A 68,411-nucleotide genomic window follows, 5' to 3' on the forward strand; every position below is an offset into this window, starting at 1 on the left:
CAAGAAAGAACCATTAAATAAAAGAAGAACGAAGAATTATTTTCAGTCATTCGATCATCAAGATCTACAGTGGATGCATCATCTTGTTGCATAAATGCAGATGCCGGGTTTGAATCATGAAGTGAGCAATTTTTTTTTTATTTTTTTGAGTGCATTAATTTTAACAGCGAATGCATTTAATTTTTACAGTGGATGCATTAGATTTGATGGTTCTCACATTCTCACAAATAATGTAGTTCTCTCTAGAACCACACCACATATATATATATATATATATATATATATATATATATATTCACTAGCATCGTATATGTTTATATACAACAGAAAATTGGATGGTTAAAATTAATTTATTTATTATAAAGTTTATTGTTATCAATTTTCATGTCAAATTTCGTATTTTTTTGTGTGTGTTTTGATATGTTATATTCTGAAATATACTATATATATGCAATTTTTTTTATATAATCTTGAAAATTAATTGATGCTATTTAAATAGCACAAGTAGTATTCTTGAAGAATATTACATTCGAGATATTAAATTGATGCTATCAAAGTAGCACAAGCAATATTCCTGAAGAATATTACATGCTCTATGAGAAAGTAAATTAAATATTTGGATAACATATCCTTGATTATTTTGTGCAGAATTGCACGGATGGCAAACATAGCCAAACTTGAGTTCGTCGCCCTTGACATCTTGGGCAAGAATTATATGTCATGGACTCTTGATGCAGATATTCACCTGATCTCAAGGGGTCTAGGAGAAACTATAAAAGAAGGAAACAAAGCGTCCGACCAGGATCGCGCTAAGGCACTAATATTCCTTCGTCATCACCTTCATGATGACCTTAAGACAGAGTCTCTGACTGTCAAAGATCCATAAGAATTGTGGACGAACCTCAAAGAAAGGTTTGATCATCAAAAGATTGTCGTCCTTCCTAAAGCTCGTTACGAGTGGATGCATCTAAAACTGCAAGACTTTAAGTCTGTGAGTGCTTATAATTCTGAATTATTTAGAATTGTTTCTAAATTGAAACTTTGTGGAGAGAAAATCAGTGATGCTGATATGCTTGAGAAAATATTCTCCACGTTTCATGCTTCTAATGTGTTGTTACAGCAACAATATAGAGAGCGTGGTTTCAAAAAGTATCCAGAATTAATATCTTGTTTGTTGGTTGCCGAGCAAAATAATGAATTGCTCTTCAAAACCCACGAACTCTGCCCCACCAGTTCCGCTGCATTGCCTGAAGCCAATGCAACTTTCAACCACGATAATGGACGTGGTCGTGGGAACCAACGTGGACGTGGGCGTGGACATGGACGTGGTAAACCACATGATGCAACCTTTAGCAACAAAAGGCATAAAGCATCCAACGAGCATACAAAAAGGAAGGTGAATGCCAAAGGTGTAGCATGACGGGACATTGGGCACGTACATGCCGAACAGCAAAACACCTTGCGGATCTATATCAAGATTCAATCAAAGGAAAAGGCAAGAAAGAGTCCAATAATGTTGACTTTGACGGTCCAATTGATACTACTCATTTAGATGTCTCTGACTTCTTTGATGACCCAAAAGAAGATAATATGGATCAGTTGATCGGCGGTGGTATGCTTGAAGACAATAATATGGACTATTTAATCTTTAATATTTTATTTCTAGTTGTTAAGAAGGCATTGCTTATTTCTGTCATTTACTTTCAATATGTTGTTTTTTTTTTATTAGAAACATTTGCTTATTTCTTTATCTTAAAATGCTTATTGAATAATAATTTAAAAAAATTCAAAAATATCTCAGAAAATCAAATGAAATCTAGTAATATTTGTCTTGCTGATAGTGCCACTACACACACTATTCTTCAAAAGAAGAAGTATTTCCTTAAGTTGACATTAGCCGAGGCTAATGTCAACACAATATCAGGTGCATCAAACATCATTGAAGGCTTCAGAAGAGCTTGTATCATTTTGCCAAATGATATTAAATTAAATATTGAAAATGCCTTGTACTCTAGTAAGTCTAAAAGGAATTTACTAGGTTTCAAGGATATCCGCAATAATGGATACCACATCGAGACAATTGCGGAAGGTAGCATTGAATATCTATACATAAATTCTTTTGTTTCAGGCTATAAGCTGACAAAAGAAAAATTAGCAACACTACCTTCTAGAATGTATTACACATTCATAAAAGCAATTGAGACAAACCATGTCATGAACGTGAAGTTAAATGACATAAAAAGCTTTAGGTTTTGGCATGATAGGTTTGGACATCTTGGAGTAAATATGATGCGCAGAATAATCAATAATTCATATGGGCACAACATAAAGAATCAAAAGGTTCTTTCTACAAATGAATTCTCATGTGATACTTGTGCGCAAGGCAAGTTAGTTATTAGACCTTCATATACGAAGGTTAATACTGAATGTCAATATTTCTTAGAAAGAATTCAAGGAGACATTTGTGGACCTATACATCCACCTTGTGGACCTTTTCGATACTTTATGGTATTGATTGATGCTTCTTCTATATGGTCACATGTATGCTTGCTTTCTACTAGAAATACAGCATTTGCTAGACTACTTGCTCAAATCATAAAATTAAGAGCTCAATTCCCAGACAATTCAATTAAAAATTCGTCTTGATAATGCTGGTGAGTTTACGTCTCAAGCATTTGATAACTATTGTATGGCTATTAGAATTGAGATTGAACATCCAGTAGCTCATGTCCATACTCAAACTGGTTTAGCAGAATCGTTTATTAAACGTCTTCAAATTATTGCTAGACCATTACTTATGAAATCAAAACTCCCAACTTCTGCTTGGGGTCATGCCATATTACATGATGCAACATTAGTTCGACTAAGGCCATCAGCCAATCATGAATACTCCCCAATGCAGATTATTTTTGGCCAAGAACCTGATGTTTCTCACTTACAAACTTTTGGTTGCGCGGTTCAAGTCCCAATTGCACCCCTACAACGAATAAAAATGGATCCCCAACAAAAATTTGGGATATATGGTGGATTTGATTCACCATCAATTATAAGGTATCTAGAACCTTTAACGGGTGATTTATTTACTGCACGTTTTGCAGATTGTCATTTTGATGAAATGACATTTCCAACATTAGGAGGAACAAATCTACATCTAGAAAAGCACAAGGAAATATCTTGGAATGAGAAAAACTTATCACATTTTAATTATAGAACAAATCAATGTGAACAAGAAATTGAAAAGCTCATTCACTTGAAAAATATTGCAAATCAAATTCATGATGCTTTTGTATATACAAGCACAATCTCACATACATGCTACAAATACTCCAGCTAAAATTGATGATGTCCCTGAAGGACAAATAGCTTTGGCAACAAATGAGTCTAAAATTTGTCAAAAACGTGGTCGACCAGTTGGTTCCAAAGATTATATGCCTAGAAAAATAAAGGGGCAAGATGAAAATCAAACAATGACGAAAATAACTAATCAACCAAATGAAAGTGATGTAATTCCTGAAGAATTACAAGTATCTGAAAATCATGATATCTCAATAAATTATTTACATTCAAATCAGATACTAGAGAGAGAAAATATCATCGTTGATGATATATTTGCCTTTCATATAGCTCTTCAAGTTTTAAATGAGGATCCTGAACCAAAATCTGTTGCACAATGCAAACAGAGACTTGATTGGCCAAAGTGGAAAGAAGCTATAGAAAGAGAATTAAATTCTTGTGATAATCGGAAAGTATTTAAACCTATAGCCTTAACTCCGGAATCTAAAATCCCTATTGGATATAGATGGATTTTTGTGAGAAAGAGAAACAAGAAAGATGAAGTTACGAGATATAGAGCAAGACTCGTAGCCCAAGGTTTCTCACAAAAACCAGGAATTGATTATGAGGAAACATACTCTCCAGTAATGGACGATATTACTTTCAGATTTTTGATTAGTCTGGCTATGTCACAAAGGCTTGATATGCGCCTTATGGATGTAGTAACTACTTATCTATATAGGTCATTAGATAATGACATATATATGAAAATTTCCGAAGGATTTAAAATGCCCGAAGGATTGCAGTCAAAACTCAAAAGCATGTATTCAATTAAACTGCAAAAATCGTTGTATGGGTTGAAACAGTCTGGTCGTATGTGGTACAATAGACTGAGCGAGTATCTTTTGAAAGAAGGATACAAGAACAATGATATTTGCGCTTGTGTTTTCATTAAGAAAATCGAAAGTGGATTTGCAATCATAGCAGTTTATGTTGATGATTTAAATTTAATTGGTGTTCCTGAAGAGCTCAATAAAACTGCTAAATATTTGAAGAAAGAATTGGAGATGAAAGATTTGGGAAAGAAAAAGTTTTGTCTTGGTTTGCAAATGGAACGTATCCGTGGAGGAACGTTTATCCATCAATCCACATATACAGAAAAAGTGTTAAAACGCTTTTACATGGATAATACGCATCCATTAGCATCACCAATGGCCGTTAGATCTCTTGATACTAAGAAAGATCAATTTCGACCAATTGAAGAGGGTGAAGCAACTTGGTCCTGAAGTACCATATCTAAGTGCAATTGGAGCGTTGACTTATTTGGCTAATAATACTAGACTAGATATAGCTTTTTCTGTCAATCTTCTAGCAAGATTTAGCGCTACACCCATTTTGAGACATTGGAATGGTGTTAAACACATTCTACGTTATCTAAAGGGTACCATTGACCTTGGATTATATTATCAAGAAAATTCGGATAATACTCTAGTGGGGTATTCGGATGCAGAATTTTTATCCGATCCACATGAAGCTAAGTCACAAACTGGATATGTTTTCACATGTGGTGGAACTGCTATATCATGGAAGTCTATGAAGCAAACGTTGACTGCAACATCCTCAAATCATTCTGAAATCATTGCAATCCACGAAACAAGTCGAGAATGTGTATGGTTGAGAAATGTGACGAGTCATATCCAAGAGTCGTGCGGGTTAGCTTCATCAAAGGCCAAACCAACTGTTTTATATGAAGACAATGCTGCTTGCATCGCGCAACTCAAGGAAGGATACATCAAAGGCGATAGGACGAAGCATATTTCTCCCAAGCTCTTCTACACACACGACCTTCAAAAGGATGGCGATATTGACATTCAACAAATTCGCTCAAATGATAATCTGGCGGACTTATTCACCAAGGCATTACGGACATCGACATTCAGAAAGTTGGTACACGAGATCGGTATGCGTTGACTCAAAGATCTTCAATGATCTCAAGTTCAGGGGAAGCAGTTGTACTCTTTTTCCTAGCAAGGTTTTAATGAGGCAACATTTTTGTTTAGGGATTGGTCAATCAAGGGGAAGTGTTGTAAATATATCTTAGATATATCTTATGTGTGTTGACCAAGAAATCTCCCTAAAACCCTAACTTCCTACTTGTATAAATAGAGGCCTCATATTGAATACACTTCATTCGTATTCTCTTCTCTATTCTCTCGCTTCTCTCTAGTTTATAACAATCCGTCAATTTTATTTTATTATATTTTATTTTTATCTATTATGAGTTGGACAGCTCCGATGGAAAAGAATTTTGGTGTTTTATATATTCATTTATGTTTATGTCCACCTAAAAACCTGCCAAAAATCGCTCTGCATTTATGTCTTTTGATAAATTAAGTACAATACTGGGCCTATTTTAGCTAGATACTTCTATAATTAATGCCACAAACATAACGGTAAAACGTGATTAACGACTATTAAGAAATCCTTGAGAAATCCATGGCAATGAAAGAGACTCATTTTTATTTAAAATATTGAACATGCCTAGTAATTAATTTATTTACTTTCGTTATGCCGTCATTTCAATATATAGTTCTTGCATATCTTTAGTAAAAAAAAAGGGGGGGTTCTTCCATGGCCCTCGGGATCCATTTAAATACTCAGTCCTTCTTCATAATGCAGAGATCCTGTCGGAATTTCCCACTCGTAAAATTTATTCATTATTAAAATGATATAATGATATTACTTTGAGATACAGGTTTTTTATTTTCTGTCATTTCTATGTCAAAATTGTTGTTTTCCTTTTCAAAATCAAGTTCAATTGAGATCTTCAGTGAGTATTAATTGAGCTGGGACCAAATTCATTTAATTCGCTCAAATAATGCGCAGAATTGAATAATGTATGCACGTTTAATATATGGATGCGTGACATTGCATGGAACATCAAGTCAATATTAGAGAATAAAGTCGAATCCTTTTAATCTTTTCTAATTACTTTAAAATGCTATATTGTAAATATATATCCATTGAGTGCAATTACGTTTGAAAAAGATTAGAAAATATGCAAGGACAATACAAATAAAAATAAATTTAAAAGTCCTTAATCAATTATGAATTTTAATAGTTTATGCATGCAAAAATCGAAAGGTAGTTTGAATTTTCGCAAGTTGGAGGCTTTTAATAGGGGTTTTGAGTAGATTTGTGGTGGGTTTGTGAGTAGAAGCATACGTCTACTTGCGTGGATAATGTTGATGGCGGGGAGTTTTATTTAAAAGCCTTTGAAGAAGCTGAATTCTCAGCAAAGGCTGCATGCTGCCCAAGGAGGGAGACGGACACTGGATTCCCCTTCCAAGTGGAGCTTGATTTTTCTATTCACGATGTTAGTGGTGCAATTGGTGTGGGGTTCTTGAATTCGGGATTCCGATGGCAATATTGGGACGTACGGAGACTATCTTGATGGGAGAATTGCATGCTATGCTTCTGGGTATTGACTTCTGTTTGGAGAACGATATTTTGGGCCGTTAATTGGTTAACTCTGACTCTATCTTGGTTGTGCATGAAGATTATAAAAGTATGAATTCGCTTTGTGACTGGATGTTCGAAGCTTTTGTGCGCGCTAAAGAACATATTGTTTTGGATTTTCGGCATGTTTGTTGTGAGGCTAATAAAGTCACCCATTGTTTAGCTAGTTTTGTAGCTTGGTCGGATCATAGTATAATGATCTAGAAGTCAGATTTTTCATTTTGACTTTCAGATATTGTGCATCGTGATTTAATATAGTTTGGTTTTATTCTCAAAAAAATTATGAGTTTAAGTTCACGTGGATGTTGATATCTCAACTCCAACCGAATGCAGAAAAAAGACCGAATATTTTTAGGGTGTGTTCTCTTTGATGGATAAATTTATAATGGGAAAATAGAGAATAATAAAAATTTATGTCTTTAAATACCTTCTTTCTTTCCTCATTTTCTACAAAAGAGAAGTTCACATCAATTTGTAGAAAATGAGGGAAAAGAAATTAGACATTTAAATACATAATTTTTTGTTATCCATCATTTTTTCATGATAAATTTACCCACCAAAGAGAACATACTCTTAAACTATAAAAAAATGTTTAAATTGGATTTTTGGTACTAAGTTTCAAAAGTTGGGTATAAATTAGGGGTGTAAGTGAGTCGAGCTACTCGGGATCGACTCGAAAATTACTCGAAATCGACTCGGTATAAGTCGAGTCGAGCTCGAGCTCGAGCTAATCGACTAGATATCGAGCCCTAGTTCGAGTTTCATCATACTCGACTCGTTAGGCTCGCGAGCCTAATCGAGCTTTCAAAAAAATTATGATTTTATCCCTATGCTATAGCTTAATTACTAATATAGCTCATAATATATACAATTTGTTGAAGCATGTATGAGACGAGCTCAAACGAGCTCGATCTCACCGAGCCTAAACGAACGAGCTCGAGTTCGATTAAGATTCAATAATCGAGCCGAACCGAGTCGAGCTCGAGCTCATCAAATATGCAATTGAGTCGAGCTCGAGCTGAAAAATCTCAAACTCGAGCGAGTCGAGCTCGAGCTCGAGCTTGATACATATAGACCGAGCTCGAGCTCGAGCTCGAGTATGTCAATACTCAACTCGACTCGACTCATTTACACCCCTAGTATAAATCATACTCTCTCCGTCCATGAGACACATGGATTTTAAGAAAGTGATAGATAGTAGTGGGTATTACTATGAGTGGAGTTTCAGTCTCATTATTATTGTGTGTGGAGTTTGTGGATCCTATTATTATAAATAAAAGTGAAAATAATATTGTGTACGAATTAAAATAGTAAAAGTGAAAACGATATTGTAGATCGATGAAGTAAATGATTGCAAATAATGTTAAGAGTTTGATCAACAAAATTTCTTCTAAATTAAAAAATGAAAACCACATTTAAGAGCATCAACAACGGCGGGTGCAATGGCGGGATCGAGCCCGGCCTATCGCACCCGCCAGCGTTGCCGAACCCGGGAGCAATGGAGAGGGAGCAAGCGGGCGCACCGGGTGCGAAGGAGGGGCGGTGGCAACACGCGCCCCTTTTCAAGCAAAAAAAAAACTATATCAAAAATAAAATTAAATCCATTGCACCCAAGTGAGTGCAATACCATTGCTGGAATGAGTGCAATAGAAGTGAGGACCACTTCTATTGCACCCAACAAAGCTCACGGTTGTTGATGCTCTAAGTGAGTTTGATCACCGACTTTCTTCTAAATGAAAAATGAAAACCGCATTTAAGTCGGCACATTGTTATGAGAAAGCGAAATTTCAAAAAATGGCATGTTCATTTAATCATTTATATATCTATACTTATTATTAAAAAAAGGGTAAATATCATGAAAACCCCTGAAGTATACCGGCTTTATCAAAAATACCCTGAAATTTTCAAAATATTCTCTAGACCCTCAAACTATTAGGTTTTTATCAAATATATCCCGCATCTATTTTTCGGTCACAAAAAACGTGATGTGGCTCGCCGGATGTCACAATGTAATTTATATTCTATTTTTTAAAAATGCAATGGCAAAAACGACGTCGTTTCGTACCATACCATTTAAAAAAAATTCACTCTGAAATTTAAAATTCACTCCTATCGTATTTAAAATTCACGCTAATAACCTAGAATTAGGGATAAACACGATAGAATATGGTACGAAACAAAGTCGTTTTTTCCATGTCATTTTAAAAAAAATAATATAAATTACATTGTGGCATCCGGCGTCCGGCGAGCCACATCACGTTTCTGGTAACCGAAAAATAGATGCGGGATATATTTGATTAAAACCTGATAGTTTGAGGGTTTAGAGAACATTTCGAAAGTTTCAGGGTATTTTGATAAAATGAGTATAGTTTGAGGGTTTTCATGATATTTACCCTTAAAAAAAAGTCTTATTTTATTAGATTTGATTTATCAATTTGATCTCTATGTATGTAATCAATTTTAGAGTAATAGTGTAATGTGATATATTATACTATATATTACCTCTTTATTTATTTTATTTTGAAAAAATAATCTAATGATTTCATATCTATTAGTTTTATATATTTATATAAGATATAAATTATTTTACATATATATGAAATTCTTTTAAAATTGTAATTAAGTTTATTTATTACTTTAAGTTCGATACCATCATGTTAGTGTATATATATGGAAGGACTACCGTGAAAACACTTCTTAAAATAAAAATAAAAATATTTTTCAATGTACGAATTTTATGTAGAATACGTATGAATTCATCCAACAGGGTTACGAATTGTGAAAAATAAATTTTTGCTACCTTTCGGATTCAAACTCAGGATCATGAATTCATCCAACAGGGTTACGAATCAACCGTAGATTTTGATGATCTAAGGACTGAAAATTGTTTATATTTTATAATTTAAGAAGTGTTTTTATTTTAGCCCCCTATGTGTGTGTATATATATATATACACACACACTTATATAACGGGATAGGGTTATCTCTTGAAGAAAAAGGAAGAAGATATGACGAGAAAAATAAAGGTAGGGAAATGAAGTGAGAAAATCCCTAAAGTGCATTGTTTCATCTTCACTCAAAAAACAAATCTTGCCAACGGAAAGAAAGACATGCCAGACGAGAAATCAGACCACATTTTAATTTTATTATTATTATTATTATTGTTATTATTATTATTATTATTATTATTATTATTATTATTATTATTATTATTATTTAAGTTTTTAATTTAAACATTTTTATTATGATTATTTCTATATTTGCTTTGCAGCAATGCACAATTTTCGAGTGCAAAATAATTCATTCTTTTATTTAATGCGAGAATGGCCCTTATTTAATAACTCACCATTTTTCATTTTTGTGATATCGACTATGATGGGTACCACGTGAAACTCGATTTCTTTTTTTTGTATATAACTTTCAATTACATACATACGTGTTCAGTGTTCTCTTTCAATTATTTTAATGATCCAAATTGTAGTGTACCTAATTAATCATTAAAGTAAACTCCGAACATCTCCTTTGGCACATGTTTCGACTTTATTTTTATATAATTTTCTCCAATCAGTTAGTTGTAACGAAATTATCTCCAACAACTGTACATAATGTGTGGTATATAAGTAGGGTATGTCTAAGAAATTTGTGATTTATTCAATTAATTATAAAATGGCGTCGTAAAGACGTCGTCATATTTCATATACATTAAGTATAAGAGTTGGATCACTAATATCTTTAAAATATAAATTACGAATCATGAATTAATTTTATATAAAATATATATGAATTTGTTATCAAAATAAGATTTTTTATTACAGTTTATTCCTATATATATATATATATATAGTTAAGTTCTAATGAGAATGCAATATTTTGTAAGAATTGATAATATTATCATGAAAGACATCTCATTAGAGCACCTCCAACGCTGGGTGCGAAGGCCGGATCGAACCCGGCCTATTGCACCCGCCGGCGTTGCTGCACCCGGGTGCAATGGGTGTGGGGCGATGGAACGCACCAGCAGCCTGTGGGAGCGAAGGCGGGGGCGTGTTTACACGCGCCCCTTTTCAAACCAAAAAAAAAAAAAAAAGGAAAATTGAAAGCGTTGGAGGTGCAAGCGTTGTTGGAGTGGGTGCAAGCGTTGGAGGTGCTCTTATTTTTTATAAACGTAAAAGCTACGAACCTTGCACTTATAATAATTTCATTTAATGTATAAAATAATTATACTTTTGTGGTATTGTAATTTTCCTATAGTTGCTCTCTTTGGAATTCAAACGCAAGACCACGAAAGTGCATATATATACTTTATAGCTCAAGTGCTGTGAGACTTGAACTAATGATATTTTGGAAGAGAGTCTTTGATGCCTCAACTTTTCCATTTAAGCTAGTAGGCATTCCAGACTATTTCAAAGACGATTAATTTTAAAAAATAAATTTTAGTTTTATAAAAATATTACATATAGATATTGATACAATGTATTTAAAATAATACTTCCTCCATCTACAAAAACATGACCTAAAGAAGGGTAACATGAGTTTTAAAAAAATTTATGTTGTTTATTTAGTGAGCGGGAAAAAAGGGTCTAAAGATTAATTAAGATAAGTGAAAAAAGTTAATTAAATTAATAAGTGAAGAAAGTGATCCACATATTAATCAAATCATTATTGAAAATAAATTATAACATATTTTTATGGATAGTTTTCCGTATTACGTACAAATATTGATACAACATACTCCCTCCGTTTTTTTATAAGTGTCTCATTTAGCTCATTTTTTTGTTTCTCAATAAGTGTTCCATTTCAAAATTTGAGAGTATATTTATGACATTTTTTCTATTCTATCCTTATTTAATACTTGTATGAATGTAATAATTAGTTGTATATATGCATTTATTATTTTTTATTAAATTGAGATTTATTAAAAAAGTGAAAAAGAAAAAGGATCCCTTGAAAGCACAAAGACGCAGACTAAGGGCACAAAACTTTAAAAGCGAAGGAAAACAACTCAAAAAGGAAACTCAGGATAATTATCCATATCATCCGACCAACGCCTATGGACGACATTATTCATTGCAATCATACTAGGCCTATTGGTGACGTCAACCACAAACTCCCTCGGCTTGTGACCTCTTTCTTCCGCATTCCTGAGACGACTTTTAATACAACCTTCCGGAATTGCATGTACAGGCTCTCGTCCCTTTACCGAGCCCTTTGGACGACCACGTCTGCGCTTCTGCTCCGAGAGCAACTGCATCCCCTGATTAACCTGCTCCTCTAACTTAATTATACGACTCGCCATGTCATCCGGAGTAGGATTGGATTGCTTATCAAAATCAACGTCCTTAATCGGAGAATTAACCCGCTGGCTCGCTGAAACTTCTGCCCCAACTACCGATTGCTGCTCTACCACATCTCCACTATTCGTTCCAGGATCCAACTCCAAAGTTCCCTCTACACTCGAGCCCTCCTTATCACTAGTCTTGTCCGTGTGAGGCGACCCATCAATTTCTCCCCCATTTAAAGCCTCTGCTTCATAAATGGAGTCCGCAATGATAGTCTCCTCCACTTCCTCTTCCTCATCCTCCTCAAGCGCTTGATATCGGTTAGCATCCCCCGCCAGAGGGAGATCATTTTCCTTAACCGGCACTGTAGCCGCTTCTAGAAGATCAAGACCTGAAAGAGGTTTAACAATATCAACTTTGAGCTGCCATGCAGGAGTCGGACCCTCTCCCTTATCAAGATTCTTCACCACCACAGCAGGAGGCTCAGTGATCTTTTGCTTGCTCGTGGCCCTATCAGCTCTCCGGCATTTATCCGTTGAATGACCTGTAAGTTTACAACGCGAGCAAAAAAGGGGCATAGATTCAAAACCAAACTCAATGTAGAACGATCTATCGCCGTCATCAATGTACATCGAGTTGAGAATAGGCAAAGCCATGTCAAGTTCCACCAAAACCCGCGCAAAATGTCCCACATGACCAGTAGCGGAGGCGTTATCAATTCGCAGCGGATGACCAAGCACACGACCTATACCAACAATAATCACCGGAGTCCATAACTCCACAGGGAGATAATATATCCGAACCCAGACCTAAGCCAGAGACGACACTTCCTTATACGGATCGAAATACCTAGTCCATTCACGGAAACGTATGTGGCCGATTGACAGTTGGAGAAAAGAACTCCCCTTAGCTTCCTTATATATGCATTTATTATGACAATTACTAAGATTACAAATGTAAAATATCTTATTTTATTGGTATGTGTATTTTGACGGCTGATGACATTTAATAAAAAACGGAGGGAGTATATGACATGAAATTTAAGAAAGCCGAAAGAAAGAGAAAGATTTCTAACAATTTACCCTCAAAATATTCAACACATGAACGAATTATTGATCCCAAGAAGAAAAAAAATACAAAACTTATAAATATGTGATGTAAACGCCTTAGTAACCTTTTTCTAAAAAAAATAGAATTACCAGAGGTATCTAAGTATAATCAAATAAGCAACTATGTGTGAGACAATTGCACGCAGGCGAATCACTACTCATACAAAAATGAATCGTATGCAGGCGAAATCACTATCTATATAAAAAAAATTGAATTAAACCAAATTAAGATCTTTCATAAAAAAGAATTTTTCGATGCCTCAAGTTTACCACTTGAACTGTGTCTCAGTAGCTAAATGCCTAGTAACCTTAACATACAAAGTCGAGCTTTCATTTATTGTTTCGATCATGTAATCATTTTTATTTTATGCGTCGCATCTGAGATTTTATTTTAAATTTACATATATTGCTCGCAGGGGTGAGCTATCGTTAGAGCACATTTTAAAATAAGAAATAAGAGCAATTTTTAATGTATGAATTTTATGTAGAACACGTATGAATTCGTTGTATAAAGGTATGAATTGTGAAAAATAAATTTTTGCTGCCTTTGGGACTCGAACTCAGGACCATAAATCCATTCAACAGGATTACGAATCAATTGTAGATCTTGATGATCTAAGGGCTGAAAATGATTCTTATTTTATATCTTAAGAAATGTTCTTATTTTAGCCATTCTCATTGCTCGCATATAATATATAGTACTATATAATACATCCATATCCATTTACATAATTGAATACAATAAATATAAAATCATGGAAAAGAGATCTTGATTATGTTCCCTAGCTATAGCTTTTCTCATAATTCCTCGCCACACATTTGGTAAGATGGATTGCAGAACGTAGTGGAGGTTTCACAATGTTCAAAAAGTTCAATAATACCACTTTATATATGTGGGCTTCCTTGTTGATGTGATTTAAAAAAAAAAAAACCCCTTCGAGTTTATATAAATAAAATTCAATTATTTTCAATAAAATATCAATTTTTGCAATTTGATAGTAGTTTGACTTGGGAATTTTTGTTTTTGAGTGACATTGAGATTTTGGTTTGACTGAATATTAATTTATACTCATATTATGTATTAATTGATCAGTTATTGTAACTCATATTATGATTTAATTTAGACTAGATAATGACTCATCTAGAGGAGAGCCTTCTGGAGCATACAAATTCCAAAAATACTAAGTACAAGTATTATTTAAGGAGTATATTTATTTTTTTCTTTCAAAGACTAAAAATGAATGGAACACATTTTTTGAAGGGAATGGAGTACATAATTGCACAAGTGAATATTATTTTAAATCTCAAAGTGTCTCATGAGTTTTATAAATTAAAGATATCCTAAAACTATTTATTTAAAGTACTAATTAATCAATTATTATCATCGATCATAAATGTCTTGCGTTCATTTTTAAGTCCATTAATGATAGTCATTTAAATGCAACATTTCATGCCAACAAATCTCTTAATACTTTTTAAAGTTAAATAAAATAAAATAAAATAAATCAAAAAGCTCACATATGCATATTTTCATGTTCAACACTGTACATTTCGGGCATTAGTCATCTTAACAATTAGTGCACCATAAGAAAATGCAACATAAAACAACCAACTAAGACAATTAATTCTCAACCTTTTACTCTTTTTCCGAAGTCTCAATAACTAATAGGGGTGCGTTTATTTTGATTATAAAATTTTCATTGAAAAAGAATAAATAAGAAAAGATGATAAAATATTATCTTTTTATTTTTATTTTTATTTTTATTAGAGATGAAAAGATGAGAAAATATTGAAAAACACATTTTCACACCCTTACCCTAGAATAATATTATCCAACATTAAAGAAAAAATGAGTGAAAAGGAGCTGCTCAAAAAAATATTTCACCTTGCCTGAAGAAAATTTTTTCATCATAATATATGAAAATGATGAAAAATAAATGAAAATCTATAACTTTTATATCTCACTACAAAAAAACGTACGATTACCGACGGCATTTTGCCGTCGGTAATAAGGCACGGGTCTCCGTTTTTGCCGCCGCCGTGCCGTCGGTAATTGTCGGCGGCGGCTTCGTCGTCGCTAATTTTGGTCGCTATTTTCGCATTTTTTTGTAGTGTCTCATTTTCCATCAAAGTAAATGCATCCTAATTGATTTCTAAATATCACAAGCATTGTTGCTTAGTGATATTCCCCAATTTGAGAGTGAAAAATAAGGATATAAATAATCCCAATTCCTTTATCCGCAAACTAGAAAAACAATATATTGATTTGGACACTCAACTGTTTTATTAAACTCAACAATTGATGCTTACCATACCGATTAAATTATTTAATGAAAGGAATGATTTTTACAAGAAGTTAATTAATGAAGTATTGATATAAATAACTCCATGTATATTTGTAAATTTTAAAATTTCGTCGGTTGGAAACTAAATTGGATGATCTCGTGCATCGTTATTAAATAAAATCGATTTTAAATAAAATTTCGTGAGGCTATAGAGCCGCTCATTGTTTAGCTAATTTTGTTGTTTGGTCATTTGGTGTAATGATCTGGAAGCAGGGATTCCCTTTCTGACTTATAGATATTGCTTACCGTAATTTAATATATAATTTATGGCTTTTTCATCAAAAATAAAATAAAATTGATCTTAGAGAAGATCTAAAAAAAAGTTTAGATATTTGTATAGAATTGGCTACCAAAATCAAATGTATTCATTTTAATAGTATGTCAATTTATTCTGACCAAATATCCTAAAAATAGTAAGTAATGCCTACTTTGATATAACTTGGCTCTATGTACAAATTGAATGAACAAAAGCAATTTCCATGATACCAAACTATCAAATTCTACCAGGCATTCACCGCCTCCCATAACGACACCCACTCCTTATATTATTGAATTTTATAACATTGATCATAATCGTCTATAAACAAATGTATAAATAGAAGCATAGGAATATAGGATCTAGTATGGACTTTATTTTCATACCCACACGCGCGTATATAAGGAGAGACTTAAATAAGAATAACTAAAATAAGAACGAATAATTATTTTTACTTATTAGATCATCAAGATTCATGGTGAATGGATTATCTCATTGAATGGGTGTATTACCTAAGTTCGAATTTTTAAAAGAGCAAAACTTTTATATTTTTTAAGTGCATTAATTAATAGCATTGATTGTTTTCACATTTTCACAAAAAAATATAATTCTCATTATAACCATACAAACATACACAAATAAGCTAATATATAATATTGAATAAATTGCTTGCAATTAATGCATGAATACCCGCAATTCAATTAATTGGTGAAATTTTCGACGCTCTAAGATTCAAACCCAAGTTTGAATGATTATTCACGCATTACCAACAACTTATTCAACACCGACATATTTATATCAAGGGAAAAACTGTTTGGCCATATTCTGGCCGGCCTTACTCTTATATCAATTCTCATTCTCACAATATATGACTATTCTCATTGGAACCATTCCCTATATATATATATATATATATAGAGAGAGAGAGAGAGAGAGAGAGAGAGTTGTTCGATTCAAAATTTTATTTTTATGATAAAATAAGAATAATGAATAAATCAACAAATTCTATGAATAATTAACTTATTTAATATGGTGAAAATTTCGCTCACTCCAGGATTCGAACCTAGACCAAAATGTTTGTTCATAAAAATTATTGATTTGTTAGCGAGTGTTCACATAAATTCTCAATTTTAATATTTTTAACGAAACATTTCTTTCTACTAAAATAAAAGTTTCTTTTAAAATATAAAATATGAATTATTTTTAACTCTTATATCATCAATATCTACGATTAATTCATCACTTTGTGAAATGAATTCAAGATATTGAATTTGAATTTTATAAGAAATAAAAATTTTAATTTTTAAAATTCAGACATTTACAGTTAGGAATTATTTTTGGCGTTATATATTACTCCCTCCGTCCCATTCCAATAGGCTCACTTCTTTTGGGCACGAAGATTAAGAAAACTTATTTTTTAGTAGAAAAATGATAGTAAAGTGGTGTGGTCCACACCAATTAAATACAATTTTTTTATCCAAAAAGGAAAATGAGCCTATTGGAGTAGGATGGAGGGAGTACAAAATTGAAGGTGTACCAAGAAATAATCAATGAGATAAAAACAAATACTAGAAAATTAATTATTCATTAAATTAATGTATGCGTAGGAAATGGACACAAAGATATGAAAAAAAGTACTCAACAGCTATAAGTCTCCGTTTTGTTTCATATCCTTAATGAACAGACCCCACCGTCTTCTTCACATCACAAGCCCACGAAAGGAGCTTCATATTTAAAATTAAAAAAGAAAAAAAGAAAAAAGAGTAGCTGATAAAAACACAAAGCAAGTTAATTAAGAAAGCAATTTATCATCGATTTGGCAAATGCAATGAGTGTAGATATGTCGTCCAATCTCCCCCCTTCTCAGCCCAGAGATCTTTTCGCCTCTGCTCCAGCTCTCTCACTCTCTCTTGTACTCTCCCTCTCTCTCTACTTTCCTTTTTCTTTTTAAATAAAATAAATAAATTGTTTTGCATGTAATTTCGAATTAGTTATGTGGTTTTTTAATTTTATTCTCGTTTTTGTGAAAGGCTGGTATTTTCCAAGGTGGCGGAGGCGAGGTGGAGGAGGGGGAGGGCGGGATCGGCGGCGACGCGGTGGAGATAAGCAGCGAGAATTCCGGCGCCGGCAAGTCGCGGTCGGACGACGACTACGAGTTGGCGGCGGAGGGATTAATGGATGATGAAGATGAAGATGAAAATGACGGCGGCGGCGGCAAGAAGAGGAAGAGGAAGAAATATCACAGACACACACCCCGACAGATTCGAGAAATGGAAGCGTATGTTTCTCTCTTTAGTCTCCTCCACACACACACACACACATGTGTATGTGTGAGAATTACATTCACCATTTTCAAGTTCGTATTAATTTATGTTTGTAATTTCTAGCATGTTCCATTTTTATTTGAGATATATGATGAATATGGCCGGAGAAATCAAAGGAGTAGATTAACGGCTTAAAAAAAATAATCAAATTTATTATGAGATTATGACAAGATCTGAAAGAGCTATTCTAGTATATTTTGTACCACGTTTTTCTTGATGTGTGTACAGTTATTTTCAGCTGTGCAAGTATGCATATGGCGTCCGAAGTTGTCAATTTCTCAGAGAGGGATATATTATACAGATTTAACAGTCATTTATTTATTTATTTTTATATATTTTACTACTATTAGTTAAGCTGACATATATGCAAGTGGGTCACTGTTTCAGTAAAATTAGTCATCTTTGAATTTGTTCATAGATTAAAGATACACATTTAATTTTCTTTGGAAAATATAATTTATATATAAATGTTCTATTTTTCTAAAATTTACTTCTCCACATACTATTTCACAAATATTAAATATAGTTATTTTAGTAAAACAATGATTTAATAAAATTAAAATTAAAAATTAGGCTATATTTTTGGGACACCCTAAAAAAAAGATTAATTTCATGAGATGGGAAGAAGTATATAGTAGAGTATATTGCATAATGTTCTTTGTAGGCTTTTCTAAGTTGGGAATATATAATTTGCAGATTATTTAAAGAGTCCCCTCACCCAGATGAGAAGCAAAGGCTGGAGCTAAGCAAGCAATTAGGGCTTCATCCTAGGCAAGTGAAATTCTGGTTTCAAAATCGTCGAACGCAGATTAAGGTAATCGATCACTAACTATTTATCATTCATCTACAATTTGTTGCATGTTTTCCAGAAATGAAGATTTATTGAACTAATAAGTGTTAATGAGAAAACTCGATATTTAAGAATTAGGAGTGATAGAACCTATATCTTGAATTGAATGCATTAACAAGTGAAAAATAAAATTCTAAAAATAAAGGCGAAAAAAAAAGTTTTTTTTTTTTTTTGAAATTAGTACAGTGATAAAGTGAGCATACAACATCCCGTTCGAATTAACTCTGAAAACCAATTTAAACAAGTGGAAATACCCTAGTTTTTAACCCAATAAATAAATTTAGTTACAGATTCTGACCCGAACTTCAACTAGTTAGTACTCTCTCCGTCCCATAAAAATATGCATAGTTTGGGATGACACGAGTTTTAAAAAATCCTGTAAAATATACTCCCTCCGTCCTGCAAGTCTTGACACGTTTGGGTTCGGCACGAGAATTAAGGAGTTGTAGATTAGTGTTTTAAGTGTGTAATTAATAAAATATAAAATTGATAAAGTAGGAGAGAGAATGTAATAAAAGTGATAAAGTAGGAGAGAAAATATAATAAAGGTGATAAAGTAGGAGAGAGAAGGTAATAATTATTACCCAAAAAGGAAACGTGTCAAGATTCGTGGGATGGCCCAAAAAGGAAAACGTGTCAAGATTCGTGGGACGGGGGAGTAATATAAATGGAGAAAGAGTTTCACATTGATTGTGATGTTTAGTGGGAGAATTATTACTATAAATGAAATATGCATGTTTTTGTGGGACGGACGAAAAAAAAATTATATATATTTTTATGGGACGAGGAGTATATTATTCAAGTTTTATAAAGTGATTATGTGACAAATTAATTTTGACCTGTTAGCGGGATTTTAAAGGTGACATTTCAAACCGTGTAAATTTAATGATGTGGAAATTTGAGATGTTCCATGACATATTTTATAATTATTTTATACATAAACAACATTTTTTATAACACAAAATATTTCAATTTTCCACATCATTAAATATTTACAGTGGAAATGCCACGCTTAAAATTCGGGTACCAACAAAAATCACTAATGAGCTCAAATTGTGAATAAATCAGTTTATGAGGCTTCAATAATATATTAATTGAAGTTGGGATTAAAATTGTGATTAAATCTATACTAATAGAAAAAGAGCCTAAGTCAGTCTAAGGTATAACTTGTGGATTGTCTATTTTATTTCTATTATATATTTATTATTATATTTATAAAATATAAATCTATTTTGATATACATTTATTTGTCACCCAAATCTATAAAGAATACTTTATATCTATAGCTATTGATAATACTTATGAATAAATATATCCATTCAATAAATTATCTAATAAAAATAATAAATTAATAGATTTTTTAAAATAATAGATTATCAATTAAAATAACATTAATTACACGTACAAGGTACGTTTTTTCTGCTAATCAATTGAAAAGAGCGGTGTGTTTGATTTGCACTTGCAGGCTATACAGGAACGTCATGAAAACTCTTTATTAAAATCCGAAATAGACAAACTCCGCGACGAAAATAAAGCGCTGAGAGAATCCATCAAGACGCAGTCTTGCCTTAACAAGGATGCTGCCGCTGCCGCTGCCACCACAACTGAAGGCCAGAAACTCAGACTAGAGAATGCAAGGCTCAAAGCTGAGGTACAACAACATATACATGCATTTTCAAGAATGGGTGTGTTTTTAGAGTTAATTGCATGTAAATACACAAATCATGATTAATCTACTCTGCAGGTTGAAAAGCTTAAATCAGTTATAGGAAAACACCCCCATGCTCATGGAACATCACCGAGAAGCTCGTCGCACTCTTCAGGAAACGATCAAGAAAACCGTAGCTCGTTCGAGCTCTTCGCCGCGAATTCCGGCCTTGAGAAAGCGCGCATCATGGAAGCTGTGAGCAGAGCCGCGGACGAGCTGAGGAAGATGGCCAGCCACGGGGAGCCGCTGTGGATACGGAGCTACGAGACGGGGCGTGACATACTCAACTACGACGAGTATAGAAAAGACTTCTGCGCTGCAGAGGATCACAACAGCACGCAGCCAAGGAAGAAATCATCAGTAGAGGCCTCAAGAGAGACTGCACTCGTCTTTGTCGATCTCCCTTGGCTCGTCCAGACGTTCATGGACGCGGTGATTATATCTACTAGTTTTGCTCTCGTGTTATATTTCATCAAACACAGCAGAGTTTGAAGGAAATATGTTTGATTACAGAATCAGTGGAAGGAGTTGTTTCCTTGCTTGATCTCGAAGGCAGCTACAGTCGATGTCATTTGCAACGGAGAGGGCCCCAACAGAGACGGTGCCGCTCACTTGGTAAGACCATATTTTGAAAAACTGTACAAAATCTATATTCACCACCATATATAGAAGATGCAATTCACACTATGGTAGATGTTTGCCGAGATCCAAATGCTGACCCCGTTGGTCGCCACGAGAGAGGTGTATTTCGTCCGATACAGCAAGCAGATAAGCGCAAACCAGTGGGCAATAGCTGATGTCTCGGTTGACGGAGGCGAGGACAGGACAGACACATCTCCGCACAGGTGCAGGAAGCGTCCATCGGGTTGCATCATCGAGGACAAATCCAACGGCCACTGTAAGGTTGTAAGAGATTACAAAATCATACTTTGCTAAGCCCTATTCCTGTCAAGCAATCTTATATCACTAGTTTTGCTCTCGTGCAATTTTCTTTTTCCAGGTAACTTGGGTAGAGCACGTCGAGTGCCAGAGAAGCACGGTTCACTCTCTGTATCGGACCATAGTCAACAGCGGGCTAGGATTCGGCGCGAAGCACTGGCTCTCCACATTGCAGCAGCAGTGCGACCGCCTCGTTTTCCTCGTGGCTACGAATGTTCCTGTAAAAGATTCAAGTGGTAAAATGAGTTGAGTTATAGTTTCCTCAAAAGTGACTGAAATCTGTAAATAATAGTAATAATCAATTGTGATTGAAAGCAGGCGTTGCTACACTTGCTGGGAGAAAAAGCATATTGAAACTAGCACAGAGAATGAGCAGAAGTTTCTGCAGAGCGTTAGGCGACTCGAGCTTCAATTCGTGGAACAAAATCACCAGCAAAACCGGAGAGGAAATCAGGGTGGCAACGAGGAAGAACCACAACGACCCCGGGGAGCCTCTTGGCACGATCTTGTCTGCCGTTGCTAGTGTCTGGCTCCCCGTCCCTCACCACGTCCTCTTCGACTTCCTAAGAGACGAGAATCGTAGAAACGAGGTCTCAACTCAAATCACCACTTTCATCACTACTTTAACCTAACCTAACCTGTTTCTTACTAAATTTCTTGGAAAACATCTCTCAGTGGGACATAATGTCTAAAGGAAGCACAGTGCAAACCATTGCAAACCTAGCCAAAGGGCAAGACCGAGGAAACGCAGTCACAACCATGGTGAGACTGAGCCAAAACCACCACGAGAAGGCCACACTTTATACTAACCCCGAGTTCTACGATCATGGTTTCAGGCAATGCAGAACGAAGAGCACAAGATGTGGGTGCTCCAAGATAGCAGCACCAACGCCTACGAGTCAATGATCATCTACGCCCCCGTGGACATCAAAGGGATGCAGTCAGTGATTACGGGCTGCGACTCAAGCAACATAGCAGTGCTGCCCTCCGGCTTCTCGATCCTTCCAGATGGGATCGAGTCGAGGCCGCTGGTGATCACATCCAGGCCGGAGGAGAAGAGCGCAGAAGGAGGGTCCTTGCTTACCATGGCATTCCAGATACTAATCAGCAATGCATCAGCAACAAAACTCTCTTTGGATTCAGTGGAATCGGTTAACATCCTCATATCTTGCACGCTGCAGAATATAAAGACCACTCTGCAGTGTGAAGATTGAAGCCATTTTTTTTTTTCATTTAGTTATTATCAGTCAGAACAGAGTAGTACTAGCATTCTTTTTAATCTGTTCTAAAAGGGAACAAATAGGGAATGTATTTTTGCCATAACTAGCAAGCTACTAAGAAGATAGACTACACTACTTTTTGTGTGAAATTGTACATTTATGAAGATTTTGATAGCTTAGAAACATCATCCCATGCTTCTGTTTCCATTTTTTTTTTTTATTCTTCTGATTGGTATGATATTAAGGGCAAATTGACGTCGTTGAATGTGTCTAGTTTGCTACTAATCCAAAAATGATGTTATTATTGCAATGTGTCTATTTTTAATCCCTTGTGTTTTTAGTCCTATCTATCTTGTAATAACACTTGGAGCTTCACTTGAAAAAAATTGCCAAAAATCAAGAATTTGCAATCATGGAATTAGTTATGTTGCAATTAAAAATTCTAAAAGACATTTCATCACATGATTCCCAATCAAACTCCCCCAAAATCAGAGCAATCCATCATAAACTCCCACAGATCAAAATTCAACATAACAAACACTGAAAACCACACTACATTAACAGAAGATATAATTTCCAAATACAGCAATTAGATTCCTCGCAGCCTCAAAAAACAAAAAATTCTTACAATTTAAAAAACAAATTTCAAACTTGGTTCAACTCGGATTCCAAAGGAATCCCGAGGCCCTGCGGCGGCGCGTCGTCCTTGGACTTGGGGGCGGGGCGGGGGGGGACAGGGACAGCCCAGAAGGTCTTGTTCTTGCTGACGGGGCGGCCCTTCTCGAGCTGGACGACGTCGCCGACTTTGAACTGGTTCAAGGGGTCGTGGGCCTGGTATTTCTTCTTCTTCCTCACGCGCCGCTTGTACTTTGGGTGTGGGGCCAGGCGCGTCACCTCCACGGCCACCGTCTTGTCGCTGGCGGCGCACACCACTCTGCCTTGCAGCGTCCTCATTGCCTTGATCACGGGGCGCGCCGCCGCGGGAGGTGGAGCGGCGGCGGCGGCGGCGGGCCTCAAGGGGGCATGGAGGAAGGGGGTGGTGAGGGAGAGGGATTTGAATTGGGATGTTAGAAGCATTGTTGATTGATTTTTTTCTGGGTTCGAATTGGATAACAGAGGTGGGTTTTTGTGTGGGAGTAGCACGACGCCTGGATAAAGTCGCGCATCATATCTAGCGATTTCACTTGCTCAAAAAGCACGACTCCTTCCATTTTGGAAGCGTAAAAAAAAATTTGAGCAACTCTTCGTGGGTTTTTTTGTTATATATTTTTAATTTTATTTGATTTGTATATTGTCGTTTGCTCTAACTGGTTTTGTGATGATTATATTTACACTTGAATTAACTGTATGTCATAATTTGTATAATTGATTGTTATTTTCTACGCGCATCATTAATCCATTATAAATCACACATATTTCGAGATTTTGTACAATTATTTTTTGAATAAAAATAAACACAAATACAGATTTATAGATTACAACAAATCGACCACTTAAAATGTTTTTACTTGAATTTCTTCTCATTTTCGAGAGTTATACTATTATAGTACTCTCTCCGTGCCAATAATAAAATTCTCAAAAAAATAAGACACACAAATTAAGAAAATATAGATGAAATAAATGAAGAGAGAGATAAAGAGAATAGTGAAAGAGTAATAGATAGATAAAGTAAATGAGGAGAGAAATATGATGTGCTTCAGATAAGGGGTCTGAGTGTGGTGTTTTAATTGGAGTTGAGTTTTTAAGTCAATTTTCTGGAATTTTGGTCTGTCTTGTGTAGGATTTCTCTCCATCAACCCACTTCAGATTCTTTATCATGGAAAGGTTTAATTATTGGAAATTTTTCAACCAAGAAGATGTACTTTCATATTCATAAAGCTTCCTTGATTGTGGACAACTTTTCGTCAACTTTCAGAAGAATTTGGATGAAATTTATTCTTTGTAAAGTATCAGCATTTGTGTGGAAAGCTCTCCAAGATTGGATTCCTACCATACACAATCTGATGAAGAGAAGAATTGCCCTTGAGGTCAATAATCAAAGTTGTCCAAGTTGTTCCTCTCATGAAGAATCGATCGATCATTTATTGCTAGTATGTTCTTTTTCTGCTATCGTGTGGAATAAAATTTACAACTGGTTGAAGATCATTTGCCTCTGTTTTTCTTCGATCTTGGAATATTTCTGTGAGTTTGTCAATTTGTGCAATAACAAGATGGAAAAATTGATGTTCAACATGATTTGGAAATGTGTTTGTTCGAGAATTTGGAAAGCTCGAAATGAAATAATTTTTAAAGATAGAAACATTGATTCTGCTGAAATGGTGGATAACATTATTTTTTGCACGTGGAGGGCGATGTTGTCTAGTAACTTTTGTTATTCGGTTCACGATTGGTTTGTAGATCCAATCCATTATTTTTCTTCTAAGTTTTCTTCTTGACTTGTGATTTAATATGTTCTCATGTACTTTTTGGGTTGAATACCCCTTGTACTCACTATTATTTATTTGATTTACTTTTTCAAATAAAAAAGAAGAGTAGATATATATATATTTTTTTATGATTGGGACATTATAAATGAAATGTTAAAAAAGAAAATTTGGGACGTTAGAAGTACTTTAAAATATTACTCCCTCCGTCCGCCAAAATTATGTAAAATTGCTTGGGCACGAGATTTAATAAAATTGGTGATGATTTTGATGTAGTGGAGAAAGGGTCCCACCACTTTATGAGATGTGTGGTTGAGATTGAATTTTGAGTGGGTTTTTTGTAAATAAAGAGTGTTAGTAAGGATAAAATATTAAAGAGGATGGTGGGACCATTGCCATAAAAGGAAAGTGACATAATCTTGGCGGACGCCAAATATAGTAATTTTTACATAATCTTGGCAGACGGAGAGAGTATTAAGAAGTAATTTAAATACTCTTTTTCTTCCTTCTCTACATTTACGCGTGAGTTCTCCAATTAAGGTGCTATGAAATAATATTCACCAGAAACTAAAAATTTATGTGAATATATTAAATCATAAGCAATAAAAAAATAAATTAATATATAGCGTTGAAAGGATAGGGTTATCCAAGTCGAACCCAAGTGGCACCTCTTAAATGGGAATGCCATATCTCTTGAAGGCAAACCAGCTTCCCACGTGGCATAACGGCATCCAATCAAGACCATAAAATACAATCAAAATTGCCAAATAAGAATCAAAGTAGTTTTTTCAGTTTACTCACAGGCGCGTCGCACCCAAGAAAAGAGATGGCTTCACTAGCAATTGCCGCCGCCCAGCCCACCGCCGTAAAGGGCCTCTCCGGTAGCTCTCTCGCCGGAACTAAGCTCCATGTCAAGCCATCTCGCCTCACCTTCAAGCCCACCAACTACAGGTAAATGTAATAACTTGTTAACAGCTATAATTTGATTTTTCTTTTTCCTTTTTAGTATGTGTTTATGTGTTTTATTTGGGTGGCATGCAAGATCCTTTTTTTTTTTTTTCCTGACTTTGATAATTGTTGTTAATTTTAACCTGGGTTGATTTTGTTTAGAGGTATAGTCTTTTTATTACTGTCAAATATTGAATTTGAGTTCCAATTAATTCTTTGTTTGAGTGAGGGCATGGTCTCATTGATTTTTGTTGCTGTATTTGGTAATATGAGTTGATAACGCTTGGAACTGAAATCTTGAAACTTATTTTCTGTATATATATATATCAAAATCAAATCTTGAAAGGATTTCACTTATATATGGTGGATTTTACATTTGGAAAAGGTGGAAATCTTGAAACATACTCATCTATGGATTTTGATGATGCACATTAATTGTTGGTTGGTAGTCTGTTTTTTCTAGGTTGGACAAATTGGAGAGACATTATTTAGTAATGCAATGAAATTGTTTGTAGGAGTGGTGCTGTGGTTGCAAAGTATGGTGACAAGAGTGTCTACTTTGATTTGGAGGACATCGGCAACACCACCGGCCAATGGGATTTGTATGGATCAGATGCACCTTCACCATACAACTCACTTCAGGTATATATATTCATGCTTCATTTGCATATGCATTTCTTTCATTGCTAGAGTCCTTCTTGCTAATTTTCATGTTTTGTGATCTCTTATTGCTGAATCTAGATTTTGCTAAGTACTTGAGAGCATTATTGAGGTTTTTAGCTTATCTATATGTATAGGATGTAATTCAAGAAAAGTATTACTAAATTAAAGACATTTATGTAAATCTTCACTTCTGCTGAGTATAAGGATTCAGAAGATTTTGATAGGATGCATCTGTGTATGGTTGAGATGAGTCCAGGATCACTGCAAACATTTTGTTTTGTGACTAGGAAGTTTTGTTCAAGAATCTGATTCTTTTTGCAGAGCAAGTTCTTTGAAACATTTGCTGCCCCTTTCACCAAGAGAGGTCTGCTGCTCAAATTCTTGATAATTGGAGGTGGTGCCACTCTTGCCTATGTGAGCTCCCAAGCAACTGGAGATGTTCTGCCAATAGTCAAGGGCCCTCAACTTCCGCCTAAGCTCGGCCCACGTGGCAAAATCTAATCTCATGAGATCTTCAAAATTTTTAAACATGTTGGGTTGATGATTTGATGTATGATTTCCACAGCTTTGTAAGTAAATCTCAAACCTACTCGTAACAATGTCAATCATCATCGAATGTTGAATTAGTCTTTCATGATCTTGCTTTTAAGTGTTTACTCCCACAACACGAATATAGCACTTAATCATAGTCAACGCGTATGCTTGCTCATGAAACTAGTAAGCTAAGAATGGTTTTTGTAGTATAGCTCAGAACTGCTTCTGGTTACTTTGTTCAATCACATAACTAGTATTGCCTGCTGCAGACTATTAGAACACTAGGACTGCAGCCAGCTACGGCCGTGCAATCCATAAACACGAGTCATTAATTTGACTCCTTAGACATCTAAAAAAACTTGATAAAACCCAATTAATCTACCACTGCTTGCTGTTAGCAAAGCAGAAACTTTTTAACTTGATAAACTCCCTATGATTTTTGTGACATTTCTGTATGTACATCCATCACCTGTTGAGCGTCGTGCATCATGTTAGTGGCGCGCTGTTGGGCTTCTCGAACCGCCTAGAATCTCTAGCCTCTCTATGTAGGACAACTTCTTGTTTGGGACAATGTTCTCTTGTTTGGTGAGGGTCTTTGCATCTGCATTCTCGTCGTTGGCTTTCTTCCCATCCGTCTCCCCTTGCTGCTCCACGTTCCACCCCATGAAATCCAGCAGCGTCTTTGAGTTGGGCGTCTCACTCTCCGTTTCTTCCTTAGCCACCGCAACTTTCTCAGACACCGTTCTCTCCTTTAAGGATTTCGTCTTCTCTGCATTCGCTGAGCCTCTAGCTTGAGCGTCAGCGCTCATCACGTCCTCTATTCTAGACAACACGGTGAATGCTAAGGTCTCCAAGATTCTCGAGTAGCTCTCAAGAACCGCGTGCCCCACATCCTGCAAGAACCAAGCAAAACAAAAACACAGAACTCAATCTGAGAAAATCCATCATACACATACTATAGATGAAGAGAAGTAGAGAGGGAAAGTCTTGTTACTTTGTTGAACTCGATTTTGCTGATGTCTAGATCAGATTGAGGGATACCGGGGAAACGATGCTTGAGAATGAGTAACACGGTTTCTGCTCTATCTTCTAGAAGCTCCCTCTTCTCCATGCTCACGCCCGAGCCCCACGAGGACTTGGTGTCTTTAGCATTGATCTTCCTCTTCCAGATCACGACAGACGCCTCAATCTTGTTCTTGAGGTCGACTATCTTATGCTCCGATGATAGGTCCAACGAAGACAGCAAGTAGTCTGGATCAAAGAAGTCCTCTGTGATCATCTTGTATATTGAATCTCCGAGACTTGCTCTACCATTCTAGGATCAAACACACACACATATAGGTTAGTTTGTTAGTTAAACTAATCAAGAATGGAAACGAGGCTTGTGTGGTACCTTAGGGAGAGCCTCAATGTAGGTTTCTGGGATCTCCATTTCAGTGAGGACCTGAGCATTGATAGCCATGGCTGCTTTGAGCACTTGATTCACCGAGTCCTTCTGATACTGCAGCCACTTCCTGGTGTTCTCGGACAGCCCGTTGGGGGGCACCTTAGGCACGGGGATCCACCATTTGTCGTCGTTTCTTTGGGCCTTGTCGCCTTTGTCATCATCCTTTGATCCGTAGTAGAACTCGTGTGGCTCCTTGAAGTTGTCCAGACAGTCCTGCCCATCACCACCACTTACCACAGTCAGTTGTGTTTTTTGTTTTAAGTGAGGAGATGAAATGATGTAAGAGAAGTTGTGGTCTAACAAGAAGCATCATATCAAGCTTGCGCAGCGCAGGAATGTTCATGTGCAGGTCGTTTCTCTGCCTTGTCGCCATCACCTGCAAAACAATGCATCATCATCATCATCATCATCATCATCTCTGCTTTGTAGAGAGGGGGAGAGAGAGAGAGAGAGAGAGAGAACCTCAAAGGTGGTTCCATCCTTATTCTTTTGTTTGACAGCAACGAATTCGACAATGTGATCAGTGACAGACAGCAGCCAGTCTATCTCCTTCTTCCACTTTGCTTTGGTGTCGGGCGCCATCGGCTCCAATTTCTTCATCTCTCCGTATGCAGAAGCTGCATTTCAAAGAGATGATCAACAAGAAAACAAAGAACAAATTTGATTTCTTCCAATAAATCTTGATTAATATTTCACCTGCTAAGTTTGTGATTGCATTTGACAGTGCCAACGCCGATGAAACTCCCTTCCCCCTACCCGACATGTCCTCGCCTAGTAGCAACTTGGCAAACTTCTCCTTCATCAAATCCATATCTATAAACACAACTTGCCCACTTAATAACCTTATCATCTTCTAATTTCTTGCCAAATAAATTTTGGAGTCTTAATATTCAACAAAATGATAAGGTGTTCATATCATCGCAACCTTTCAAATGTTATGCCAAAATCACAAAATTGATGAAAGTTGGTGCATTAGGAAATTGTAATCATATAGATAAAAATTGCGCGAATGTTCCGTGTAACAATGTTAAAATTGGTGTAAATCGTTTAAGGACATAATAGTAAAAAATAACTACATTTTTATGTATATTTCGTTTTGCATATGAAAAAGGCTATAAAACAAAAATATGTTCTTGCCTGTAGGCATCTTCCTGACTGGTGGGGGAGGGCTGGGGGGAGGCGCTTCACTAGTCTTGGGGGTAGGGGCAGGGGTGGGGCTGGGGGTGGTGGCGGGGAGCGTGGCGGGGGCGGAGGCGGGGGTGGGGGTGCCATCGCTGCTGGTCCGGTTCATCTTGACGTTCTCAGTCCTGCTGAGAATGCCGCCTAGCTTGGTGAGCTGGACGGGGGGCGGAGCAGGCTCTTCGGGCAAGGGGGCGGAGGCGTTGCTCTTGGCCGTCATCCTCTCGTTGTCCTCGTCCGAGGGTAAGGGCGAGGCTGATCCATTGGTGGTGGTGTTGTTGTCGTTGAGGCTGCGCCGAAACTTGCTGGCGCCACTCTCGAGCATGCCCCTGAACCGCCCTAGCCTCGATGATCTCGAACTCTCTTGATCTTCAGCCTCCTCCATTGCTTTAACCATTATTGTGGCTCTACCTCAATGCCTCATTTCGAATCTAACAACATTCCCCTTTCCAAACAAGGAGCTATGAAACAGACTACAAAGGATTGGTTTTCTAGGAAAAATTGGGGGTGTTTAGTTTTGATGAAGCATGAAATCAATGTTGGAGGAATGTGGGGTGCATGCTGCCTGGGGGAATGAAAGAATTGGACGTTGGTTTCTTGTTTTTGGGAATGGCGAAGGGAATGCTGTTTTTCTATCCCCTTCTGCTTTTGGTATATTATTGGTATTTTTGTGTGTGTTTAATTTCGTCATTGGGCTATTAAGGGATTAACCACTAACACAAACGTGCCAGAAATACACGCACCACATGCCAAAAATTAGTTGTATTTTGGGTGGCTGCTATCGTTGTTTAATTGTATTCCTTCTTTTTATGCTATATATATTATGGTATTTAGACCTAATTAATCTATCGAGTTTTACTTTAAAGTGTGCGGGTATTATAACCAGTATAAGGACAAATTAGGTAGAGCATAACTAATAGGGAAAATCACAGTTTTATATCCTAAATTAATGGCTATTTAGTAAAAATATTTTGAACTATCGAGAACTACAATAAAATACATGAATTATTCAAAAGTATCTCCAACTATGGATAATTATAATAAAATGTAAAAATAATCTGAAAACTAATACTCTTATTATTAAATTTTTAATTAGTTATTCCAAGCTGTCCAAAAGCTCAACGTTTCATTTATTTTTACGAAGTGAAAGAAATAGAATATTTTATGAAGTGTTCAAATATTGACTAGACGTCAAAGACTCAAAGACACGCTTGAGTTGAACAATTTCCTTTGAATTTGGAATATTTCATTGCAGGCCTTACACAAGGACATGCTCAACATGCTATCGCATAGGGCCCCAAATTTCTGGAGGTCCAATTTTTTTTTATATATATACTCTCTTTATATATATAAATTATTTTTTTAAATATGAGTGAAGTTGTATAAATCCTACTATTATAAATGAAAGTGATAGTATAATATTTTCATGAACGAATTTTAAAAAAATTGCGGCAAATTTTTTGTGGATAAAAAAACAATTAAATTTAAACAATATTAAATTCAAAAGTATATTGAAACAATATAAAATAGTAGAAAAAACTTACCAAATTTATTCATGAAACCGGTCATCTATCTCATAGGGCCCTAAGCAAAAATTAAAAAATGGGCCATATAATTTTCTTTTATATTGATGAAACAATAATAATAATATATTAATATAAATTTTTCAAGCTAATTATTTAAAAGAGTTTTCAACCAAAAGAAAATAAATAAAAATAAAAATTTATATCATTTACAATATAATAAATAATTTTTTCGTGGACAAAAAAAGTATATATCAAATTTAAAAGGAAACATCATCTGCAGTGCCTAAATTGGCCGGTGGCCACCTAACCGAAAATCGCCACCACCAACCACAACCGGATATTAAAATACTAGTTCTTTACTATTAGATATAAGTATATAACAATACAGCTATAAGTCTTCTTTTCCTTCTTTTCCAGTTCTTGGTGGAGCCTCAATATCTATATATATACACATAGCAACTCATTTACTCTATGCTAATATGAATTTAATTTTAAGTTATATGCCTGATCCCATAAATATCATAAATCATTAATAATATTAATTAAATATCATAAATCTGATGAAATTGAAATTTTATTGAAATCTGTCAACTCTATTTTTGGTGTTCTTTTAATAAAATAACGACAAGACAAAATAAAGTGATCTCACACCAAATAAATACTCAATTAAATACTACATATATGTTTTGTTCAGAAAAAATGTTCAACTCTTTTATTTAACCTAGTTTTTTTCTGACAATTTCATCATTTTGACCTGTAATGCGGAAAAAAAAAAAAAAAAACAAGTCTCAAATTTATGGAAAAAATGGTAAGGTGAGCCAAGAATTCGTAATTATTTATTGATGCAAAGGTATAAAATGGTATTTAAAAAAAAGAAAGATGTGATATTTTCTTGTTATATAGAAGGTGTCATGAAAATAAGAATGAAAGGAATTGTAATTTTTTTTTTTCAAATGAAGGAGATTTGAGATATTTGATCTCTATAACTATAAACAACAAAATATATCTATCTAATCATGTTGCATATATTCTCAATTTAATAAAGATTAAAAATAATTAAATAATATTAAAAATTATACATTATATATCTAATTAATCATTTTATAAAAATTCTTCCAGTGGTAATTAAAATACTTTTAAATAAATTTCTCAATTTTTTAATAAAAATACAACAATTTATTTGACCAACTAATGAATTAATTGATCAAATTAAATTAATGATGCAAAATAATGATGAAATCAAAATAAAAGCGTTTGGCCGTCCCATGAAGCATGACCCAATTATTTTTAGCACGAGAATTAAGAAATTAATATTTTATGTGTTAAATGTGGTAGGTGAAAAAGTGAAAATATGAATAAATGGTAAATTTTTTTGGTATTTTTAGAAACATGTCAAGGTTCGTGGAACAAACTTAAAAAGAAATTGGGTCATGCTGCGTGGGACGGAGGGAGTATTTGGAGCATGGAAAAATACTTTATTCCACATTTAAATACAAATCTTTCCTTGATTAATTAATGATTGATTTAACCTAATCATTGTGAAACCAAACCACTAGTGTACAAAACCAGAGTCATTGACTCACGACGGCCGAAAAATGGTAGCCACAATCTGGCGCCGAGCCGCGCCGCATCTCAGCCGTGCATCACTTTCACGTGCTGCCTGCTCTATATTAACCAACCGCTCCCACAATTTCTCAACTACCACTCAAACACCATCTCCCTCCCCCGCCACCAACGCCGCCGCTGCCGCGAAAATGGAGGCGATCGGTGTTCTGATGATGTGCCCCATGAACAGCTACTTGGAGCAAGAGCTCGACAAGCGGTTCAAGCTCTTCCGCTACTGGACCCAGCCGAAGCAGCGGGAATTCCTCGCTCAGCAGGCCGAGTCGATCCGCGCGATTGTCGGGAACGCCACCTACGGCGCCGACGCCGATATCATCGACTCACTGCCGAAATTGGAGATAGTTTCGAGCTTCAGCGTGGGATTGGACAGAATCGACTTGCTCCAGTGTAAGGAAAAGGGGATTAGGGTTACCAACACGCCCGATGTGCTGACGGAAGACGTCGCGGATTTGGCGATCGGGTTGATGCTGGCGGTTCTGAGGCGGATTTGCGAGTGCGACAAGTATGTGAGGAGCGGGGCGTGGAAATTAGGAGACTTCAAGTTGACTACTAAGGTTTGTATGTTCTATGATTTGTATCTTTTTCCCCTCTTTTTGTTTTGATTTTGATGCATTTATTTTGTGCTGTTGAAGTTTAGGTTTTTGTGAATTTGATGCATGTTGCTTTGGACTGTATGTAACATTCTGGATTTTTTCTTGGCTGGATCATGATTTCATTTTGAGGCTAATTTTCATTAGGAATTGAAGGCAGTTTTCTGCATGTATTGTGAGCGATCATTTCTTAGCTTGTTTGCTCGTTGTTACTTCCTCTGCAACTGCAAGCATAGGGAGTAGCTTCTGATGAGTAAAAATGCCAATTTTGCTTGAAAGGTTTTTCATTTTGAAGAGAATATATTAAATTCTCATTTTGATTTTGACGATTCTTTTGGGCTCTTTCATGATGGATCATGTCATGTGTCGGTTTGAATTTACTTAAGGAATAGAGGAATTTACTTATTGTTCCGTACATCTCTATAAGGGTCAGCTAGGATAAACCTATGCATCCTTCTTCAGTTCTTGTGATGTTACAAATATACTGAGTCTAGGTATCTATACCTAGTGGAATGCATCGCCCTCGCCCAAATCTCTTCATTCATTAGATGGAAGTCATGACTTGTCTATGATATCGGGAAGAAATGCATATTCCATTGCACGGTTTATTTAATAATGAAGTACAATCGAACTTACCTTCTACTCTGCTTAACTAGCAGCAGTTTCAAATCTCCAAAATCTTAACAAGACTTCAAAAAAACTGTAATTGTATCCTTTGTAGGTGTTCCTGGCTGCCCTGTTTGACTTCTTTGCATAGCCACGTTTCGTGCAGAACTGCTTCAAGCATCTAGGAGAACGACATTAGTCATGTTTTTTAGTGTCGTTTTGGGTATATATATTGTTAGATGCCGTAGTACTGCTGATGCTGAGTTTCATACTCTTTATCATTCAATAGGACTACTTTTCTGTCTTTTTGGTCTTACTTCCCTTGGTGGAATGTTGATCTTTGATAGTGATTCATAGTCTTATCCATGTGTGGGCGGCTTCTCAACTCGTCCATTTTTGTGATGCAGTTCAGTGGCAAAAGAGTTGGCATCATAGGATTGGGCAGAATCGGGTTAGCAATTGCTGAGCGAGCAGAGGCATTCGATTGTCCCATCAATTACTACTCAAGATCCAAGAAAGCCAACACAAACTACACGTACTATGGCAGCGTTGTTGAATTGGCATCAAACAGCGACATCCTAGTGGTAGCATGTGCCCTGACTCCAGAAACAACCCACATTGTGAACCGGGAAGTAATGGATGCACTGGGTCCGAAGGGAGTTCTGATCAACGTTGGACGGGGACCCCATGTTGATGAGGCCGAACTGGTGTCAGCTCTTGTGGAGGGTCGTCTGGGTGGCGCTGGACTTGATGTCTTTGAAAAGGAACCCGAGGTGCCCGAGCAACTGTTTGGCCTCGAAAACGTAGTTCTGTTGCCACATGTGGGGAGCGGCACCGTGGAAACGCGTAAAGTCATGGCTGACCTTGTTCTGGGAAATTTGGAAGCTCACTTTTCCAGCAAGCCTCTGTTAACACCTGTGGTTTGATAACTCTTTGAAAGCCGTTGATCCCATCTATTGAGAGGCACGCATGTTTGGTATCCTCAGTCAGCGATGAATTCATATTTTGGGTCTTGTTAATTGTTTCATTCAAATAAAAAAAACATCAATTATCATTCTGTTTTTTTTTTCCTAATTATTTTTTGGGTAAATAGGCTTCGTGTTCTTTTACCACACCGAGGGCGGTCTGTTTTTGACAAAAAAGAAAAAAAAGATGGTGATGCTAGATCTGCGCCATAGAATAAATGCCATGAATTAGCCGTTAGTTTCTATTTAACTTTTAATGAACATTGTGTGAATTTACGATGATGATAAACACTTATGTAGGTCTTAACTCGTACCATTTAATAAAGTCTTAACAAGTGGGTTGTATTTATAGAAGCAAGACGAAGTAATATTTCATCAAAGAGACAGGATTGAAAAAAGAAAAGAAATCTTATAATCAAGCATGACTACACCAAAATCAAATATCATAATGTGGATGATAGCTTTGATGGTAATGATAAGCGTATTTGAAGAAATTGAGGCGTTTGAAAGTTGGCTAATTAAGGACTTGAAAGGATGCTATAAGAATTAATGCAAGTCTCAGCTTTTTTTAAAAATGTCATAACCCTTACCCTTTAACTGGCATTTGTTGTGATGTGATACTTAATAAGAAGATTAGTGAAGATTGCTATTATACAATTGTTGAAGATTTAAGAACCCATGACTCCTGCGAAAAAGGATCAAGTGATGTTTACAACATTGTTCTCCGACAACAGCGCCAATTTGGTGGGCGTTGTCTACCACCATATAATTTCTGCAATCCCACCAATAATTAAATTAGTATAGCAATAAGCAGGGTCGAACCATAGAGAACGGATAAATGCAATCAATTTCCTAAAGATTAAGTTTGGTGTAGCCACCACGCCTTAAATTGGAGAGATTAATAATTAACTAAGAAAATAACTAAAATAGCAAACAAGAAATAAATCAAGAATAAAATGGATTCGGTTTCGAATAAATCCACACTAGTCACTACTCTGATCATAGACGCAAAGATAAATTAATTCTCATGTACCAACCAGTTACAAGATACCGTGAATGCAGCGGACGTACCCCAATTCCACTTATTTTATCGATAGTCAGCTGTAGACGCCAGACCTAACTATTTTCCTTATTAAAACACAACTTAGTTGTAGACGTCAGACCTAGATTTAATGTTTCAATAGCATTAAGATGAAGGAACCCGATTTAGACAAACTACACAAGAATGCAAGTAATAATTCGTTTACCAATTCAATTTCCTACTATCAATATGATAGCTTCGTCACTAATTAGCCCGATTCCAACAATTACGGATTGAGAGAACTAATTGACACTAATCTGAGTGATCAGGCTCAAGAAAATCAGATTGAAGCACTCGGCTCAGAAAACAAATCAAAATCCAATTAAAATAATTAAACATACAATTAGATCTCACAGATTTTGGACTAGTGCTACATTATTCTCACCGAATCAAGAAATTAGCTACTCATGCTAATAAAATAAAACACAATAAAAACAAATAAAGAAAACATAATTACTAATTAAACGAATTGAAGTAATAGAAATTGTCACCAAAAACTCCAACTCCAATTGATCAATTGTACAATCTCGATAGAAGCCTCCAATCAAAATAACAATTCTAACTATGCAAAAAATAATAGAGTATCAGAACTTGTATCTCCTACTGCCGCCAATGTCTCTGTATTCTCGCCCCAAGTGTCCAGCCGCCAACTTCTCTAATGCCGTCAAGTCTGCTCCTACACGTCCTAAGCTTAGTCTCCCATCCCAAAGCTAATTCCTAACCTTAAAAACAATTCTAGGACACTATCAAGTAAAGTTTTAGCCCACTAATTGATCCGCCACTCTTATTGCTTCAATTGCTTGATTATTAATGATAATTACATATTAATATGCTAATCACGTGTACAAATGAATCATGCCAAAACTCATTCCCAACATAAACTCCTTTTCATCTTTCTTCTATTCGATTTCATCGACATCAATTTCTTCAATTTTTGCACCAAAAATCACCTAAATGTGTATATTAAATTCCATTAAAACACAAATAATCTAAGAATCACTACAAGAAAAACGCCAATAGACAACGGACAAAACCCGTTGTCTATTAGAAAATCAACTGTTGTAAATGAGAGTATTGTCTATTGGAGGGCGGTCATAGACAACGGTTTTCTGACCGTTGTCTATTCTCTAATAGACAACGAGTCGGAAACCCGTTGTCTATTCTCTGATAGACAACGTTCAAAAAACCGTTGTCTATTCTAATATAGGCAATGGTTTTTAAAATATTTTTTTTATAATTTATTTTTATTTTCTGATTTTTTTAAATATATATTTACCAATACTAAAAACTCATAATAGAAAACTAAAAATGCATATATTAATAATAAAAATCCATACATTCATTCAAACATTATTAATCCAATATTACATTCAAATAAATTTCATCCAACATCACAAATTTCATCGAACATTTGAATCTTCATTCAAACATTATTAATCCAATATTACATTCAAACAAATTTAATCCAACATCACAAATTTCATCCAACATTTGAACTTATTATTCATCAAACTAGAATATGGTGAAGAACGTCCCTCTAACGCAGGAGATCAACGAGAACATATCCAAGGACACCTTCATGTATTCCGGTCTCTCCTCCGATTGCTCCACCATCCGCGACTCGATCACTTCTAGTAGCCGCTGCATTAACAAGAACAGCTTTGTAAGCTTGGTATTAAAAAAAATGCAGCAGAAAATAAGAAAAAAGGATTGAAGAAAAGAGAACACTCTATCAAGCATTCTGTCGAACATCTAGCGGGCAAACTACACAAGCGATTTCTCAAAGCTATAAAGAAGATGAATCGCCAAGAATATAACACCAAAAGCTACCAGCAGAAGAAAATCAGGAGAAGAATGATTAGGATGCAGATTTTCGTCTGAGTTTGAAAGGAAAATATGAGCTTTAACACCCTTTTATAATAGTAGTCTCCGGCGCCTTATCGCAGTACCTCGGCACCTCGACCTCTCCGCGCGGCTTCCTCCACTTCAACCACCCCAAGGCCACCAGATCTGTGCTGCTCTCTTTCCCTACGCAAACAAAAAGACCGAGAACTGAGTTAACATACTCGCAACTCGGAAGAGTGGAATCGTAGATTGAAGCTTACCTTGAGTGACAGCATCGCCGATGAGGCTGTACCAAGGCAGACGGACGGCGGCGGCCGCGACTCTGCTGCTGTCGGTTGAAGATTTGAAGGGGAGAACGAGCGGTGGCGGCGGCCGAAGGATTCTGTGGGAGCCGTGATTGGGGCTAGGGCTCAGACGGCGGAGGCTCTCACCGTCGCCGATCTAAGTCAGAGGGGTAAAGGAGATGAGGCGGTTATGCCGCCGAGAGAGAGAAGGGAGAGCCTGGCGTGTCAGCGGCTTATCGCCGTTGCTTTGCCGGGAAGGACGAGCGGCGGCACCCACGCCGCTGATTTGAGTGCGGATCTGGGTGTGTGCGTTGGGTGTGAGAAGAGAGAAAGTGATAGAAAGAAAAGGGAGAGGAGGGAGAAGATGGCGGTTGGCCGCGATGGAGCTGCCGGGCTCCGGCGATGGAGCAAAGTGGCTGGCCGGCGGGACCTAGGGCTGAGAGAGAGGGATGAAATCTGAGAGAGAGATAGTGAGATGGGAGGGGAGGGGGCGCGGCGCAGATAAGGGGAATAGTGAGAGAGAGATATATTATTACCTTATATTGTTTGTTTTTTAGACATTAACTTAATTTTAAATTGTATACAAACTTAACCCCACATTCTAGAATATGTTAATACTTAAATACTATTAATCATATTAAATAAATAAAAACTATCAAATTGCCCAATAAGAAATACTAGCAAATTATAGAGGCGGAATTACTAACTCACTAAAAATCAAAAGGATATATATGGGGATTGATTATTATACAAATCATAGTTATTGTAGAGAATAGGTTAATTTTAATGTTCTATGAAATATTATGAATTTAAAGTGAAAATTTATGAATTTAAAAAAATAGAACTTTTTTAGTATATGGAAATTGGGTTAGTGTTGGGTTTAAATGTTTAATATGGGTATAAAATGTTAATGAAGAGAAAAAAAATAAAATATTTTTAATTTTGTTTTTTAATAATTTATTTATTTTTTATGATTTTTATACCATATTAAATATTTTTTCATTAACTTAAATTTAAGATGTAGTATTAAGTATTTTTTTTATGAATTAAATTTGATGATGTTCTTAAAAAAAATTAAAGAAAAAAATAGTAAAAAAAAATTAGTGAAAGAAGAGAGAGAAAAATGTAGGAAAAAACTCCTCTTTTATAGACAACGATTTTTCCAAAACCGTTGTCTATGACCGCCCTAAATAGACAACGGTTTTTCAAAACCGTTGTCTATAGTTATAATAGACAACGGTTTTCAGACTCGTTGTCTATGACCGCCCTAAATAGACAACGGTTTTGAAAAACCGTTGTCTATAGTTATAATAGACAACGAGTTCCACAACCGTTGTCTATGACCGCCCTAAATAGACAACGGTTTTTCCAAAACCGTTGTCTATAGTTATCATAGACAACGAGTTTCAGAACCGTTGTCTATGACCGCCCTAAATAGACAACGGTTTTTCCAAAACCGTTGTCTATAATTATCATAGACAACAGGTTTAGAAGCATGTTGTCTATATTATGTTGTCTATGAGCTGAATTCTTGTAGTGAATACAAACAACTAAAATATACACATCACTTACCTACCACTCTTTTTTTATTTATTTTTATTTATGTAAAATTTCAATTTTAAGAAGAAACTCTAATTCCAATCACCATCATGGACATGCAGATCTAATTAATAGTGTTGATGCAAAACAAATAGAAAAGGCTGATCAGCAATAATGGATAAACGCACAGCAACTATTCAAACACAAATACAACAAGCAAGTTAATTAAACATTCCTAGAATAAAAGGTAGCTAAATCCAAGCACTACAACTTAAACGTGAATGGAGGCAGCAACAAGAAGATAAAACAAAAGCAGTTGAGGCACAACCGAGGAAGATCCTGCTCCGGACGGCGACGGCGCAGGGGGCGACGATCGGGAAACCGGGTGCAGCGTTACAACCTCCACCATCAAGCGCTGGCCGTTCTTGCAGTGGTCCGGGTCGCCGCTGGCAAAATAGGCGGGCCCGGGTCGCTCCAGATTGATCACCGTGTTCCCATCCTTGAACACCGAGGCCGGGTTGGTTGAGTTGCAGTGATAATATCCGAATTTCTCAACCACCATAACCGAATCATTCTTGTACACGAAACCTTCAAGTTTTCCAATTAATTCAACAAGATTAGAATGTCACCAAAAAAAACATTTTTCACGTGCATTATAGGATGTGAAATGTAAAAGCATAGCGTACCTATTGTGACACTTATTATTCGTGTCATCAACTTTACAACCTGTGTATTTACCTAATGTGGTACTTTAAGTGTCATATAGCGTAAAGTTTCACAGCATGATGGCAAATATGACACAAATAATAATAAGTGGCACAGTATTGCCCCAGAAGAAGAAAAATAAAGTGGCACAATAGGTACGCGCATTTGCACAATAGCAACCTGTTTAATGTAAATAGAAATGAACCTACGTAGGGAATCTTCGACGTGGAATCTCAATGTTTCGGCCCACTTTCTGTACATGTCAGTTTCATTGGAGGCGGGCTGGCGCCAGCCCTCGTCGCCGCCGACCTTGAACTCGTCCGCCGTGATGGCCACCGGAGCAGAAGCGGTGATGATTAGTAGGAACAAAGTGGTGAAGCGGAAACCCATAAAAGAAGCCATTTTTGAGTTGGCGATGTTGATCAATTTCTTGCGATTAAATTGCAAAGGTAACATCTGTGGTATAATTATACAAGTAGTTGGGATTTCTGAAATGGGAGAGAGAGGTGGTGGAGTGGAGCACGGCGGTTATTGGTGGTTTAGTGTCGTGGTAGAACATGTGGGCTAGCTTCATGGGCCACCGGAACCAATCAAATTACTATCAAATAGACGTTTTGTATAACAATTAAAAATTATTATAAACATATTAAAGACTTTGATCTACCCCTTTAAACTTCAAATGTCATCATTCATGCCGAACAATGCGGGAACAAAATAGTTGAGAAAAACACATTTTATTTTGATAGAAATTCCATATATATCACTCGGTTGTAGGTACATGACTAGTATGCTCTCCCTATGCACACGACAATCACAATTTTTTTTTGGAGAAGAGGCCATCACAAAATTAAGTGAGGGAAAGATCAAATGAGAATGAATTAGTAACGTTAGATTTTTCAAATCTTATGGTTGATATTTATCGAGAGGGGACGAATTTTTACCTGGATTCAAATCTTGATGGAAGCGAAAATTTTATCAATCAATTGAATATATTGTTTTAAGTCATTACAAGGAGCTTATGCAACATTATATACTAACTTATGCATTATTTTTATTTCTCACGAAAAGTAGTATTTGTATAAGGCAAACCATTTGGATCATTAAAACTAAAATCACAACATTACATTAATTAAAATAAACTATAATAATTAAAAAAAGAAGAAGAAGGAACAATTGGAACCTCATTGGAGTTTGAATCGGAGGAAGCATTGAAAGAGGAGTGCGGAGTGGGAAGAAGAAGACATTGTAGGAGGAGAGTATTTAAAAGTAGAAGATGAGTAGTAGTAAACTAGTAATTGATGTGAGAAATGGAGTGCAAAGAAATAGTATTTATAGGTAAAAAAATAAAATAAAAAAATGGAAACAAGGTAACAACTAATTAAAAAAAAAAAAAACGGCTGAAAAGCTGTTACTTTCCCATTTAAAATTCAATTTAATTTTTTGTAACATGAGTTTTAAGATAAGTGGTTGAATGTATAGTTAGTAAAGAAAGAATCTCACCTAAAAAATATTAATAGCGATAATTAATTATATTGTGAGTGGAGAAATGAATCAACAAACCTATAGAATAGGTAAATAACTAGATGTATTGAGGGTAATAAGTTGTGAAATATATATTATTTATAAATTGAAAATAACTAATTTTTGTGAACATACAAAAATAACAAAAAAATGGCTATATTTTTGGTGGATTGGGTGAGTACTATATTTTATTTTATTTTTGAATTGAAGGATAGGGTGAGTATTATATTGTTTTCTCATTTATAATCTAACTCAAACTCAAACTTGTATACGTAGCTATATAGTGTTTCAATCCTGTACGTGATCTCTAATTACTAATGCCTCATTATTAAATATGTTGTAAAATTAACGAAAGTGCAATTTTGAATCTAGAATGGAATAATATGTTGAATAAGTATTTTGATTTACTGGAGTTATTGATCTCCGGCAACAGAACCGCTTTTAATTTCCACGCGAGTAAAAAAATTTGAAATCTAGAAAATTTTTCTTCTTCTTACAAATTAATAAGCATGCAGCATGGGTTACAAAAGAGATTTGGAGTTGAAACATTTAATTTCCTAGATGAGAGAGAAAATTGACAGGAAAAAGTTGACATTAAAAACTCCAAATTTTTTAAAAAAATGGCATTAAATTGGCGGGAAAATATTACTAAAAAAATTATGTTTTGATATAATTAAGAGATAAGAGTGGATATTCTACATTTGGTGAATAATCGATTAAAAAACCAATAGAAAAAGCGCTACAACAGGCACAGTAACACAAGACCTATAAAGTGTGGTGGGGATTCATCAACAAACTCGGCCTAATCTGCAAAAACTGTACGTTGTCATTGTCAACGGAGGACGCACGCCCATACCTCCATTCCCGGTTGATGGAAGCTTCGAGGCCTCATCGCTAAAACACAACATCTTCCGATTTTTGCCTGAAACAGAGTGTGTGTTTAGAGCAATGAAATATAGCATTTTAATAAGGAGATAAGATACCTTGACGATCATGTTGAAAGGCTCGAATGAGCTGCTTCCACGGTGCCTGCCATTATATTTTGCAGTTGCAACTGTGCCGCGGCCCTCATATCAAGTATGGTAGGTGGCATAGTTTGTAGAGATCCATGCAACTCAACTAAGTTGAAGAATTCTTGCTTGGTCAAACTCTTCTTCTCCACCAGCCTCTCCACAACGGCATCCAAAAGCTCACGGTTTCGGTCAAGAATCTGCATGAGTTTTGGAAAAGAGTCTTAGTAGTATCTTGTTCAGAAATATGGAAAATTGGTGATCTCTTCACATAGTACCGTTTTTGCACGCTCATAACAGACGTCGAGGATTTGCTGCGCCTCTGAATCAATTTCCTGAAAATCAAAATCACTCAAATCATGTAACAGAAATGCAAGTTTAAATTTTGCTGATAACAATGATATACAAGGAAACTTGCATCGATTCTATCTTCCGTCCAGAAATTGTTCAAACCATAATGCTTCCCGGAAAGACCACCAAGAACTAAGGTTCGTGCAGCAGATCTAGCATTATCCGCTGTCTCCGCCCAGATCGTACTCAACTGGATAAAATCAAGGCAGCAGTAGAACTATCAGAAGCAAAATTCCAGATGCTGGGCGATATTAGGTTTACTTATACAGGCTTATAAAGAGAAGAATTGTATAATTGAAGGTCACTTTAATAAAAGAATAAAAGTTTATAGAGCATCTCCGCAAACATTACCTGATCTTTCCCATACCAGAGCTCATCCGCTGCACGCGGTGCAAGTTGAACAGTGATGTGATCCAAGAGAGACTGCCGGCTGAAACATATTTAATGATTAAGTGCAGCAGAATGTCGAGGAAAACTGAGTTCTGTAAGAACGACAAGAAAGGAATAATTTGTCTAGCAATAAAGCTGAGGTACTAAAAGAGAGATTTCACATTCCTCTCTTGGCTATGCAAAATTGATTGAATCATTTCTAGAAACACGTGTTGTAAGGTGCATATTATCCAACTTTTATCAAAACAGGGTGATTAAATAATGTTTAGTTGATAGACTGAACGGGGAGATACCTCAACATTCCTTCCTTAAATTTAATGTGGTCCATTTTCAGGCGTACATAACCCAAATCTCTTCCAGCTCTCGGAGAAATTGTCACCTGATATTTAGAAATGCCCCTTTGATCAACAGAACATTACTAAAAAAATGCTGCTAGGTGAAAATAGAAGTCGGCATAAAGAAGCAAAATTGAAACTGAAAGATCAGAACATACAAACTCGATATTTCTAAGATCAGGGAAATTGACAGCAACTATAGCCATTGCGGCTTCATTTATAGCTACTTGCTTCCAAATCTCAGGGCTTCTCTCTCTTTTATCTAGCATCCCTCTTTCTTCTATTTGTGCAGCTTGTAACAAATCATCAGTAGTAATCTGTCATGAGCACATCAAAGTTTCGCAATTATGGAACCATCAATGATGAAAAGCACAAATAAATGACAGGCAGAAGATATTCATAAAAGAACTTAACTCGCATATGGCAAACTGACAATCTTTGCCTATTTCAACTATTAGGATGTATTACATGTTCCACATTATTTTTAATTACTGACAGTGACAATGGAACAATTAACAGCGAGCAGGCATTGAAGTTCTTCAAGTGAAGTACCTCGGTTCTTTCATCACGCATCATGTTGATAGCAGCAACCTCAATGATGTTGGCTAGCTCAGCACCAACCATTCCATCAGTCATAGTGGCAACAGCCAAGTAATCCACATCAGGGGCCATTGGTTTCTTCCTAGCATGAACCTGAGACCAAACATTGAGACCACATACACCGACTGAAAGTGCTGCCAATGACTAGAGAACACAGTATCTGGTTGGCATGTATGAATTATGAACTAGCATATCTTAGGCTCTTAGCAACTGCAATTCCCAAATAATCAACTCGGGATGGAGGTAGTGTGTATAGAAATCAATTAAGCAGCAACGAAAATGTGAACTACAATTCAGAGAATGAACATCTCGTTACATACATGAAGAACTCATGCAGGCAACTAACCGCACCTTCAGAATCTCAACACGACCAATCAGTCCAGGCTTGGGAATGAATATTTTCCGGTCGAACCTCCCTGGTCTGACAAGTGCCGTATCCAAAATGTCTGGCCTATTTGTAGAAGCAATAGTAATGACTTCTCCTCTGCCTTCAAACCCATCCAGGCACACAAGAAGCTGCAGGATTGGTACAGGTATTGCATATTAGTGTGGACTCAGACCTTTATCATGTCACAACTATAAGCAAAGCAATATGTGCAAGGGACCTGATTTAACGTAGCATCGCGTTCTTGTCCACCAGACCCCTTAATCAAACCACGTGCTCTTCCAACAGCATCCAGTTCATCAATGAAAACAACAGATGGAGCCTGCAAATGCGCGACTCACTCACATCACATTACTTTTTCAAAAATATGTGCTGTGGAAGTAAGAAAACATTGCAGTCTTTGATGACAACAGCTTTTCAGAAAAAGGAGCAAATATTAGAATTGATGAGCAAAGAGAGAAGGAAGCAAAGAGTAAATGTGTCATGATCCCACATTGAACCGATAAGCAATGGTTAGGCACTCAAGAATGGAAGCCCTAACTCCACCCGAAAGATAGCTCAAAGGTGAAGGACTGACTCCCACTAAAGTACCCACCCATAATTGCTTAGGGTCCAATGTGGGATCGGAACAAAATATCAGAATTGAGCAATCAAGTATTAAAATCATTCCACACACTGACTAGTAATCATATTTGCTTGACGCAAAGAAGTCCAACAGTTACCATAATCAAATACAAAGAACTTGAAATCTCACATTGTCCCTTGCTTCTTGATACAGTGCTCGAACACGAGAAGCACCAACTCCCACATATATTTCGACAAACTGAGATGCAGATATGGAGAAGAAGTTTACACCTGCCTCACCAGCAACGGCTTTTGCTAATAATGTCTTCCCCACTCCGGGAGGGCCACAAAGAAGTATACCACCTGATGTATTCCAACCCAACATTAGGCAACATATATTTCTACTTCCTCAATCAAATTGAGGCACAGATCATATATTCTTTATATCCCAAATGCCAATACCTAATCACTTTTTAAAATATGCAAGAATTGCAAAAAGTTTAAAAAGAAACAATGATAAGTTGATGTCAATGAAGCTTCATGATCTGCAACCCCTAGATCCATGTATTCTTATTAGCAACAAAGGAAGCTCATCAAGAAAAAGATTCATGGAAACAGTTTTTGCACCAAGACCAAGATAGCTAGTGATGTTTTTTCTTACCTGCAGGGTCCATTGCATGTACAAGCCCACAAGGAAACCACACAAATAAATTTATTTGTTCGCTTACTTATGTGATGGGCATGTTGAAGAGAAAATTCAGAAACTCAATCCTCTTTACTAAATAAACTGGGAAACTAGAACCTATACACAGAAGATTAACTCATTATGGCATCCTGGCAATTCCATGTACCAGTTTACAACATAGCCAAAACATGTCAAATGATCCCAAGCATATAACACATTATCAAATCCTAGATATAAACTGGAATTGTAAAGTTAGATAGGTTACTCCGAAGCTTCCTTTATGTACTTGCATACAGAAACCACTGAGGTTACATTATACTATTACTTATCTCAATGCTACCGCCAGGAACTTTTCAATGATCCACGGAGTTTGGAGTAGTAAGGAAAGACTACGATAGAGCAGAGATAACTAGTTCAAATTGAATCTCCCATGACAGCCATGGCCCATTACAGGTTATTACAAAATAAAGAATTCATCACCAATTTGTCTTGTTAATGCAAATGCCGGTCAGAGCCCAAGAACGCATGTCTATCATATGATAAGGTCTTCAACTAGACTTTAAACTCTAAAGCAGCACAAAAGTAAGAACTTATGTTATATAAACCTTTCATAGATGCCACATGTATAAAGAAAAATTGGTCAAGCATTGGAAGCACAATGAGATAACTAGGAACTATTTAACCTAACCTGGTATTTTGACACCACGCCTGCGATACATGTCCCCATGGGTAAAGAATTTCACAATCTCTTCAAGCTCAAGCCGGATTTTCCCAAGCCCTGCAACATCCGTAAACTTCACATCCACACCCCTCTCTAAGTACTGTGGAAGCCTCCTATTCTGCGCCCGCCTAACTCGAGCACCAGACTTCATGAACTGTTTTGCCATTTTCGAGTAAGGATTATCTTCCCCCTTAGCACCCCCTTCCTCCTCATCATCCTCCTCCTCAATTCCCGCCATTTCCCTCTCCAACTCCCTCATCTTCTTCTTCTCCTCAGCCTCCGCCCTCTCTATCTTCAGCCTATCCTCATAATCCTTCTTCTGCTTCCGATAGTTGAGAACAACAGTCCTATAAAATATATAAAAGAAAACAAACCCAAGAGCCGTTGCCACATTCGAATCACTAGCTAATTTATCCCAAATTATGGCCATATCCTCGGAGCTCTCGCGTGCCTGGCGCAGCGACTCCTCATACTTCACCCTCTTCATCTCCCTCCTCTTCTCCCTTTCCTCCATCTTCTTCTGCATCTTCATTGCCTTCTCCATCGTCACCCTCTCTGCCCTCATCCTCGCCAGCTCCTCGTTTTTCCTCCTCTTGAAATCCTCCCTCATCCTCTTAAGCTCCAATGCCTTCTTCGACAGAGGCCTCTGCTTCACCAATGAAAACATCCATATTGGAATCTTCGACAAGAACCCGAGATAAGGCTCTGGGATATCAGGCTTCTTCAAAGAGGGACTGTACGCATTCATACAGATTCCATCAGTCTTCAGCTCATCCCATTCTTTCCAGAATTTGGAATCACTCTCAGCTGAAGGCAACACTGCCCTAACCACCTTATTATCCTCCATAACCACCAAAACCACCTCGGGCCGCTGCCGCAGCGCCGCGCTCGGCGGCTTCACAATGTGCTTGACCTTATTTTCTCTCTTCAAGTCCAAGACTTCGCTGTAGGGAAGCCTCTGGGATACCACAGGCAGCCCCTTCGTCCATTTCAGCAACTCCTCTGGGGTCAAAGACTCGGTTTTTTTCCCCAATCGCTTCTTCTCCGAGACTTTCGCCGCGGCCGAAGCGGCCTGCGGAATTGAGGCCGAGACCACAGTCATTGTTACTGAGTACTTGACTAGTTCCAGTGGAGTTCTCTTCAATTTCTTCGATTCTTCTGCATTCTCTGGGTTAGCGCTCGAGCTGCATAAAATTGGAATTAGGGTTCTGGCTTTATGGCGCTTTGGGAGAGGCACTGAGCGCGAGAACCAGGGATTGAAGTTGGAATTACAAGCCATGAGAATCGGTTAAGTTAATCGCGTGAGGGGAAACAAGCAATCGAACATTAGCAAAGTTCTATGAGTCGATTATTTCTACGAAATTGCCGGCGCCGGCGCGGCAGCGTGTTGGAGAAGGAGATGATTAACCGGCGGCAATGGCCCAAACGGGTGGGTTCAAACGCTATCATCACCAGCTTTCAATAATTTCGAAGTGGACCAAAAGCTGAGAGCCCATTTACTTTGGAACGGGCTATGTAGACTGGATCACGGTCAGCCCAGAAGTAAATCGAATCCGGATATTGAGCTTAAAAAAATGTTATGAAATGTGAATTAAAATTAAATTTTGATATGATAAAATGTAAAAAAAATATTATTTTAGCAATGCTAAATAATTGACTTCTAATATAAAGGATATTATGTGTTAATACCATGCCTAAAGTGAGAAGTAGTATAAGGGCATCCGCAACGCCCTTACACGATCCACCCTACTCGAGTAAGGGTGAGATTGTGTAAGACGTTGCAGAGTCGCCTTACACGAGGGTTACACGTTCTATCGTGTATGCCCGATAGCCTTTGACTTTCGGCGCGTATTTTACACGCGCCATATTAAAAATAAAACATAAAAAAAATCGAATTTTAAAAATTTGAAAATTTTTGGCAGCTTTGACTGCCTCGATTTGCGGTCCTTTTTTGACCGTTTGAATTTTTATTTTATTTTTAGGATTTATTTTTATTTTATTAAGTTTTATGTAATTTTTAGGATTTAAAAATTAATGTAATTTAAATTTGAAGTAAATTGTGTGATTTAAATTTATGCAATTAAACTTAAATGAAAATTGAAAAAATCAAAACTAAAAAAATCATGTAGGCTATCATGTAACCCCAATGCGGCCTCTTTACTCAATGTGATCCTCCCTTCATCAAGAAAGCTATCATGTAGACTATCATGTAACCCCAATGCGGATGCTCTAATCTTTTTACAAATTTATTCGCGAACTTTCCTGTTGAGTTTTACTCATTTTTCTTAAAATTAAAATGTTATCCATAATCTAACTTAGCTCACACACATATCTAGGTGTGCCTCAGGTGGGAAGGGCCACTTATTTAAGAGCTTTAGGGGCGTTTATTTTATATAATTTAATTTAATAAATAATAATAGTAAAATTATTTTTTTTTATCCATATCCCATTATAAGGGTGGGATTGAGGTAATCCTACTCTTGACGATATAAATACTCAATCGTACATTTTATCATTCATGTAAAATAAATGCCTCTTTATTAATTTAACCTAGTTACTATTTTTAGAAAGTTTTCCACTTTCATACTAACGAGGCAAATCAATCAGCCAAAAAATTTGTGTGAAATTGCCCTAGAGATTAGGGTCTATAAGTTTAATATTGATATTTGAATATAAATACATTTGGTTAGAGTATTGATAGATTATATTCTATTAATTTGGTATTACGTAGACAATCTACAAGTAACAATTGATGTACTTTCTTATATTAGTACAACATCATTTGATGTACTAGTTGGTGTATGAAATAGCATGATACTTATCATTTGCAGATTTTTCGTAGTAATTTAGATAATTATCTTTTGATGAATGTTTTGGATATGCACAGGTTCTATTCTCCAAATTTATTGCAGTTTTATTGGATCGCAATTACAGATAAATTATGCTTTCAGGTTTGAATCATATTCGAGCTAGAACTATTGCTAGACAGTTTTATTGGATCGCAATTACAGATAGATTATGCTTTCAGGTTTGAATCATATTCGAGCTAGAACTATTGCTAGGATTCGCTTATTTAAGAGCGAAGAAGATGGCGTTTATTTATGCGGATTTTATTGATATTCTCTTGTGTTTTCCATAATATATTTCGTGAGTTTGAGAAATCACTGTGGATTTGTGTGTGATCTTGTTCGATTGCTTTTCATTATATTCATGAGCAATCGATTGGATTGTGTGAATGTAACTGATTTTTTCACTAAATGATTGGTAAAATCTATTCAAGGGTTTAGGTGGTTGGATGCACAGAGTTCACGCCTATAGAGTGAGTTGTCGTCTTGCTTCCAGTTGTCCATCATTGATGAGGTTTTGGGAAGACACAGAGGTTAAGTAATATCAAGTCTTATTGTTAAGTGCATGTATATCTTAATTTCAAAAGGTAGATCGTTTACTCTGGGCGGACCCCCATACGTAGATGTTTTATCACCAAATTTGGTAACCGTATCTTGGCGTGTTATTCTTTACTGTTTTAATACATTCTCTGCTACAATCATACAATACTTCACACGTACTTACTTTTTCTGTATGCGATATGTTTAGATATATGATAATTTCACATTTAATTACATATTTTATAATTTTATTAGTATCTAATGGCGTTCTTCGTGCATGAATATGAGAACATGCGGACCATAGCCCAGTATCACATAATCATCGACTAAGTGCTTGTTTGGTTCAAGTTGATGAATAGAAATGGAATGAAATCAAATAAAGGAGTGGAATGATAACAATAATCATTACTTTTAGTGTTTGGTTAAACAGTGAAAATAAATCATTAGTAAGGGATTTAATTTCTTTTGTTTCCCCTCTATTTTAAGGGGTAACAAATTGAATGATTGAGTTACCCTCAAATAAATAATAATGGTTAACCCATTACTCAAATCAAATAATAAATAATAGATTTAATTAATTAAATTTTTTTCTGAATATTTAACAACACTCAATTAAGCGTGGGCTAAATATATGAGTTAAGCCAGAAAACGTGTATACATTAATTGATGGGGAAAAGATAATGATGTTAAGTCGTTAACCACAACCTCAAGTGATAATTTGTGTTTTAAAATTGTTAACGTATCTACTTCAGCCAAAAAATTATTTACACATTTCGATGGGATTGGGCATATACTTGGAGTGTGTGTTTGTACCTTTTCTTGAAAAGAATTAGCCACCAACTTCTTTTTCTTTTTCTTTTAAATTAACAATATTAAATATAAAAAAAATTAAAGACCGTGCTACAATTTAGGGGATTCGAATTCAAGACCTTTAACCTTAAACATTAACCTCTTACCGCTTGACCAACAATGCACACAACCACCAATTTAAATAGGAGTATATAACTTCTTCTTCTTCTTCTTTTTTCTTTTATCTTTTTCTTTTTTGATAAATTAGCCAATTTGATAGAAACGACTCAAAAAGAAATTACTCCAATGTACGAAAAATAAAGACAGCAGCTTAATAACGGGCGAATAGTAGGCGACCCAAATTACTATACAATCGAATAAGATAAAATAAAGCTCACATTACAAACCTCACTTCCCAATGAAGAAGAAAAAGAGTCTTTTATTCGAGTTAGATGGATGGTCGAGATCGTAATAAATAATTGGATTATTTTAAAATTATAGCTCAAATTTCAGTTTTATAGTGATTTTTTAATTTGAATTTAAAAAGATATTATAAATATACTCTGTACTTATCGGTATTATTTAGGTAATATTCAATATTAAAATTTTCAGATAATTTAAGCAGATGTATCTTCAACAATCTGACATAAAATCCGATGATACTTACCTACGTACAACTTGAAATATTTTTTTAAATGCTGAAAAACTAATGAAGACTCTCATCTCAATATTATATAAATTACTAGCATATGATAAGATGGTACTTATAACACAAATTGTTTTTTACGGATACTAGTGTACCTCCCGCGCAATGCGCGGTGATTATCATTCGCGTAAGTTATGCATATATTTTATATTATTAACATTAATTGATAAAGTTAAAATAATATCAGATTTATTATTTGCAAGCGGTCTAATTTTTTACATGTGTTCATATATAAATATAATATAAAAAAAGTTTTCTATGAATTCGCTATGTAATATTATGAATTTATTGTGAAATATAATGAATTAACAATATGGAATTTTTGCAACGTATGCAATAATTCATTCAGCAAAATTATGATTTCACCAAAGATTTTCACAATTCGAGTGATGATGACAATTGCTATTAAACATATTGGTTCTTGATGTACTATATATCTCAACACATATTTTTGAATTATTAGTAAATATGTAAAGATTCCGAACTTAATTTAATACCTATCAAAGATAATTATATGGATACCAAAAATAAACAAAAATAAAAAAATGTCATATTTAGAAAGCAACAATAATTTTGAACAAATTCAATTTACACAATTAATTGTTTAGTAATTAGTCACTAATTATCTTTATTTGAAAAATAAACTAGTGGAAATTAATTTTGTTGCCAGATTAGATAATAATTATTTTAATATTTGTTTATTGAATAAAATAATTAATAAATTGAAAGAAAATATTTTAAGAAAACATTTGTAAACATTCTCTTGCAATGTAATAAATGTATAATTTTGTTTTCAAAATAAATTATAACATAATCGACTAACTTAATCAATTAAAATTATAGCTTTATCTTTTTGCTTCAAAAGATCGAATTCTTAGACTTACGATGAAAAAGTGCAAATGGAAAAAAGTATTGATATGTTTCTAGTTTCAAGGAAAAGAAATAATTAAGTTCTATATAATAATAACTTATTAATTTTAAATATATTTTTTTTACATATTATATATCAATTTTAAAATCGTTTCACGGTTTTACATTTAATTTACATGTTACAAATTTTATTCAATAAAATAAGAATAATGTTCTTTTATGTACAAAAAAAAAAAAGAAGATTTGAGATGTTAAAAAAGAAGAATTTTAAGTTACTAAATCCAAAACAAACTATGCATTAACATTGACGAAAATTTGTACAAAACGTGGGTTTAGTGGTGTTCTATTTTTTCCCATAAATTCCAATTATATCCTTGCAATTACATTTACTTTGCTTTTTATATATATAAAGATTCTTTGCTTTTTATATATATAAAGATTCGTATTATAATTGGATTTTGCGACCGTATCAAGATCTGAACCCAACCCAAGTAGAGTAGTGCAATAAAATTAAAATGTAGATAGTAGGAATGAAAATTGAATAAAGATAGGTTGATAGATGAAGAGAGTAGTTATAGTTATAGTTATTGATAAGCAGCAGCAAACGAGAATTGCATATGTTATTAATAGTTTGAGAGGCAAAGCACGTCGAGGACCACCGAAATGGCGAGTAAGAAACAGGTGAAAAACGTGAAGGCTATGGAAACAGCCACGCGGTCGCAGAAAACGTGCAATGCTTTGCAGAAATTGGGCAGCGATGAATGATGGATTCCCGTCCGATTCAAATTTGTCACGCCCGATGCTGCTGATCCTGCGCTCATCACCGCATATGCAAATATCTGCAACAATTTTACATACAAACTTCAATTTAATCTGATTTTGCACCAAACTTGAAAGTTTGAAAAAATATATACCTGATCTCCAGCAAAAATGAGCCATGCATGATTCCTAGAAGGAATGAGAGGAGATTTGCGCAGCATTCTGGACGTATTGATGAGCAATTGGAGCAAGGAGTGAAGTGCCACAGCTGCTGATACACCAACAAGATACCTGCACATTCACATTACTCAACCACCCATAAATTAAATCATCCCATTTTATTACCCCACAAATATGACCTAATAAACACTAAATTTTAACCTTCACGGGCCCTTGTTTTTATTCAATCTCTTGCCGCGAATCACGCAAGAACTAACCGAATTTGTCTTCATTCCCACTCAAAAACACCCAAATTCAGAGTACAAAAATAAAATATAAAATCATTTATACTACTGTGCCAAAAGTTCTTAAATAAAACAACTACTCAATTAGTAACGAATGAATTAAAATCTGGTAATTTCTCGTCTTCTCCTTAATTTATGCAAAATGGTTCCAATTTTGTGAAATAAGTGGAGGGCAGAAAAAATGATAAATTTTGGCCGCTACTCAGTTTTGAGTTTCGGGTGTGATAGCAAGCCTATTATTAATTTCTTGCTATTTGTAATATTTTCGATTTTTGCTCTTCCCTGTTCGCAGAAAGAACTTGGGGTTTATTATTTTATTTCCAAAATAATTCTGAAAAAAATAAAAAGAAAAAGTGGAAAAGTTATTAGAGAAAACAAAAACTTACTCGAAGGAGTCGGAAAAGGACCACTTGGAGTAGAGCGGCAAGGTGAAGCCGTAGAGAGAGATGGTGGAGGCCTGCTTGGCGGTGGTCATGACCGACAGCGCCGTGACGCTAGTGAGGAGGCAGAGCAGGCGGATGAGGGCGTGCATGACATCGCTCTTTCGGAGGGTGGGGGCGCCCATTTTCGTCTCCGAGAGCTGGATGCTCACCTCCGGCCCGTGAGTCATGATGTTGGCTGTTTTTTTGTGTGTGTGAAGAGAGTGGTGAGGTAGGTGTGTTTATAGTCTCAAGAGAGAAGGGGGGAGGGGACACGTGGCGGGACAAGGAAGGGTCAAATGGATTGACTACTGCCCGTGAAGTTATACTAGGCTATCATCTATGTTTTATTTGTTTTATTTGTTTTTATTGCTTCTATAACTTTTAATGATGCTCTTCTCAAAAAAAGAAAACAGTGTTAATGATGCTACACAGCCGTGGCCCACAAATTAAGAGGCAAGTTTTTATGAGGGCGAAGGTGCATATTGACCCCTAAATATAACAATTCTATAATTTTTAACCCTGGATCGGTTAAGGCGCGTTGACCTTCTCGAATTTTCGAAAAAAGGGTGTACTTAAATCCCTCCGTTAAACGGCCCCTTAAACGTTGTTTTCTTTATTTTTTTATTTTGGGCGAGCCCCACTCCTCTCTCTCTCTTCTCCACCGCCAACATCCTGTTCGACTCCAGGGGTAGGCTCAAGCTCGCCGATTTCGGATCGGCGGAGCTATTCGATGTTTCCGAGATGAGCGGGGTAGTTGGAACGCCGTATTACGTGGCGCCGAAGGTGCTGATGGGGAGGGATTACGATGAGAAGGTGGATGTGTGGAGCGCCGGCGTGATTTTATACATAATGCTCGCCGACGTGCCGCCGTTCTACGGTAGTGGACCGGCGGAGACGTTTGAGGCCGTGCTGCGCGGTAATTTGAGGTTTCTGTCTAAGATTTTCCGCTCGGTGTCGTCGGAGGCCAATAATCTGTAACTTAAAGACGACTACTAAGATAATACAACCCAAATTCAAACTAAGCTAGCACTTGAACTTTCACACATTTTTAGAAGAACTTGAGCTACCGCAGTTAAGTTAAAGAATCAAAACAGGACCTCGGCGAACCACATATTTGTAGATAGCCCAGACGAAAAGAATGTTGAAGAAGATAAAAACCGGCGCTGAAGCCCTCACTCCAGCAACCCTCTTGCACAATCTCACCATCCCCATCACAACTATTAGATCTCAGTGAGTATTCTCTCTGTGAGTAAAGTATCTGCATACAATTAGTCTATAGCTGAGGGGTCAGTTAGCAAATATGTAAGAGTTAAGGGAGTTCAGTTTTAGGTTGATAAAATTAGTTAAAACACTCTGGCCGAATTCGCGGCTCTCGCCAGAGAAACGGCTTCCGCTCTGGCGCACTTGATTCCTCTGGCGCACTTGAGTCCTCTGGACTTGATTCCTCTGGCGTTGATTTCTCTGGCATTGATTTCGCTGGCTTTGACTTTTCTCCCCTCTGACTTAGAAGCCAGCGCGCAGCTCAACCGTCTCAGCTGCTATTTCTTTTCTTTAAATACCTAGGTTAGTTGTTGAGTTGTTGCTTAAGAATTTCCATTACTGTAAACTAGTTGAGAGTAATGATACATAGCAATCTTGATAGATTTGTAGGCTATACACTTCTTCTAGTGTTGAGAGTTCTCAATTGTAATTGTAAAGTTCTTGAGTGTTCATAGTGAAATAGAGTGGATCGTTTCTTCTCCCTGGATGTAGGATTGAAAAATCTGAACCACGTAAATCTTGTTTGTGTTCATTTCTTTTCTGTTCTTGCTGCGTTGATCATCTTTCAAGCAATTCCACAACAAGTGGCGCTGTCTGTGGGAAGAGGAAGATCGACGCACACCAACTGCTCGAGATTTGAATCGGCGGAAATCTGAATCGGATGAGGTTCTGATCGGTGGAGGAATCGCCAATCTTTTCACTGCTACATCGTGCTGAATCTCAAGACTGGAGATCAACCAAATGTCGATTGCTAAATTCGACACCGAGAAATTCACAGGGAAGAATGATTTCTCCCTGTGGAGAATGAGGGTCGTTCTCATTCAACAGGGCCTAGATGATGTTCTGACCCAAGAGAAGGCACCTAAAGAAGGAGATGGGAAGGTGAAGTTCGCTGAAATGCAAAAGAAGGCTCATAGCACTATCATCCTGCATCTGGGAGATAAAGTGCTGAGAGAGGTGTCAAAAGAAGACACTGCAGCTGCAGTATGGGCTAAACTGGAGAGCCTCTACATGACTAAGTCTCTGGCAAATCGGCTCTTCTTGAAGAAGAGGCTGTATTCCTTTAGAGTTTCAGAGGAGAAGAATCTATCTGATCAACTGGATGAATTCAATAAAGTCGTTGATGATTTGGCAGATATTGATGTAAAGCTAGAAGATGAAGACAAGGCAATCCAGCTCCTTAGTGCCCTGCCCAAATCCTATGACAATATGAGGGATGCCATGCTGTATGGGAGGGAGACTGCTATCTCCCTGGATGAAGTCATGAATGCCTTGAAATCTAGGGAGTTGCAAAAGGCATCTGATGGCAGGCAAGAAACCACAAGTGAAAGCCTCAATGTCAAAGCAAAGTCCAACAAAGGAAAATTCAAGAAGCCTTTCAAAGAAAAAAAGGGAGGATCAGGAAAGAAGGAGGATGATGAGAAGGAAAACAAGAAATGCCACTACTGCAAGAAGCCAGGGCATATCAAGAAAGACTGCTACAGCTATAAAAGAAAACAAGCTCAAAAAGGCTCATCAGACACTGCAGACCTTGCTGAAAATTTCCAAGAAGCTGAAGCTTTAAACACCACATCTTCTAAAACTGAGAATAATTGGATATTAGATTCAGGGTGTTCTTTCCATATGTGTCCTAACTTGAATTGGTTTGTTGATTTGCAGATGAAGGACTTGGGATCTGTAGTTTTGGGAAACAACCAAGTATGCCATGTCAAAGGCATTGGTGCAATCAAGTTAAAGCTACATGATAACTTTGTAAGGCTCCTAACTGAAGTTAGATATATTCCTAGTCTAAAAAGGAATTTGATATCCCTTGGATCACTACAAATGAAAGGCTATGAGTTTAAATCATGTGTTAATGATATATATGTCTTAAAGGAAGATAAAATTGTTTTGAAAGGAACCAGAAAACAGACTTTGTATCATTTAGTTGCTGAAACTATTGTTGGTGAGTCTGAAATTGCCTCCACTTGTGATATTGAATTGTGGCATGAAAGACTTGGGCATGCTAGTGAAAAAAGATTAATTGAACTAAAGAAACAGGGTATCTTGAGTTTATCTGCTGATGCAAAACTGAACAATTGTGATGCATGTGAATTAAGTCAAAAGCAAGAAACTTCCATATCCTGTTGGCAAACATGTCTCATCTGCACCACTTCAATATGTTCATTGTGATCTGTGGGGTCCATCCAAAAACACCACTATAGGTGGAGGAGTATATTTCATGTCTCTAATAGATGATTTCTCTAGGAAAGTCTGGGTTTACATTTTAAAACACAAGTCTGATGCCTTTGATAAATTTGTTGAGTGGTGTAGTGCTGTTGAGAATGAAAAGGGATGTAAGTTGAAATGCTTAAGGACTGACAATGGCTTAGAATTCACCTCTGAAAAATTTCAAGAATATTGTAAAGATAGGGGAATTAAAATACATAAATCAGTACCTGGAAAACCCCAACAAAATGGGGTTGTAGAGAGAATGAATAGAACTCTCCTTGAGAGAGTTAGGTGTATGCTCTCTAGCTCAGGTTTGCCACCAAAATTTTGGGGAGAAGCAGTCACCACTGCTGCTCATCTTATAAATAGATGCCCTTCTAGTGCTATTGAGTTTAAAACTCCTGAAGAACTGTGGACTGGTAGCAGGGGCGGACGTAGGTTGGTGCAAGGGGGTACAGCTATACCCCCAAAAAAAATTTTTTTTTTTTTAGTATATATATACATGTATAATATGTAATATAAAAATTATAACTAAATACCTTGGAGACTTGGAGTGCTCCCTACGTAACCTACACACCACCAATTTTAATTCTTGTAATTCATTCTCCAATCCCTATACCCCACAAGGCCACAAACGGCCAAACCCTGAAACCCAAGTTCCAATATTTTAACTTTGGAGGTTGGCGGCTGAACCTTTTCTCAATTGAAGGTGCGCCGCTGACAGAGGTAAGCATGTTTTATTTTTCTATTAATTTTCTTTGAGAATTAATATGATTCTTGATAGTAATTATTGAGATTTAGAGATTTGATTTAATTAGAACTTTTGATTTAATTAGAGCTTGCAAATTTATATATATATTGAAGATTTGCGAAAGGATGATAGGTTTGGAGATTTGAATGATCTTGGTGCCCTTTCGGTTGTAGAAACAAAAAAGCATGAGACTTATCCAACAATTTATTTGCTAATCAAGTTGGTGTTGATTCTCCCAGTCGCTACTGCAGGTCCGGAAAGAGTATTTTCGGGAATGACCTATGTCAAAAATAGGTTGCGAAATAGCATGGGTGATCAATTGTTAAATGATTGTTTAGTTACTTTCATTGAGAAAAATATGTTTCTACAAATTCCCGATGATGATGTAATTGATCGATTCCAGAAAATGAAGACTCGTCGGATCGGACTCAACGCTTAATTGTAATGATATTTTTGCATTTTATTTTTTTTGAACATATGTTTTTTTGCATTTTAAATATAAGACAACGTTTATGTTCAAAATAATTTTAAATTTTGTATCGATCATCCCCCCCAATTTTATAATCCTGGATCCGCCACTGACTGGTAGGGCTGCTGATTACTCAAACTTGAGAAAATTTGGATGCTTAGCATATATGCATGTTAGGCAGGATAAGTAGGAACCCCGAGCATTGAAATGTGTTATGGTGGGATATCCAACAGGGGTTAAAGGGTATAGGCTCTGGTGCATAGAATCTGGAAAGGGAAAACTTCTAGTCAGTAGAGATGTAGTGTTTAAAGAAAACATAATGCCTCTAAAAGAGCAATCTACTACTGAGTATACTAGTAAAGGAGTTGAAGTAAACACTGATAAAACTAGTGATAACACACCTATTAATGATGAAATGTCTAGAGTATCAGAAGTGACAGGTATAAAACAGGAGGAAGATGATCAACAAAAGGATAACACTGAGGATCTCAGTGATTATCATCTAGCTCGTGACAGAGCTAGGAGAATTACCAGACCTCCAGCCAGATACTCTGAAGCAGATCAAGTTAGCTTTGCTTTCTCAGTAGCTGAAGAGGTAAATTACAGAGAGCCTAAGTCCTATAAAGAAGCAATTCAGTGCTCTGAAAGCAAGCAATGGATCAAAGCTATGGAGGAGGAAATAGAGTCTTTATTGAAAAATAAGACTTGGATCTTGGTTGACAGACCTAAGAACCAGAAATGTGTAACATGTAGATGGTTATATAAGAAAAAGGTGGAGGTTCATAATGGTGTAGAGATCATCAGGTATAAAGCCAGGTTAGTTGCTAGAGGTTTCTCTCAGCAAGAAGGTATAGATTTTAATGAAATTTTATCTCCTGTTGTCAAACACTGTTCTATTATACTTATACTTGCTCTAACTGCACACCGAGATTTAGAATTGCAACAGATGGATGTTAAAACAACTTTTCTAAATGGTGAGTTAGAAGAAACTATATTCATGAATCAACCAGAGGGATTTGAAGTAGCTGGCTGTGAAGGTCAGGTATGTCTCTTGAAAAAGTCTTTGTATGGACTGAAGCAAAGTCCAAGACAGTGGAATAAAAGGTTTGATGAATTCATGATAAGTATAGGTTTCAAGAGAACATTGCATGATAGATGTGTATACTTGAAAGAAGTTGCTAAGTCTGTGGTTGTTTACTTACTCTTGTATGTGATGATATGCTTATTGCTAGTAGTTCTAGTACTGAAATTGATAAAGTAAAGCAATCACTGAGTGCTGAATTTGATATGAAAGATCTAGGGACTGCTAGAAGAATTCTTGGTATGGATATCAAGAGAGATAGGAAAAATATGAAACTTATGCTTGTTCAATCTGATTACTTGAAGAAAGTATTGTTAAAATTCAATATGAATGAAGCAAAAGTTGCTCAGGTTCCTATAGCTCAACATGTTAAGCTGTCTAGTAGTCAATGTCCTGTTACTAGTGAAGAGCTTAAAGACATGAGTGTTATTCCTTATGCAAATGTGGTAGGAAGCATCATGTATTCTATGCTTTGTACTCGGCCTGATTTGGCTCATGCTGCTAGTCTTGTAAGTAGATTTATGGCAAATCCAGGAAAACCACATTGGCTTGCATTAAAAGGAGTTTTAAGATACATTAAAGCTACTATGAATAAAGGAATTGTATTTCAAGGTGGAGCTACTGATATAAATCAAGCTCTAGTTGGCTTTACTGATTCTGATTATGTAGGAAGTATAGATACAAGGAAGTCCCAATCTGGATATGTATTTACACTTTATGGAACAGCAATGAGCTGGAAATCTACATTACAATCTGTAGTAGCTCTTTCCACTACAGAAGCCGAATTCATGGTTGTCACAGAAGCAGTGAAAGAAGGTATATGGCTAAGAGGTATGCTATCTGAGTTAGGTATTAATCAACAGGTAGTCTCTATTCTTTGTGATAATCAAAGTGCAATTCATCTTGTTAAACATCAATATTTTCATGAGAGGTCTAAACATATAGATGTTAGATTTCATTTTGTTAGGGATTTAGTTGACAAAGATGAAGTTATAATAGAGAAAGTGTCAACTGATTATAATGCTTCAGATATGCTTACCAAATCTTTACCAACTGTTAAGTTCCAAAAGTGTTGTTCTTTGATTGGTATGAGCTCTCTTGAGGAGAACAAGTTTTATGTCTAATCTGTGCAGGTACATGCAGGTAACTCAGCGTATTCTAATTGTATTAGATAAGGTGGAGAATTGTGAGTAAAGTATGTGCATACAATTAGTCTATAGCTGAGGGGTCAGTTAGCAATTATGTAAGAGTTAAGGGAGTTCAGTTTTAGGTTGATAAAATTAGTTAAAACACTCTGGCCGAATTTGCGGCTCTCGCCAGAGAAACGGCTTCCGCTCTGGCGCACTTGATTCCTCTGGCGCACTTGAGTCCTCTGGACTTGATTCCTCTGGACTTGATTCCTCTGGCGTTGATTTCTCTGGCATTGATTTTGCTGCCCTGATTTTGCTGGCTTTGACTTTTCTCCCCTTTGACTTAGAAGCCAGCGCGCAGCTCAACCGTCTCAGCTGCTATTTCTTTTCTTTACCTAGGTTAGTTGTTGAGTTGTTGCTTAAGAATTTTCATTACTGTAAACTAGTTGAGAGTGAGGATACATAGCAATCTTGATAGATTTGTAGGCTATACACTTCTTCTAGTGTTGAGAGTTCTCAATTGTAATTGTAAAGTTCTTGAGTGTTCATAGTGAAATAGAGTGGATCGTTTCTTCTCCCTGGATGTAGGATTGAAAAATCCGAACCACGTAAATCTTGTTTGTGTTCATTTCTTTTCTGTTCTTGCTGCGTTGATCATCTTTCAAGCAATTCCACAACACTCTCTCTACATTCCATCTATTAGATCTCGCAATAGATGAATCATGAATCCATCAGCTACTATCGATTCAATAATTTTGAGGCTAATTTCATTTTGATGTCTAATTTCAGGGCATCCATGGATCATAAAAGGAGGAGAGATGTCATCCATGGCGGATTTAAGCTAAATCGTTTCCCCTGCTACTGGACCAATAGATAAGACCAAATCATCGGAGCTGTATATAGAGGCGGCGGCGGTGGTCGAAGGGAGAAACAGAAAAATAATTTATAAGTTCTACTGTATGTTATGCGGCGTAGTAGATGAATCCTTCACCCTTTTTGTAGAGGAAAATGGCAGAGCCCCTGTTTGTTTTGGATCTGTGGCCTTGCATCATTTTCCTCCGTGGTGAGAGATTTGAGATAAGTGAGAGAAGAGAGAGAGAGGAGTGGGGCCCGCCCAAAAATTTTAATTTTTTTTTTGAAAGAAAACGGCGTTTAAGGGGCCGTTTAACGGAAGGGTTTAAGTGCACCATTTTTTCGAAAGTTCAGGGAGGTCAACGCGTCTTGACCGATCCTAGGGGGGGTAAAAGCTATAGGGGTATTATGTTTAGGGGTCAATCTGCACCTTTGCCCTTTTATCAATAATTTTAAATTTATAAGTACAAAAATTTAAATAAAAAGATTGAAGCCACACCCCAAAATTCCCTTCCCCCAGCCTACCTAAACCCCGCACTGCCACCGTCGTCACCGACATTAATGGTGTGCATCATTAATTTTCTCACCAACACCCTCCGCAGAGCCGAAGTCGGTGGCTGGGTTGGTATCTCATGTGCTTGCAAAGAAGAAGAAGGAAAACAAGGGAGGAGCGGCGGGGTAGGAAATTGGGAGAGGCGGCAGATGTTTTGCTGCAGAAGAAGAAGGGATTAATTTTGTTGTTGTTTTGAGTAGAGCTGACAAAATTGACCCGGCCCGCCCATGTTTAGGGCTAGGTTGGGCTATATAAAATGTAGGCCCGAAAAAACTCGGGCCTCAAAAGCCCGCCAAATTAACCCGCCGGACTGATCGGGCCCGGGGTTAAAAAGCCCGCCCGATTTATTTTTAAATTTTATTTTATTATTCTAATTTTAGTTAAGTATTCTATTTTATTTTGTTTTATAAATTGAAACCCTACAATTTTAAACAAGAATACTGCTACTGCTGCGTATTACTATCTGCACTCATTAGAAGACAATAATATATAGTAAAGAATGAGTTAATTACTCGTCGTTGGATTAGTGTGGTGAAGTGATAATTTCGTTGAATGAAATGTAATTTATTTTGAATATAATTGACATATTTGAATCAATATACTATGTTTGCCCATAGATTAGAATTTTATGTGTATATATATTCATTTAAAAAATAGAGTGCAGCTAAAGAAAATATGGATTTTGTTCTTTCTTCCCATTTTGATGTTGTTGCTTGATTTTATTTATTTCTTTTGTTTATTTGAGTTGCGGCCTTGGACGTAAGATTAAATGAAATAATATATTGGGATTTTGGAATCTCTAATTTATATGAAGTAGGAATGACAGACCGGCTAAACTGTTCATAAGCTTGGGTGATTATTTTTTATTATGTTGCTCAATTAAGATAATTATTTTTTAATGATTTTGAACACACAATCTTTAATATCTTCAAAAATATGAATTTCTGGTTTTGGGTGGATCTTATAATCGAAAAATCAATTTATTAATTGAATTTATTTTAGTTAATTTAATTTTTTGTAAAAATAAAAAACAGGATTTAGTGAGAAAAAAAAAAATCAATGGACTTGTTTGGCCCGACCGCCCGATAGCCCGGTTGAGGCTAGGCTAGGCCTGAAAATTGGCAACCCGGTCACGGCCCGGTCCGGCAATCTCATAAGCCAGCTGGACCGGGCCGGGCCGGGCCGGCCCGTCCGTTTTGCCAGCTCTAGTTTTGAGGGTGGTGTGGTGGGGTAGGTTTGTTTGGCTTAATTTCTATTTAGTTGTTAGGTTTTTTATTTTAATTTTTCAATTATACTCTATTTTTTAAATTTCATTTATTTGCTTGTTTAGCGTGCACCACACGCGCCCATTAAAAATAATAATAATAATAATAATAGTTTTAAAATTTTGAAATCAACAGCTATATAATCGATTTAACTTTTTTTTTTTCCAACGGCTATCTAGTCGTTTTTTTTTCAAAAAAAAAATTCATTTCTATAAATACCCCACATTTCTTCATTCACACATACAAAATAAATTATCCTTCAATCTTTCTCTCTTTCTCTACTATATTTTCATATTCTCTTCCTTCAAAAATGGCTGAATGGTTCGATGATACTTCATCGTCTTCGTCCGACGGTGTTGCACAAGAACTCGTCGATGAGATCAAGAAGCAGAAGTAAGTGATTGCTCAAATGTTCTCCCAACTGGAGCTAGAATGTGTTATTCACCATCGGTCTTACGTCTACCGTAATCGTGCGGCTGCCCATTTACTAACTATGTAAGACTATTTCAACGACAATCCGACATACGGGCCTACATTTTTCCGACAGCGTTTTCAGATGCAGAAGGAGTTGTTATTGCGCATCGTTGTTGTTGTGCAAGGTGAAGATGGTTACTTCCGGATGGGCCATGATGCTGTGGACCGGGACTCTTTCACGCTTTTGCAGAAATGCACGGTGGCTATCCGCCAATTAGCCATCGCCACCGGCGTCAGTGCGGATACTTTCGATGAGTATCTCAAGGTCGCTGACACGACGAGGAATCTATGCCTAAAGAAATTCTGCAGAGCTGTCATCCGGACATACAGTGTCGAGTATCTTCGACATCCTACGCCTTCTTCAGAGACGCGACACGGATTTTCCGAGATGCTCGGGAGTCTTGATTGTATGCATTGGGCGTGGAAGAATTGCCCCAAAGGTGTGGCATAGCGCATATACACGCGGTGATCAAGGGGAACCCACCTTGATCTTGGAGGCCGTTGCATTCCACGATTTGTGGATTTGACATGCCTTTTTCGGTGTCGTCGGTTCAAACAACGACATCAACGTTCTAAACCAATCGCCTATGTTCTCCAACGTCTTGGAAGGAAACGTCGGCGCCGGTGATCTTTCAGGCCAACCGGCGATACTACAAAATGGGCTACTACTTGTACGATGACATATATTCGGAGTGGCGTTGCTTTCGTCAAGAGTCCATCACTGGCGACCAATCCAAAGGAGGCGAGGTTCAAGAAGATGCAAGAATCGGCACGGAAGGATGTCGAACGTGCCTTTGGAGTGCTTCAAGCTCAATAGGGGAATCATTCGAAGTCTGGCACAGAGTTGGTACATCGAGCATCTCAAGGACATCATGATATGTTGCATCATTCTCCACAACATGATTGTGGAGAACGAAGGTGAAGGAGCTACCCACTGGAGAATTGACGACGCAGGACACGGGGCGTCTAGTAGTGACTCGACGGAGAGTGTTAAATTTTAAGTGGTAGGGACCTACACTTTTTTGAAATGTGTAAATTAAGGAGAAGGCGTAAATTAATTGAAAATGGTAGGGTCTACATTTTTTAAGTGTTAAATTTTCCATTTTTGAAAAACATGCCACTTTATAGTGGGACGAATGGAGTAGAAGAATTTGACTCCTCTTGCGAAAACTAGAAAAGAAAATTCAAATTAAATTTGACTTCTACTTAGCACAACTAACAAATCCAGCAAACACTAAAACGAAAAAAAAAATGCCTGCAAATATAATGTCACAATATTTTGTTTATCGCTATTACAAAATCTTCATTACAAACAGATGGTACCTCTATATCTCCATGAGCTTCACAGACAAAAGTGAAACATTTTAATCGAATTATATCTGGTATAAACAATGTAATATAATAAGGGATCTCAACTATGAGATGTATCATAGTCACACATTTGCCATCCTCCAGAAAGCACTAAGACAGGCTGAATCCGCATATAGAGGGTGAAAAAAAATTGTAGGGTAGAGAAACTGGTGATTGCATTATAGGCTAGACACCAAACATCAAGTCCACAATTTTCGACACCACTGATTTCGCAGGAGTGGCCATCGTTCCAGAAGATTGCCGAGCACTTGAACTGCCATTCTGCAGATAGTATGGGTATGGAGAGATTTTGAAACCATTCGACTCCAGGTTTCTATTGGAAGGGGCCGGTGGTAATGTCATAAATCCTTGATTGTTGAGTTTCTCATTTAGTGCTTGGCGCTGCATTGGATCCACGGGCTTTACTCCAATGATGAGAACTCCATTTACTTCCATGCCATTTTTGCTGAGTGCTCGTTGAGCATCTGACCGATTCTGCAGCAACAAGTTACTATGCAATTTAATCAGACAATATAGCAGGCATGTCTAGTGGTTCATTGAAACCTAAGAAACTATTTTATGTCAATCCACCAATCTAACTGTTTAATAACAAGATCTATCCAGTTTCATGCTCCAGTCAATAAAAATTAATACTATTATATGGTGAAATTGCCAAATACTGTTCCGACTGTAGTGTAAAGTCAAAATACCAACAATGCCTCAATGGAAATACATACGTCCAACATGAAATTTCATTAACTCCAACTCATTCCTCATGCCTAAAGTGCAGCATAAGACTAACATTTATAGGTTGTAACATTAGAACTCAGGACCAGAATAAACATATATTCCCAATATTCTAAATTATGCAAGTCAAATGAAGTTGCAAGTACATTTAAGGTGATTATCCAATAACTGGATGTATGTTAGACAGCCAAAACTTTGTCAAGAATATAAACGACAATGCAGAAACCTGTCAAGTGCAGCAGCATCAACTAAACACAACAAAACCACATCCACCGCCACAATGACACAGACAAACAGATATGCATGAATACAATTTTCAAAAAAGGAAAAGGCACAGACTTTTGAGATTATTAATGCAAGCAGCTAAGTACATTCACAACGAGAGTAATAGGGAACTGGGTGGTGGCTCATAACATAAACAGTGTGGCATTCTTTTGATGAATCGCATGAAAAAACAAAATATTTACAAGTAATAATAAATGCATAAATAAGCAATCAGCTTTCTGATAATAGGAAATAACCTGATATAAAATGTGCATCCAATTAGCCTCTCTCGGGCCAGGAACATGTTTCAAAATCACCCCACATTTTTCAAACTCCCGCAATATAAGATTTGTATCAGCAGGCAAGAACCTGGACATGAAGTTCGAGATAAACATCAAAACTCTAGAACAAAAGTGGTAAGATGTTTCAAGTTCGATCTCTATGAGATGAATAAATGAAAAGGTATACTATTTCGAATGCAACCACAAAGTTGACCATGGGACAAACAAGTAAATGCAGTTGATGTCCTAAAAAGAACTGCTTAAATGCATTTCTAAATGTCCAAATTGCCATTGCGTTGTGCAGACAGATACTGGAAGATTCTTAAGATAGTAGCAAAAAAGTCGATGAAAGAACATAGCAGGCAAGTGAAAAAAAGGATAAAATTGCAGAAAAACAAAATTGCCACAGGAGCAGCAGCGGGTAATTAAGAGATTTGAACTTAATGTCACAGAGAAAATGTGCAGGACTAAACTTATCATGTCATGCAACAGCAGGATATAGTAACTATCAAAACCACAACAACAAGCCACCTTTTTCTATATTTACCACGAAATACATAAAAGAACAATGCATTCTTATCGTATAGGTATTAGTATCATATGTCTTTCCAGTGGTTCTTCAGCACCTAACAGTAACAATATAATAGTCCAGAATAAGTTCCACATAAAATGATAAACGAAAAAATAAAGAATCAAACCATACCCATAGACAGTGACCCATTCCTCCTCATTCATGTTCCCAACAGGCAGTAGACTTTTCTTCACTTCAGGCCTTGCAACCTCCCTAGGCGGCGGCAGTGTTATCAAGGCACCAGGTTGAACCACACCTTCAACGGGTGACCCTTTCCCTTTATCTTCTTGCTCGGCACTACCTCCAGTCTTGGCAGGGGACCACCAGCTTGAACTTACCATAGGGCTCTGCTGACTCTGCTGCTGTGACTGCTTGCTAGCTCCAGCATATGAAGTGCTCGCATCTGATTTGCTC

The 68,411-nt window shown here is 36.4% G+C and overlaps 11 protein-coding genes and 2 long non-coding RNA genes across 14 annotated transcripts in view; 6 read left to right on the forward strand and 7 right to left on the reverse strand.

Annotated features, from left to right (window-relative positions):
• Positions 1-658: 658 nt before the first annotated feature.
• Positions 659-1,420, forward strand: LOC130993803 (uncharacterized). Its single transcript, XM_057918839.1, has 2 exons — positions 659-861; positions 1,021-1,420. The coding sequence occupies exons 1-2, from the start codon at positions 659-661 to the stop codon at positions 1,418-1,420; spliced, it is 603 nt and encodes a 200-aa protein (XP_057774822.1).
• A 16,037-nt stretch (positions 1,421-17,457) lies between these two features.
• Positions 17,458-23,918, forward strand: LOC130992475 (homeobox-leucine zipper protein GLABRA 2). 2 transcript variants are annotated; one of them, XM_057917124.1, is made up of 11 exons: positions 17,458-17,693; positions 17,812-18,059; positions 18,802-18,919; positions 20,421-20,606; positions 20,700-21,095; positions 21,177-21,278; positions 21,357-21,566; positions 21,664-21,847; positions 21,921-22,192; positions 22,278-22,364; positions 22,439-23,918. In XM_057917124.1, exons 1-11 carry the CDS (start codon positions 17,610-17,612, stop codon positions 22,814-22,816), a joined length of 2,265 nt encoding a protein of 754 aa, XP_057773107.1. In that variant the 5' UTR covers positions 17,458-17,609; the 3' UTR covers positions 22,817-23,918. The 2 variants fall into 2 exon arrangements, with proteins under 2 accessions (XP_057773107.1, XP_057773108.1); XM_057917125.1 differs by having other exon boundaries at positions 17,459-17,693; positions 21,664-21,838.
• LOC130992476 (30S ribosomal protein S17, chloroplastic) lies at positions 23,354-24,113 on the reverse strand. Its single transcript, XM_057917126.1, has one exon. It carries the CDS (start codon positions 23,897-23,899, stop codon positions 23,468-23,470), a length of 432 nt encoding a protein of 143 aa, XP_057773109.1. The 5' UTR covers positions 23,900-24,113; the 3' UTR covers positions 23,354-23,467.
• A 1,781-nt stretch (positions 24,114-25,894) lies between these two features.
• LOC130992478 (photosystem I reaction center subunit VI, chloroplastic-like) lies at positions 25,895-27,505 on the forward strand. The gene is made up of 3 exons (XM_057917129.1): positions 25,895-26,196; positions 26,709-26,835; positions 27,178-27,505. The coding sequence occupies exons 1-3, from the start codon at positions 26,072-26,074 to the stop codon at positions 27,355-27,357; spliced, it is 432 nt and encodes a 143-aa protein (XP_057773112.1). The 5' UTR covers positions 25,895-26,071; the 3' UTR covers positions 27,358-27,505.
• Positions 27,506-27,574: 69 nt separating this feature from the next.
• On the reverse strand, positions 27,575-30,654 carry LOC130992477 (rho guanine nucleotide exchange factor 8-like). Its single transcript, XM_057917127.1, has 7 exons — positions 29,975-30,654; positions 29,534-29,650; positions 29,300-29,454; positions 29,139-29,213; positions 28,784-29,050; positions 28,385-28,705; positions 27,575-28,283 (listed from the first exon to the last, which is right to left on the reverse strand). The coding sequence occupies exons 1-7, from the start codon at positions 30,411-30,413 to the stop codon at positions 27,882-27,884; spliced, it is 1,776 nt and encodes a 591-aa protein (XP_057773110.1). The 5' UTR covers positions 30,414-30,654; the 3' UTR covers positions 27,575-27,881.
• Positions 30,655-33,052: 2,398 nt separating this feature from the next.
• LOC130992480 (hydroxyphenylpyruvate reductase) lies at positions 33,053-35,419 on the forward strand. Its single transcript, XM_057917131.1, has 2 exons — positions 33,053-33,719; positions 34,769-35,419. Exons 1-2 carry the CDS (start codon positions 33,138-33,140, stop codon positions 35,285-35,287), a joined length of 1,101 nt encoding a protein of 366 aa, XP_057773114.1. The 5' UTR covers positions 33,053-33,137; the 3' UTR covers positions 35,288-35,419.
• Positions 35,420-37,699: 2,280 nt separating this feature from the next.
• LOC130992482 (uncharacterized) lies at positions 37,700-39,786 on the reverse strand. Its single transcript, XR_009091295.1, has 3 exons — positions 38,513-39,786; positions 38,238-38,435; positions 37,700-38,048 (listed from the first exon to the last, which is right to left on the reverse strand). It is a non-coding gene; the product is annotated as an uncharacterized LOC130992482 (long non-coding RNA).
• Positions 39,787-40,220: 434 nt separating this feature from the next.
• LOC130992481 (early nodulin-like protein 17) lies at positions 40,221-41,339 on the reverse strand. Its single transcript, XM_057917132.1, has 2 exons — positions 40,990-41,339; positions 40,221-40,663 (listed from the first exon to the last, which is right to left on the reverse strand). The coding sequence occupies exons 1-2, from the start codon at positions 41,234-41,236 to the stop codon at positions 40,347-40,349; spliced, it is 564 nt and encodes a 187-aa protein (XP_057773115.1). The 5' UTR covers positions 41,237-41,339; the 3' UTR covers positions 40,221-40,346.
• Positions 41,340-42,946: 1,607 nt separating this feature from the next.
• Positions 42,947-48,848, reverse strand: LOC130992479 (probable inactive ATP-dependent zinc metalloprotease FTSHI 2, chloroplastic). The gene is made up of 12 exons (XM_057917130.1): positions 47,310-48,848; positions 46,127-46,299; positions 45,593-45,694; positions 45,339-45,503; positions 44,940-45,080; positions 44,546-44,704; positions 44,346-44,431; positions 44,014-44,092; positions 43,730-43,852; positions 43,590-43,646; positions 43,285-43,511; positions 42,947-43,223 (listed from the first exon to the last, which is right to left on the reverse strand). The coding sequence occupies exons 1-11, from the start codon at positions 48,619-48,621 to the stop codon at positions 43,293-43,295; spliced, it is 2,616 nt and encodes an 871-aa protein (XP_057773113.1). The 5' UTR covers positions 48,622-48,848; the 3' UTR covers positions 42,947-43,223; positions 43,285-43,292.
• A 1,341-nt stretch (positions 48,849-50,189) lies between these two features.
• LOC130992483 (uncharacterized) lies at positions 50,190-50,894 on the forward strand. Its single transcript, XR_009091296.1, has 2 exons — positions 50,190-50,370; positions 50,623-50,894. It is a non-coding gene; the product is annotated as an uncharacterized LOC130992483 (long non-coding RNA).
• A 2,730-nt stretch (positions 50,895-53,624) lies between these two features.
• On the reverse strand, positions 53,625-55,084 carry LOC130992484 (CASP-like protein 3A1). The gene is made up of 3 exons (XM_057917133.1): positions 54,703-55,084; positions 54,008-54,143; positions 53,625-53,932 (listed from the first exon to the last, which is right to left on the reverse strand). The coding sequence occupies exons 1-3, from the start codon at positions 54,924-54,926 to the stop codon at positions 53,717-53,719; spliced, it is 576 nt and encodes a 191-aa protein (XP_057773116.1). The 5' UTR covers positions 54,927-55,084; the 3' UTR covers positions 53,625-53,716.
• Positions 55,085-64,866: 9,782 nt separating this feature from the next.
• On the forward strand, positions 64,867-65,235 carry LOC130993804 (uncharacterized). The gene has a single exon (XM_057918840.1). The coding sequence runs from the start codon at positions 64,867-64,869 to the stop codon at positions 65,233-65,235; it is 369 nt and encodes a 122-aa protein (XP_057774823.1).
• Positions 65,236-66,019: 784 nt separating this feature from the next.
• Positions 66,020-68,411, reverse strand: part of LOC130992485 (nuclear pore complex protein NUP35) — a 3,508-nt gene continuing 1,116 nt past the window's right edge. Inside the window, exons 2-4 of the mRNA XM_057917135.1 lie at positions 68,130-68,411; positions 67,403-67,514; positions 66,020-66,629 (exon numbers count right to left, since the gene is read on the reverse strand). The exon at positions 68,130-68,411 is cut by the window's right edge and continues 328 nt beyond it. Of these exons, the coding sequence (XP_057773118.1) occupies positions 66,321-66,629; positions 67,403-67,514; positions 68,130-68,411 (703 nt within the window). The 3' untranslated portion in view covers positions 66,020-66,320. The remainder of the gene's footprint in view (positions 66,630-67,402; positions 67,515-68,129) is intronic.

Source organism: Salvia miltiorrhiza, chromosome 7 (assembly GCF_028751815.1).
Source record: "Salvia miltiorrhiza cultivar Shanhuang (shh) chromosome 7, IMPLAD_Smil_shh, whole genome shotgun sequence".
Classification (NCBI taxonomy): Eukaryota; Viridiplantae; Streptophyta; class Magnoliopsida; order Lamiales; family Lamiaceae; genus Salvia; species Salvia miltiorrhiza.

What these genes read in the sequence shown, in the direction of transcription:
- LOC130992480 (XM_057917131.1), top strand. Translation starts at nt 33,138, where the DNA reads ATGGTAGCCACAATCTGGCGCCGAGCCGCGCCGCATCTCAGCCGTGCA. An exon ending in ACTTCAAGTTGACTACTAAG is followed by an intron (nt 33,720 to 34,768) that starts GTTTGTATGTTC and finishes TTTGTGATGCAG; the next exon opens with TTCAGTGGCAAAAGAGTTGG.
- LOC130992476 (XM_057917126.1), bottom strand. Translation starts at nt 23,899, where the DNA reads ATGCTTCTAACATCCCAATTCAAATCCCTCTCCCTCACCACCCCCTTC.
- LOC130992478 (XM_057917129.1), top strand. Translation starts at nt 26,072, where the DNA reads ATGGCTTCACTAGCAATTGCCGCCGCCCAGCCCACCGCCGTAAAGGGC. An exon ending in TTCAAGCCCACCAACTACAG is followed by an intron (nt 26,197 to 26,708) that starts GTAAATGTAATA and finishes AATTGTTTGTAG; the next exon opens with GAGTGGTGCTGTGGTTGCAA. An exon ending in CACCATACAACTCACTTCAG is followed by an intron (nt 26,836 to 27,177) that starts GTATATATATTC and finishes TTCTTTTTGCAG; the next exon opens with AGCAAGTTCTTTGAAACATT.
- LOC130992479 (XM_057917130.1), bottom strand. Translation starts at nt 48,621, where the DNA reads ATGGCTTGTAATTCCAACTTCAATCCCTGGTTCTCGCGCTCAGTGCCT. An exon ending in ATCTTAGAAATATCGAGTTT is followed by an intron (nt 44,432 to 44,545) that starts GTATGTTCTGAT and finishes TCTAAATATCAG; the next exon opens with GTGACAATTTCTCCGAGAGC. An exon ending in GGACGGAAGATAGAATCGAT is followed by an intron (nt 43,647 to 43,729) that starts GCAAGTTTCCTT and finishes TTTGATTTTCAG; the next exon opens with GAAATTGATTCAGAGGCGCA.
- LOC130992484 (XM_057917133.1), bottom strand. Translation starts at nt 54,926, where the DNA reads ATGACTCACGGGCCGGAGGTGAGCATCCAGCTCTCGGAGACGAAAATG. An exon ending in TCCTTTTCCGACTCCTTCGA is followed by an intron (nt 54,144 to 54,702) that starts GTAAGTTTTTGT and finishes GTGAATGTGCAG; the next exon opens with GTATCTTGTTGGTGTATCAG. An exon ending in TCATTTTTGCTGGAGATCAG is followed by an intron (nt 53,933 to 54,007) that starts GTATATATTTTT and finishes AAATTGTTGCAG; the next exon opens with ATATTTGCATATGCGGTGAT.
- LOC130992475 (XM_057917124.1), top strand. Translation starts at nt 17,610, where the DNA reads ATGAGTGTAGATATGTCGTCCAATCTCCCCCCTTCTCAGCCCAGAGAT. An exon ending in ATCGTCGAACGCAGATTAAG is followed by an intron (nt 18,920 to 20,420) that starts GTAATCGATCAC and finishes TTGCACTTGCAG; the next exon opens with GCTATACAGGAACGTCATGA. An exon ending in GAAACGCAGTCACAACCATG is followed by an intron (nt 22,365 to 22,438) that starts GTGAGACTGAGC and finishes TCATGGTTTCAG; the next exon opens with GCAATGCAGAACGAAGAGCA.
- LOC130993803 (XM_057918839.1), top strand. Translation starts at nt 659, where the DNA reads ATGGCAAACATAGCCAAACTTGAGTTCGTCGCCCTTGACATCTTGGGC. An exon ending in CATGATGACCTTAAGACAGA is followed by an intron (nt 862 to 1,020) that starts GTCTCTGACTGT and finishes TGAATTATTTAG; the next exon opens with AATTGTTTCTAAATTGAAAC.
- LOC130993804 (XM_057918840.1), top strand. Translation starts at nt 64,867, where the DNA reads ATGCAGAAGGAGTTGTTATTGCGCATCGTTGTTGTTGTGCAAGGTGAA.
- LOC130992477 (XM_057917127.1), bottom strand. Translation starts at nt 30,413, where the DNA reads ATGGTTAAAGCAATGGAGGAGGCTGAAGATCAAGAGAGTTCGAGATCA. An exon ending in AGGATGGAACCACCTTTGAG is followed by an intron (nt 29,214 to 29,299) that starts GTTCTCTCTCTC and finishes ATTGTTTTGCAG; the next exon opens with GTGATGGCGACAAGGCAGAG. An exon ending in GCAAAATCGAGTTCAACAAA is followed by an intron (nt 28,284 to 28,384) that starts GTAACAAGACTT and finishes TGGTTCTTGCAG; the next exon opens with GATGTGGGGCACGCGGTTCT.
- LOC130992481 (XM_057917132.1), bottom strand. Translation starts at nt 41,236, where the DNA reads ATGTTACCTTTGCAATTTAATCGCAAGAAATTGATCAACATCGCCAAC. An exon ending in CCACGTCGAAGATTCCCTAC is followed by an intron (nt 40,664 to 40,989) that starts GTAGGTTCATTT and finishes GAAAACTTGAAG; the next exon opens with GTTTCGTGTACAAGAATGAT.